Genomic DNA, 68,967 nt, shown 5'->3' with positions numbered 1-68,967 from the left:
TCTTTTCTTTCCATGAACATTGATGGTAAAGTGGTTTTCCTAATTTTCCTAAAATCACTCTTCCAGGCAAGCACAATTTCAAAATATTTTCTCGTGCTACCAACTTCCAGAACACGTTCATGATTTCTGTACTATTCAAATGACCACAGAGCCTCAAGGCTTCAATAGTCTTTGGTGAAGAAAATGTTTTAAAGCTGGAATGTCATGTGCTGTACAAAGCAAACCCCTAGTTGCACAGTTGAGATCAGGGAAGAAGCAGTGCTTCATTACCCAGGCCTAAGAACATCCCTCTCTCCCTGACACCACACTCCTGAGCAGTATGCCCTTTGTAGTGCTGCAAAGTAGCATGGCTGGTTTCGATGGTCCTTCTCCCTGCTGACAAGTCCTTGAGGAATCAAGTACTGTTCTTTCTCAATTTACCTATGAGTAGCCTCTTACTGATTATACTTTAGAAAAACAAATCTGTAGATTGGTGATTCCTTTGGGGCTCATCCCTGGCAAGCAGGCTCTATATTACTTAGCAAAGGCAAACACCAAATAGGCATCACCCCTCAGTCTCTCGATAAAACCTTACACTCCATGTGCATAGCTCCTTCTATATTTAATTTTTACTTGTAATGATTGATGACAAAGCAAATAAGGCAGAGCTACTTCACCTAATGTGCAATGCACATATGACATAATAGGAGGCAATAATTTAACCCACAATGATCCACTCATCACAAGTGCAGTGACTCATCAGCTTCCCCAAACATGATGAAATCTACCTAACAGATTCTAACAAAGCAAAACCACAGCCTAACCTAACATAAACTGCAACAGATTATACACATTTGTTTTGATGCATTTTCTTCTTCTCTATGCACAACATAAGAGCAGAAGTAGGGAAAAGTACCTGTTTTCAGGTAAGAAAGTAAATTATTGCGTGCCAGAGCTCACAAGCCCAGACATAAGCTTGCAGAATGTGCATCCACAATGTAGATGCAGGCCTGCAACATTTTGGCAGACCCAGAAAGAGCATTTTATTTCTAAGATGCTCTTTTAAAAAAAGGATTTTTTTACATAATAGTTTAAATAGTTTTACTCTGTAATTTGGAACATAGAGACACAAAAATAACGACTTGTCCAAAGTTCCTGAGGAAGCTTGTGGTAAAGATGGAAACCCAGACATTTTGACTTTCAGTTCTCTGATTCAGCCCGAAGACCCTCCTTCCCCGTGTAATCAGAGTGGTGCATTACAGACCAAAGCCTTCCGTAACTTACACTTAAAGAACACATTACATACAATAAAAATTGACATAGCCTTTTTAGTTTTAGATAATGCTATGAGAAACAGTTACTTCCCAGGAGTTGTGCAGCTCCACAGCCAGATGCCAGCAGGCTGAACAGTTTCTCCAGTGATCGGGCAATAGTGACCTGCATGGCTTTTGCCTAGTTGCTTCCTCCCAAAGCCAGGCATACAATTAACTCATCAGTTGCCACTGGTCTGCCAGCAACTTTGCTTCCTCCCAAAGCCAGGCATACAATTAACTCATCAGTTGCCACTGGTCTGCCAGCAACTTTGTTCTTTTTTGAAAGCTTGCATGAGAAAAAAAAATCAAAGGACTTGGGAAAATTTAGTTAGAAGAATCTCCATCTAGGATAGCACTTAAAATTGATTTCCGATTAAATTATGGCTGAACGTGACAGGGAGGGTAGCAAGGAATGATGTCTTTGTGACTGACTCATGTCTTTGCTGTTCTTTGAAATCAAGAGCATTGATTTTTTTATACTTTTACTTGGGTTTGCTTCCAGCATCCTGGGATTCCCCAGGGCCCAGAAGGATACAATGCTTGACACACAGGCAAACTGCTGAAAGGTCAGTGCGCTCACTGCACATCGATAGCATCTGTGCTGCTGCTATATTTGCCAAGAGTCAAGCAAATGCCAAGGAAAAAATCATATTTGAAGAGTGTTTACCTGCAGTTCTAGATCAGCCTCCTGAAGAATACCCATCATTGCTAACTTTTATTTATACATTTGTGCAGGACAGTCCACATCAGTTTAAACAGGTTTGCATCTGAGTTTTTCTACCCTTTTTTTTGCAGACTCACTCTAATTCTAAGCCCAAGCCTAGCACTTCCTCTAATCTAGTGACACCATCCAGTCCCACATGTACAAACATCATGGTGACACAAACTGGCACTGACACCAAACAGTCTGGCCACCTCTGTGTAATTAACTTGTAAAGCAACACTTACTGGCACTAGCGGAAGCAAATCTTAGTTTGTACCCCAGTCCTAATACTAAGCTTTTCCCCAACCTTGCATTTAAGCCCCAGAGCTTAAGGTGGCTCAGACACTGAACTTGGCACCTTAGCATCAACTCAACATATACCCCAATCTCACCTCCATCCTTTTGCAGTGGAATTTCCTAGCCTGCCACTGACCTGCCAGCCAAGACACAGGACAGCAACTGTTTCCCTTTGCAGACACTCTCCTTTACCCTGGAGCTCTGTGAATTTGAGCGCCAACTCCAGCTCCAGCCTTTGAACAACACTTCTTTTCCTCAGACATGATTTTGCCCCATACCTCTTCTAGGCCAGCTAGAACTACAACTGGGATTATAGTGGAGTTTAGGATTATTTTTTTAGGTTTGCATAAATCATGGTTTTACTCAGTCCAACTCCTCACCTTCATGGCAGTCAAAGCTAATCATAGCCTAAAAACTGCTTTAGGATCCCAATATAAGCACAGCTCCGTGCTTTATGCCTGAACTCTTAAAAGCTTCCCTGGTAACCTGCTATGAACTCAAGCTTTGCCTTTTTTTTTATCTCTGGAGGTCAAGTCCTACTTTACCCCACCATGTAACCCAGTGACCCAACCACCCATCTCAGAGCTCATTTCACAATGACACTGGATTGCACCATCTCTCCGTTTAGTTTACCAGGCCCTGTTAATTACTGTTAATTATTACATTACTTTATAAATTTACATAAGAAACCTCTCATTCTATGCAAAATCTGTTTACCTCACCAGGACACATAACCTTAATTTGGAGGGAAATACACAGGAATGACAGCCTTTCAGATCAGCCTATCTTGCAGAAAACTTTTATTTAAGGCAGAAGCAGTGCCAAGAGAACTTCAAACACATTAAAATGCTCAAAGCTCGACAAGAATCAGAGATCTTCTTTGAGTTTGTATGAAAATTAACCTTTTTGTGTTGCAGCAGTGATACTGCGATATTTTAGAGATAAGACTATGTGTGTTGTGCATGTGTACTGTCTCATATTACTCTGGATGCCACATTTCCACTTACATTATAGCATCAGAACACATTATTGACTAACTTAGAGGTAATAATGGGAAAGGTTTTATGAGGCAAGGGTATTATAATCTGATAACAAATTGCTTTTTCTTGTTTTGTTTTCTGCCTACATCATAGCAAGCATCTAACAAGACTAAATTATAACTAAGAGCAGCTGGTAATAGCTGCAAATGTAATCCATTAGCAGCAGTGGTGAGCCACATAAGCAAAGTAAGGACATCATCAGCCTGGAAAGTCTTCTGAGTGACCACACTCACTTATTCAACAATGCTGTCTCCAATAACAGCATTTCCACTGGCTTCTTTCAGCCCCAGTGAAATCTGGCCTGCACCTTACATAGGAGTATGAAAAATGTATTTACACAGACTATAGATAATTTTAAATGGTGTGAGCTTGTTGATTCTTGGAAGCCACAAAATTAATGTATTGATTACCTTTTCCTTATAAATACTAGGGAACATTATGCAATTTACAAACATTATACAATTTACAAACATTATGCCCAAACAAAAAGGAAACAAGAAAAAAAACCTTGAGTGGAGAAAAAAATCCCAGCTGTTCTAAAGTCTAAGAAATATTCTGACAATAGTCTTAGCTTTCTTTTCATCTTCAATTTTTGTTCTAATATCAATTACACTTGTAACCAAGTCATTATCTTTTTTCAGGGCAAAACTAGGCACACATTCCTAATCCTACAGTCGCTGTGAATCACTTTTCAAATAGCAAAAAAGGATTTTACAGGAGTCTTCTACACCTCCAATACATCCTTCTTCGCTATTGTATCGGCAAGAGACATTGATACAATAACCAAAGCAGCACTTAACTCCTCCTCCACTACTGAACAGTAATGATACTTCCACAAAATACAAAAACTCTCAGTTGTTTCTATAAATAGTTGTGTGGGCTGTTTGTCAGAATCTAGCCCAAAACACTTGCAATTACTTATCTGAAGCCCTGTAAGGCTCAGATTAAGCTTCTGACACAAGGATGCACAATCTCCACAGATGGTAGAGAAGGGATAGCTCTTATACCTAAGCTTACCAGAAAAAAATGGGGAAGTGTTCGGAGGAAAACCAAAGCTGACGACTGAGATGCTTAATTTTTATTCTGCTGAATCCTGTCAAATCCTCCTCACTTTTGTTTGTCTTCACATGCAAATGATTTGTTTTAAACAACTGATGAGTGCCCCAGTCATATAAACTGACACTCAGCAGTGGTTGCACTGCACCACTGTCAAATATTTACATCCATTTTCTAATCATCTGGCAACTAAAATGCAATTAACAACTTTGGTTTTATGTCCCCACTAGAGTTGGCTTGCACATCCATCATAAATGCATTCATTAACTCTAAATCTTCTCCTTGGATTTTCCTAGTTTAAATGAAGAAATTTTATTATTTCTCAGCTCCTCTTAGCCATGATCTGTTCTATCAGCCCAGAAGATCTGTGATAACCCTTTAGTTAGCTATTTATATCCTATAATCACATCTGACATTGTCATGACATTACAGCCAATTCTGTTCACCTTGAGCCTGGATCAGCGTAATTCCAGGAGAGAGGAAGGAGATACCAGGTAGTTCTGAAATTAGCTATTAAAAACCCTCTTAAAAACCTAAAGCTGGTATGTGATCCTGCATGTCAGTAATTACTTGAAGTCACAAAGATCTAAGAAGTGGTATCCTGAACAAAATCAGAAGTAGCATTGCTTCTGCTTGTTGGAGATGACGGTATTACTCGAATGCTGGATAATACGCAATGTAGGTATTTTCACAACATGCCCGATATGTAGATAAAATCTTTATTGTACACTTGGGTGCTTAGGGAGTAAAACCCAGAGTGGATCATAATTATTACTACTCCTAGCAGCAATGCTTCTTTGCTGCACAAAGGGATCTGCAGCCTCGTGCTGGGAATCCTACAACCTGATTGAGCAGATGATGGCTACAGGGGATGGAGCACATTTCTCAATTAGCAGAGATGGTTCACCTTGAATCTGGCAGCAGCGAAGCTACATTACAGTGTTGAAGTACATAAACTGAAAGAGAAGGCTTGTTAGCTCTGGGGTGGTACCATTCTAGCAAGGCTGCCTATCTCTGAGCACTAAACTACAAGCTCTGCGTGGTAGATAGGAACTCTCAGGACTGCTCAGGCAGTTAACACAGCTCACACAAACACATACTCTCCTTTCTTCTGTCGTAGGAATACTCTGAAAATACTTATTGGCTTTCACCCTGTGGGTCAGAAAGCCCAGGAGATGTTTTGGCATGAGAATCAAAGTGGTTAGTAGTAGATGAGCATCTCAGCAGTTCCAGATGTGGTAGTGATGGACTCAGTCATTCACACAGGCAGTCAGCCCAGGGTGACACGTTTGTCTACACTGACCAACACCAGCTTGAGTACCAAGAAGCAAAATAATGGCACATAGTTAACTTTCTCTTTACCTAATGGGCCCATCCAAAAAGCCACCCATCTTTAACTCCTCACTAATGTGTGGTCATTTTCATTACTTGTAAGCAGTCAAATTCATTTTTACAATACTGGCAAATTCATGATTGTTAATGCCTGGTGACTTTGAGGTATACAGATTATTATTGTGAAGCTCTCTGAGCTGTTTTGATACAAAGCATATGGTGCAGGTGAGATGAGCAGGACAGAGTCAGCACTGGATGACCGCAATGCTCAGAAGGTGCAGAGCAAGATCACCCATCTGCCCAAGGGAAGGGAGCAAATGCAAAATCAGTGCAGTTTTCCTGATATACTTCACTGCTTCCATATGCTTACCCCAGAGCTGAGCCATCTATCTTTAGCTCATATACAATTTGTGCATCTCACTAGACAGCTTTCAGAGAGACAGTTGTGTTTGCTGATTCCAGATGTTGGAGACTGTCCCAAGCAAGTAGAATTGCTGCCCATTTCTCCCCTGCTCCCTCAGACTGATTATTCAGTTCATTTCAATGCAGGGTCATTTCAGACACTGACAAATTACTGCATGAAAGTATAAATTCTGACATGTAAGACATCAGCTTATATGTGATCCCAAACGAGTCGTCAGTCACGACTTGAGAGAATGAAGGCTCAAAGTGCCTTGAAAGTGGTATGGCATGGAGGGGAGCAAGATGGAAAGTTTGCCTGGGGTTTTTAACATGTGAAATGACACTACTGCCTAAAGCTCCTTACAAGCACAGTATTACAGTTTGATATTAGCAGTCAGTATCCTAGTTGCTGGTATTTGGATTAAGTCAACTCCAGCTTCTCTTCTTTTATGACACTTGTTTTATCTGCTTTTTCCTATCATTTAAACAGCAGGATTTTAGGACACTATCAGAAACTGTAAGAGAAATCGTGTGAAGAGATCAAAACAAAATTCTCTTGCAAACTGGCACTTTTTGAAACCTGCATTTATTAATGAATAGAAATTGTGGCTGTAATTTCACTGAGACATCAAAAAAAAAGGAACAATCTTACCTTCAGTAACCATCAAGAACTGCACAATAACTCCAAATAATTATGCTTTACATGGTATATGCAAACAACAGAACATCCAGCAATGACCTCCTGAAAGTATCTCTGTAATCTAATTATGAACCTACTACCCTCATTTTACTGGTGTATGAAATGTAGCTCAAGGCAAAGAGTTTAAGCAATTTGCTCAAGGATACACCCCACCATACTGAGCCCAGGAGTTCAGAGCATCCAGCCCCCTGGATGTGTGACTTAAGAGTATTGTTACCTCTGTGATTGTGATGAGCACAAGAGCACAATGATTTTGTTTCCTTTTTAGTAAGTGTGTTTATGCTCATCAACAAGGAGCCCAAGAACCCCAAAGAGAAAGAAATGCTGGCTGCTCAGCAGTGTTGCTACCATGTCAGCCATGAGGTTTTGTAATACTCAAGAAAGTGGCTGCATATATCTGGTGGCTTCATATACTGTTTCTAGCACTCTGGGATCATAAAATATGAAAGAACAGACCTAAAAGGATGAATTATATATTCCCCATGTAAAATCTGAGTGTTTGTGATCTCCTTGCACAGCATATGAGGGAGAGGAGAACCATGAGAGCAGCCTACAACCACCCAGAAGCACCTCCACAAACCTCCGCACAGGACCTAAGCAAGTCAGATGCACTTGGCCTTACATTCCGTAAAGAAACGTCACCACAGTTAAATCTCTTTTGCAGTGCAGAGTCCCTTTTCCTTAACAGCTTCGTAATTTTTAATAATAACAATGCTGTTTCAAAAGAAAAGGTTTTGTTTTGAAAACGTCTTCATAAACTATTTCTAAACAAACAAATAATAGGAAATCCCCACTCGGATAAACCGACAGTTTGCTTTATCTTTATGAGAATTAATCATATTTGAGTGAATAACCATTTGATTATTACATTTTAAAAGTCCCAGCTGACTTTAAAATCAATCGATAGTACAGCTTATTCATTTTACCACTGATTTATATTTTCCAAATAAGAAAGAAGAGAGTACTGTATTTTCAAATGCATCTTGATTTCCTATATAATGGGTTTTTTTAATAATAGACATACAATCAAATAATTTTTTCACTTTTTATGCTTAATACTGTTTGATTTTATAAGCCATGCTGTACACATGTTAAGTTACTCTATAGACTGGGATATTTTCCAGCAGTTTCATAAATTAGCCTTCTAAAGTGATTAAGCTGTTCTCTGGACTCCAGAAATAAACTCCTCAAGCAAAATCGTGTATCTTTCATTGAACAATAAACACCAAGAATGGAAGCACTTCATTTTTCCAGAGCTGCAAATACTTCCAAAATCTACTTTTCATCAATACATGGGCTATATATATCGTGCAAAGAGAAACCAATTACCCACATATCAGCTTGTGTGCAGTGTAGAGAAAGCCATGTGCTGCTGTTGCTGTGAGGAATCAACTGTCTTCCATTACCTATTTACTTGAAATGCACAGCTACATCTCCCATCGAATACCTGATGTGGACAGCTTGAATATGCTTGCCCCACTGCACCTGTGAAGTGGCTGGACATGACTCACAGCAGCCAGGTTTATCTAAGGTGACTCCAGGCTTGTAAGTGCTTGAAGAACGGGGGGAAGAGCACTCTGAGTGTGTCTGCCCCTGCCACTGCATTGCCTCCCTCCAGACCATCTCCACTGTAAGTGAGAACAGACACTACCCTCCTCTTCAGTGTGGAGGGACAACTCAGTGCTACTCAGTGCACACGCTAAAGGTGATGGGTATTCGGTGGAAAATAAGAGAATAAAATTCTACCAAACACAGAAGAATCACAGAATCACAGAATGGCCAGGGTTGGAAAAAACCTCTGGAGATCAGCTAGTCCAACCACCTGCTAAAGCAGGTTCTCCTAGAGCCGGTTGCACAGGGTCACATCCAGACAGGTTTTGAATGTCTCCAGAGACTAGGAAACCCCAAACTCTAAAAGTAACACCAAATATACCCTGTTTGTTCTGCCAGTCGGATTTATTGTAGTTACCCTTTCCTGACCATGCTCAGTGTATTCACAGAGCCATTCCCACCTTTGGAGCAGGAGGTGGTAGGAAGCTGGGCAGATGGATACTCTGCTCTGTTCTTCCTGTTTTTCAAAGAAGTTTAGTGCATCTGTCTTATCTATTCTGAATAGTACATAGGTAGCTTTCTGCAAAAAAAAAAAAAATTACCCTATTTAATTCTGCAACAGTGAATATTTTGGCAGTCTGTGAGACTTAGAATTTCTTGCAATTTTATTTATTCTGGTAGATGGTGCCACTTTCTCCCTCTTAGGCAATCTGCCAATATCTGTTAGAATTTCTCCTACAGTGTTTTGTTAATGCAGGGTTGGGAACAATGAGAGTAGGCAGTAAAACCAACCTGTGTTGTAGACAAAGGGAAAATTTTATAATGCATAAATATCAGAGCTCTGTGAAATTGAATGTGAAAAGGAAGAAGCAGTTTTAATGAGGTTTTAAAAACTATCATAAAAAAGGAGGCATGTGGGCAAAAAAATAACATTCTGCATAGGGTAGACAGTAGCTGGTCTTTCAGGAGCTGAAATGCAGGGTGGGTGGAAGAGATTTTTCCTACTACAGCCCCATGCACTGTATCATGATGTGACAGGAGAAGCTAAACCGGAACACTTGTGGTTCCCTTTAGGATCTAGCCATGACTGGAATTGTCATGCTTTTGTTCATGAAAAACTTTAATGTAATATGTAGAGATATATTGCAGCTGGAGGAAAAAAAATAACCCGACTCACATCGGTTGGCTGGCTGCATGAAAGAGACATGACGTTCACAGCGGGGTAGAGCAACATCACAGTACCTTGTCCCACCCCATCCCACGGTACTCTCAGCCTACAGACAAGCAGTGCTATTTCAGTGCTGAAGCAGAACATTAGAACTGGTTTCACTGGCAATCACCCAAAATACCCTTCTTTTTTGTCTTCTGATCGTGAGCAGCTCAAGCAGTTCCTGTGTAGTCTTCCTGCAAAAGCCCTGTTTATACCTAATGCAATAATTCTTCTGCAAAGCCCAGAGGCTTACCCCACTGGTCCCATCCCTGACAGTACCTTTTGCAGTTCATCCCACTTCAGTCCAAGATAAATGATATCCCACGTCTGGGGCTTCCGCTTGCTAATAGGAAGGCACCACAGTTTCTTAGCCAGTCGTCGTTAGGCATAGCTGCATTGCCAGGTGCTGGCACATTTAACCTAGCTCCTTCTGCTGAGAGCCCCGTACAGTGACACAACCCAAGATGGCTGGATGTCAGTCTGATCAAGCACTACGTCCTGCTCAGCACAGCTAAAGTCACTACTGAGTTTATTTTCTGGGACTGAACATTATGCAACACATACAGCTGTATCGGAGCTGGTGAAGCTGCCTGCATCGTACCAAGGGGTACAGATCCCTGTATGGTCGGTCAGTTTTAGCTATGAATCTCTGCGTGGCAGTTGTGATTAAACAGGGACATAGCTCCCCGTCCTTGCAAACCAGTGCCGGGTGATTTAAGAATCCCTTCAACTCTTATATGGGACAAATTTGCTTTACTGTTTTGGGTTAGTTTTCTTTCTCTCAGAGGAGAGAACTCCCCTTGCTCTTTACATTGACTTTTATACAAAGCTATAGCCTTAATTCTGGGAGGAAAAAAAAAAAAACAGTCCTGGGAATAACTAAAGCAAAACTCACCCACAAAGAGTGGGTATAAGAAGACCATGACATGGAGTGGTTCCTGTGGTCAGTAGAGATGTTGGCTCTGATGCGTTCAAGGCAAGATGGTCCCAGAAGCACAGACGTAACAGTGTATGTCTGACCATGTTACAAGAACTTTGCACCTCTCAGCTCCAAAAATGCACAGGGAAATTAAAATATGAGCTCAGAAAGCCAGGAAGAGCCTTCATCTTTTACTAGACCCACTATCTCCAGATGCCAGTAGTCCACTAGCTGCAAAGTAACTTACAAAGAGGACAAAATTGGATCAGGTAGCCCCAGAGCCACTTCCACAGCATCACCTGCAAGCAGAGACTGGCAACACAGAAACATGCACAGCTCTTCCAGCCCAGCTGGTCTGTCACAGTTGATCTATCCAGATGCTTCCTTATTCCTTCTCTCCAGACGAATACCTCATGATCACCAGGGCCCAGATGCACACTTGACTGGCAATCAGATGCACATGTGTGAAATCTCTGAGCTGTCAAAGGAGCTGTGCACTCCCAACTGCCCACTGAGCTCCCAGACTTTCTGTCCATGCAGAGAACTGGGAGGCTAGGGGAGTCCCCAGCTGTCCCCAGTCCTGGGACACCACCCAAAAAGTAGATAGGAAGGGAGGATGAGAGATTTGAAAACCTTTGATGGAGAAAACATTAACTGACTGAGAGGGAAAATAAACACCGTTGTTTACTACATACTTGATGCCTTCCCAGGTAACTCCTCATCTGTGCATTTCAGATGCATGATTCCCCTGAATAAAAGGAAATCTGCCTGTGCTTTTCAGAAAAGAGGTGGCCTTTTTTGTAGGTAAAAATTGTAGACATCTCCACCTCAATTTTACAGACAAAAACCATTACTAAAAACTTTCCAGTAGATGGCAGGGTTACCTTGTGACAACACTGAAAGTCTTAAGTTGAAAGGGCTCCTGGATAAAGGTGCAAATACTGGTTAAGTGTATTTAATTAGCTGAATGAACTAATATCTGAAAAGGCATAAACACACATTGGATTAACTGATCCAATGTGAGCTGGGAAATGTATAATCTGTATTTTAAGGTAGTGAAAAATCTTGAACCCATACACAGTATTAAAAATGAGCTTTGTTAAAAATGAGTTTCATTCAGACAACTGTATCACAAAACTGACAAGACAGAAAACACAGTATTTAATGTGAGAATCCACTGGCATTGCCAGCTGTAGAAAAAAGTCACATGAAAAGCAAAAAAGTCCTTGTAAAGACTACTGAAAGTGGTGAGATCGATAGAAGGGGCTTTCAGGACCAAAATAAGTCCAGCTGGACAGTGTAGTGTTTGCCTCTTTCTAGGGACTGAGCAAAAGAAAAGCACCCCGAAAAAGGAATTCTGTACCACTCTTGTCAATGAGAAATCATGACCTCAGCAGGTGGAGAACATCTTCACAGGTTGAGACCCTCCTCAGAAGCAGCTGGGAGGAAAGCCTGATGCACCCTGAGGATCTCAGGAATGTGTTTTTAACGTGCTGGGAACCAAACCACTCAGCCCAGTATGACTTAATAATAACTGCCTGCAAATGAACAAGGCTTCAGCTTCTTAAAAATACAATTCTCTGAATCTGCTTTTCCAGCCAAAGCAGTAAGTGCCCCACTGTGTTTCAACCACTTACAATTACTCTAGTAAGTGAATTCTCTTGTAAGTGTCCCAAGGTTGTGTAGGCATCTCCTTGAAGGACAGTTGGATTTCCATGAGGTAGAGCTAAATGGGGTCATTCTGGTTGTGCCAACACTTTCTGAAATCATTTAAGGACAATCACTGATGTCAAACCTCTGTATATTACAGGCAAACTGAAATGGCTGCAGGCAAAAATACCAGTCCACATTTTATATAGTTTTCTTTAGCAGAAAAGATTCAGAAATCAGACACCCAATAGCTTTGCTTCTCATTTGGTCTGTGCCAGGTTTGGCTTGCCTCGCTGAAATTACTCACGTATTTGATTTCACTACTATTCTGTGGAATTAGAGAGTTAGTGGAAATACTCTACTTATAAAAAGAGGTTACCTGCTTTCTTTGGTGAAGATCTAACAAGAAAATGCATGGGCTGATGACACTCAGGGCTTCTTAAAAGTAAAAAAGCCCAGCCTGGCACACCTTCTGTGTCACGACAAATTCTGCACTTACTGCACCAGTGCCACTCAGCAACACTACCTGACTGCAGACCATGCAGAAAAACAGAATTTTCATTCCTAGTGATAAACAGTATCTTCAAAGCCATATTTCCCGTTATTTCCTGCAATAATAAACCTAGCTTCCTCTGATAAGTGTAGCGTGTCATTAAAGAACATAGCTTCGGACTATGTCACTGAAAACAGCTTTGGGGGTTGTTTTTCTTTTACAAACCTCTTAATAGTCTGCTGTCATATTTTTGGGGTTTTACATATTAATGCATGATTACATTATATTCTTAAAAAGTTTCCCCCATCCTATAGCCACCTTATTGGCGATTCACACCTGATTGTTTCTGAAAGCATTTGCTTCATAAAAATGTAACCCCAAAAAGCAGTAAGAACTGCATTGATCGATGCTTTTAAATCCTATCATCTTTTGGCAGCTGGGTAATACACACAAAGCTTGACAGATTCCTAAAATTCTGACTCTGGTGAGTGTAACAGAAATGGTAATATTAATGTGATCATCTTGATTTTTTTCCCACAAGAATAACATAATTCTAACTGTTCCAAGATCACATGTCTGTTCTCCCCCTTTCAGCCTCATGAATAATTTGGTTCATCTTTCTCACTGACATAAACACTGAATCTCACTGAAGGTCAAGCAGCATTCCCAGTATATTCTCATTCATGTGCAATTCAGCACTGTATTCTGTGCCTCCAATTATTTTACATTCATGACATGCAGTTGTAGATTGTTTCCACGGTGGTATAATGCCTAATAGTCAGTTCATGCAGTGAATTGTAAACACTGATGTTTCAAAAGCTAATTAGTGGTGTAGATTCAGTTTTTATTGCTCTCTCTCAGTTTATTCAGCTGGAGAGCTATGGGCCAGGCGAGGTCAGCAAAGGCGATTAGAGAAATTATCATTGTTGAAATAAATAAGATTATTTGTGTAGAAAGGAAAAGAATTAAAGAGTCTGAGGCATCTGACATTACTAAGGTAACTGTAAACCAATTGTTTTGACCCACAGGCCTTTGGCTCACCCAGGATCCCCATTAATCAATTTGTCATCCAATATTTCTGTCTGAAGACAAAAGCCCTCTTAGGCTTTGACAGAGAACCGAGATCCTTCTACTCCTGGCTCAGCAACTCTTAATTTCCAGCCTCGAGTTTCATCTCATCAGTGTCCTCTGAAGCAATACCCTGTCTCATTTTCAGTAGCTAGAAGGAAATGCATAGGAAATCATGGGGCAGGGAAGTGGTAGGGGATGCAGAACAAGAAAGGAACCAAAACTTTCATCTGTAGGAAGTGCTCTCAGTTGGCCTCAACTTACACATGGAATTTTTTTCTGCAAGTTCCTGGGGGCAGGGATGGGGACAGAGGGGTTTTCACCAGCCCTTCTTTTACTCCATGTCCTAAAGAGCTTGGGAGCTCTTAAACAATGGCGTCAAACCCTCTGAAGCCAGTTTTCTTTGAATTCATTATGGAATTTTCCCTTCAGATCACAAGAGGTGTGGATTTCACCCTCTCCTCAGCTGCCAATAATTTATGCAGACATATCTGCCTTGGTTTAGCACATCCACATGGCTAGGCTTTCTGTAGCACACATCACCGAAGAGCCTGAACACCACTTTCAACACAACTGCAAGCACATGTACAAACTGTCCACATACATGCTGTAGGACAGGGAGAGACCTTTACATCAAGACAATATACTGCAAAGCCAAGAGAACCTCAAAGAGGAAATGAAACCACAAAAGATATGCTGTTAATTTCAAGAAGAATTGAATTTGCATTTGTGTGAGACAATATTATAGCAACCACATAATCAGTGGTTTTGTTTCATTTATGGACTGTGCCAACAACATAGTTCAGGAAGGAATTTCCATCAGGAGTGAGTGATGAAAGTGGATCACTGCAGAGAAAAGTCTTCCTCAACAAGGTAAGAATTTTTCCTCCTCTGGGAGTAACAAAGAGACGGGTCACATTAAAGGTATAAAAACAAGTTACTTTTGTAACCCCATGCCTTAAAAGACAAGGCAGGGTGAGGAATAAAATTTAATTGGTCATTCCCATTCATACACATGTAGAGGACAAAAAAGAGTCACCAACAAAACTGGAAAGCAACAAACCCAGAAGTGCAGAAGAATAGTTCTCACTACTTGATATTTTGAGGTACAAATAAAAAACACCATAAGATCACGAGCTTCATGCCTAATCTTTTTTAATTTATTTTGAGTTATTTCAAAAGGTAGGGAGGAGAAACAAGAACAAAACACAAGCCATGACATAAGCCACAATGCTCTAGGACACAATTCAGAGTAAGGTATTTCTGAAAGGACCAACATAAAGCAAACTCTCTCCCTGATCAGGTACCAAAAGAAGTGTGTCCTTTTTCACTTGCTGCAAGAATGAATGTTCGTTTAAATAAATGAATAAAGTATTTTGAGCTAGACCCCAGCTGTCTGGTCCAAGGTAGGAACACCAGTCCCCTCCCATGACACCTCCTCCCACACCAGTCTGGCATGTTTGGTCTGGGCCAGGAGTTCCACAGCCCATACAATTTCTGCATCTCCCTCCCAGTCAAGATGAGTTTGCAGGCCAGATCCATGCCTTTCACGTGTTCACATCCTTCCCCAAAACCAGGATGCTATTCAAGGAAGAAAGCTGTGTTGGTCTAGCTTGGAACTGCAGTCTTTCAGATAGGAATAATGTGATTACAGTGACTACTAGAACAACCTTAGGTAACAGATACAAATAAAACTAAAATGCAGCTCATATCTCAGAAAACAATTAAGTTTACATAGCATGCTGAAGATATATATCCTAATAAGGAAAGCTGATATTTTCTCATTACTATTCATGCAAGATCTAATTGTACTTGGGTCTAGAAATTTTACAAAAGAAAGAAATGAGTAACATCACCATACTGAAAAAAGGCATTTCTTGAGATGAAAATTTTGCTTTCCACTTTATGTGAAATATGCCAATCTAATTTCTAAATGGAATATTCCCTCATGTATCTGTGCTGATTAGCAAGTTAATACAGCTATTTGCTCAGTACTATTTGAAAACTGGCCTTTTTTCTTTTGTTTCTCTGCTGTTACCTTACACTGTGTGGCACACAAGCTTGTATCAGCCGTTCCTGTATCCTACTTTGCCTTGTGGATGAAGGACTGAAACTACACAAAATGTACAATTTAATTTTATCTTAGATTTCTAACAGCATGATTTCAAGTCTTCCCTGATTACACTGTTACGATACCACTATCACCCATACCAAAGTTCTGTTTGCTTTAAGGTAAAAGGCTGCCTCTTATTAAAAGATGCTATGTATTGATAGGAGTAAAATGTGCTCACTGTAGTACTAAGTATAAAATGCCAGTGTTTATCTACACCAGGCAGTATCAAAGAAAATAATAACATTGTTAACTTTATTCTTTATGTCAGGGGTCCTCAAACTGTGGCCCGCAGGCCAGATACGCCCCCCCCCCCCCAGGGTCCTCAATCCGGCCCCAGGTATTTACAGAACCCCCTGTCCGCCCCCCCGCCGGGGGTTGGGGGGGGAACCAAGCAGCCGCAGATGACTGCCTGCCACTGCATCCGCGCGCCGGCCCCCTGGTTAAAAAGTTTGAGGACCCCTGCTTTATGTGCTTTCATCTGTATATAAATTAATATAAGATAAACTCGGGAGATTTTTATTGCTAATTTAGAGCTAGAGTACGCATCCAGAAGACCTGTGTTAGTTCCTGCTCCACTCAGTGCACCAGTCCTCTGGATGCAGCTGGTGCAGGTTCTGTTGGAAAGGTGGAATGGAAAAACCGTTCCAGAAATCCTCATGGTCACTTGACAGACTGGGATTTCAGACCTTGCTCCAGGCTAGATAAAGCACAAATTTGAAGCCAGCTCTCCCTCTCTCTCGCAGAGACCTTGGTTGTTTCTCCCTACGCACCAAAGACATCAGGCTTAGCCACCAGGGTGCAGAGTCAGTGCAGAAAGCTTGCCAGACTTGCAGCGTTGGAAGCACAAATGATGCACCAGGTGGGTATAACTAATGCTGGAAGCAAGAGCCAGGATCAACCATTTCAAGCCCTGGGCAAGGCAGCCTGACCTGCTGGAAGGCAGGTCCTCGCTGATCTTCAAGAGTTCATGGTCTGACAGTGGCTGTGTGCTGCAAGTGCTGGAAAGGGGAGTTCACAGCTCAGCTGTCCTCCTCAGGACTACTACATGTTGGTCACAAGAGCGGGAGACAGGGAGGAAAGAAAGGAAGCATTGAACCAAAGGAAGCCGTGCAGGATAGCCACTGCTTTTAACTGCTGTGGTGGTGTAAGTCCTTACTTCCTACCTGCTGCAGACCATGAAGAGCAACAGGAGGCTTCCCCCGGTAGTCTACATCTCCCTGCTGAGTTACCCCCAGAACCGCTACAGTTAGTGGTAGAAAACGCAGAGCCCACACCAAGCATAGGAGAGAGTGATCTCCCAGGAAAGGGCATAGAGCATGCGATGGCTTTACTGTCAGCAGTGGGGTCATCTCAAGATGTGGAAGTGCTGGAAGGAGACAAAAGTCCCAGCAAAACTGCCTCTTCAGCAGGTATGTGGGCATCAAAACTCCTACAGCTGTCTCCACCAACACAGGTTTAAGTTCACTGAAACCTAAGGAGACCAAAAGGATAGCGGCTTTCAGAAAGACTAAGGAAAAATGTGTAACTTTCCCAAAGACAAAAATTCAACCTCATCTCACACAGATCCGACATGCACTCAGACAGCAGCAGCGTGCTGCTTGACTTAAAGGAGTTTGTGAGATTGGGGACTTGGTTACCTAACTGCTCCATCATTAACCAATAAATAAAAGCCACTTGATTGTGTTCAAAACCACTACTCAAACGTGGGCAGAAGAAAAACCAAATGCATAGTAAGCGGGGCCAAGCTAGCGCAAGTCAGAAGTCAGTGGCAAACAAGGTCCTATGACCAACACAGCTCCTCCCATCAATAAAATATTTTGTTGGGTGAGTGGGTGCGTAAGAAGCACACTCCTTGACCTATTCCCTCAGTTGGCACCTGACTCTGGCCAGCCCAGAAAACTTCAAATGCATTCTCCCCACTGTATTCCAATTTTTCCATACAGCGGAGACCCTGAACACAAGAAGCCTTGGCCCCACCAGTGCCTGCACCCCTCCTAAGCACTGGCTGCATCCACGTTCAACCAAGGCAGCCACCCCTGCTCTTCTTGCTTGCAAGGTGGGGGGTCCAAGTGCCCAGGCCCTTGGCATGACCAGTTCATCTCCCTGGAGTGGGGCTCCCTCTCCATTTCTGAACCCTTTGCTGCTATTCCTCTTCAGTTTTCCTTATGCAGGCTACAGACCTGCTCTGATGTGCACCACGGTGTGCCTCACGTACGCCTCCCCCTGCAATGACATGCAGTCCTAACCCGTGTTTTTCTGTTTCAGCAAATACGCTCTCATCTGATTACACCTCCCAGGAGCAGAGGAGCTTTGGTTAACTACTGCCCTGGAAGCAATCAGAAGAGGTATCAAAAGCAGGGTCTGAGCCTGGCAATAGGAGGATTACAAACATCTGTAACGCAGACCCCCGTGGTTTAACCCACTGGCCTCGATGCTCAGCTGAAGGCGGCCCTTCATCCTCCTGCCACAAGGTCAGGGAGGAGGTACGGGAGAGTGACGCAGGACAGCACCGCCACACACTGGGTCCCTGCCAGACTCCTGCCTGCGGCTGCCGGCATACATCCCAACCCATTTTTAACAGCTGCACAGCCAGCACAGGTAGCGCCAGCCACATGCAAGCAGTTTTGCTCAAGCTGAAAGACAGCTTTACCCTCTGGTGCCACAGCACCTGGACACTTAGAGAGTCGGTGTCAGCTTCTCGCAGGCTGGGACCTCCTCAGACCGGGCTTAAACTGGAGCTGGGTGCTGCGATCCCGTTACGAATATAGCCCTGCAGGGAAACCACGGGTGCCATTTCTCTGAAGCGCAGCATTTTGATTTTCAGGATTATCCAGACAGGTGGGGTTCTTCCCCCTCTCCCGCAGCCCTTGCTCCCGCAGACATCTCTGAGAACGAATACGATGACAGGCGTGCGCATCCCGCCTGGCGCGGCTGCGCCGGCCGGCCCGGAGGAGCGCTCCCGCCGGACACCGGGCTCCGCACCGGCAGAGGGGACTCGCGGGGGCGGCGGAGCGACAACCCGCCGTCGCTCTCGCCTGTCCCCCGCCCCGCCGCCGGCAGCGGCCCCGCGGCCGCCCGCTCGTTTCACACCCCGCCGCCTCGCCTCCGGCCGCCGCACGTCGCCCGCCGGCCCCGCCGCGGCAGCGGCGCCCCGACCCCGCCTCGCCCCGGCCGCCCCAGCCGCTGCCGCCCCCCGAGCCCCCCGCGGGCCCCGGGGCCGCCCCCCGGCCCGGCCCGGCCCCGAGCATGCTCAGTGCCGCCCTGACCTACTTTCCCCTGCTGGAGCCGGCGGCGGCGGAGCGGCGGGCAGCGCTGCGCACGGCACGGCGTGGCACAGCACTGCGGCAGCGCCGCGCTCCGCCCGCCCCGGCCCCGGCCCCGGCCCCGGCATGGTGCTGCGCGGGGCGCGCTGAGGGCACGGCGGCGGGCGCTGCCGCGGGGCGGCGGCGGGAGCGGCGGGCGAGCGGCAGCAGCCGGCGGGCAGGTGAGCGGGCGCGGCGGGGGGCGCGGGCCGCGGTTCCCCCTGCGGGCGGCCGGGCGGGCAGTCCCGGGGAGGCGCTGCCTGCCGCCGCCTCGACCGGCCGCGCCGCGCCGCCGGCACCTGCCGCGGTGGCTGCGGAGCTCCGCGGTCCCCGGCGCGGTGAGCCCCGGCGCGACGGGAGCGGAGTGATGCTGTGTTCAGCGTGAAAGTTCGAGGGATTAATTCAGATGGGCACCGGCGCTTGCAGGACGGTGTGCTGCTTTGGGCAAAAAAGCTAATGAGCCCAGAGCCTTCACCGGAGACCTTCGACTCCTGCGCTCAGGATGCTCGTTGCTGTCCCGCGCTGGGAAGGAGAAGGGGAGGGTTTGATTCACTGCGGAGACCTCTTCATTGGAGCTGACTTCTTAAGAGAGCATAAGTTGTGCTGCTTGAAATTTACAATAAAGGCTGCCTCCTGGTACTTTGCTTTAATTACCCTTTTACTTCACAGGGTAGTCTCTCCTAAGGTAAAACTCAATTTCAGAAGCGCCCTGAGGGAGCAACAATCTAAAACTTCAGAGCGGTCTTGCAGTAACTATCAAATACGGCTGCGTAACGGGGCAGATCCGAGCAGCATAGGACGAGGGAGCTTAAGAGAACAGAGAGCACTACTGAGCAGGCACTTCCCTAGTGCGTTGCTGGAGAGGCTTGTAAGAGACTGCCCTTGCGAACAGTCCGCTTTCAGTTGTTAAACTGAAGCATCTCAAATGGAGCTTCCCCGATAGCCCAGCTCTGGAAATACAAGTACCAACCGTGTAAGCGAGGCTAAACACTAACCGCGACCTCATTTGGTAAGTATTGGCTTGAAAGGCTGTAAAGTTAGTTCAAAGGGGAAAACATAAAGGAGTTAAAAGGGAAAAAACATAGCATTTGAGTTTTTCAGGGCCATTATGTTGTGGAAGAGTTTCTCTGCTGCAGTACGACAAAATATGACACATCTCTGTTCAGTGGAGATGGTGTTTGCATGGCAGGAATCTTTTTTTTGTCTGGCATAGCATGTACAGTTAGCAGCAGCACCGTTGATAAACTTGTGGTTGGTGTAGTGGGAATCCTTTTTTATTAGAATCTCATTTAGACTGCACTATATCAACATCAGTTGATGCGGAGTGCAACTTAGAGTGCTTTTTTTTTTTTCTTTCTGAAGAATTTGAAGTTTTCAGAGGCCTAGACAAACAGCAGAACATCCATGAAAAAAAAGGGCTTTCTTCCTACTTTAATACAGTGATATGTAATATTTTTCCAAGATGTGTTTCCCATCCTGAAAGCTTAGAGATAAAATCAGTTGCTCTTAAACATTTAACACGCGGTGGGAACATGGCTGTGAATTCTGAAGTGATCTATGTTGTACAACTTCAGTTGCCTCCCTGCCCTGCCCCCCTTGCCTCCCTGCAATTAGACAGGTCCTGAGTTAATGGGGAAGAGGAGGATGGAGTTGGCACAGGAACCTGGTTAAAATGCATTTGTCACTTTAACCAGGGGGAAAAAACACCCCAAAGTCAGCCAACAGAAATATACAAAACCACCTACATACAGTTTATGAGCAGGTCACATTGGTGACACGGTGATAAAGATGTTGGGGAATCTTGCCTAGAAAATTTGGACTCTGGGGACTGGCATTTCTTTTATGGTTTAAACTTCTTGCCACTGTAAGGCAACACTGAGATATGGATGCAACTTATAACAGGGATAATGAGCTTGCCAGGAGCTGAAGTAACCTGTGTTGAGCTTTGCTAACAGGGTCTTCTTTCTCTGTCAGCAAGTTGCACCTTTACTAGAAATTTTTGCAGGCACAAACACCTATGTTCCTACTTTGAGATATCCTGGACCATATTAGTATGTTACCAGAAGACTGTGGTGTAAGACCAAGCTCCTGGTGACTTCCTGCAATTTTTTTTGTTCTTGTGGTTCTGAGCTGCTGTCCATCCATGTAGACTTGTGTGACTTTGCAAATGTTTCTTTGTAGTTTTCATTTTGTTACTTAGTTCTGTTAACTAAAACAGTGGCATCTTCTGTCCACAAACAGACCCATTTTAGAAACCTAATTTCCAAGGCAGTGGAGATACCATTACTTTTCACCAGTGACCCTGACTAAAATAATTAATAGCAGCATTTTAGAGCATCATATCTTCCCTCTGCCAGGAAGGCTGTGAAGCATGGACAAAACTTCTGTGTATTTGTGTCAGGATAGAGGATTTCAAACAGATTTAGTGATTTTGATTTAGCTATCTAAGAAATTTTGGTAATGGACTTTATTATTTCAGAGTAAAAGTAATTAGCATGAGTAGCACCTGTTTATCAGAAAATAAGGAGCTCTGTATAGATCTATGTAAATATCTTATCTTGGAAGAGGGCCACCACATGCAGAGGAATTACATTAAGAATAGCCTACCTTGCTCAAACTTAATATTTAATTGACATGATTCTGCCTCCCTGAGAGTTTTATACTAAGAAACGATTTCTTCTGATACTTTTAAGTCAGGCAAGGCCAGGGCATGTATATAGCGCGGTATCTGTACTGTTGCATGTGCAGTGCCTGCCACACAGTCCCATATGTGCATGACTGTGTGGTACACAGTCCTGCTGGCAGTACTGGATCTGACATAGAAATAACTGGGGCAAAAGTCTGAAATTACAGAGGTTCTTTAGGTAAACTTTTGAGGGCTTCCAGCTAAATTTTTGCATATACATGGCCTTACATAGACATGCCTGGAAAGGGCTGAATTGATTAGTTATGTACAAGCAAGACTTAATTTGATGTGTGGTGTCCTTTGAATCCTGTCTGCCATCCCCTTTGTTACTTGTGGAGGAAGTAGGCACAGGCACTTTTAACCTGCAATGATCCTTTTCTATTGCAATCAGTCATGAATGGTTAGATTCCTTTGTATTCCCCCTCTGACAAGGTTAATCCTGTCCTAATCACGGCATCTACATGTAGCCTTTTTGCCCTGTATCCCGGAAAACAGCAAATGTGAAAGCCAGTCATTAAAAATTATATCCATTTTGTGATTCTGTAGGGATAGAGAAGAATTAGTCATACTCAAATCTGGTTTGTTTTTTTTTCTCTTATAGTCCAACTAAAATGGGAGCCTTTTGTTAAAATAGTATAATGAAAACTGTCAGTGCATTGAAAACATTCACTTATGCAAAGCATGTAGAAAATTTAGAGTTTAAGTAGCAGAAGTCTTTAGCTCGTCAAAGCTCTTCATATCTTTGTTTAAACAAAACCTAATTTTTAATTTTATGTCTTGGTTCAGTGTCCTATATCTGGAATATTTCTTCTGCATTTGGAAAAAGAAAACAGTTAGATGTGCTTAAAGGATGGTTAGCTTTGGCAAACACAGCTCAAAAGAGGAAGTGGAGTGGATTGCTCTGCATTCTGCATTGCTATGTTCTTTGCGGGGTTACATAAGGCATGCCAAGAGCATATGAGATCTGTTGTATTTGCTGACTTTGGTTATTTAAACTGTTGGCAGAATAATGCTTACAGATTGTTGATATAAATAAAAGATAAGATGCAAGTAAAGAAAATGAAAGATACATGGAACTTGGTGAGTCCAGGCAGCCTGCAGATGTATGTGGAAGTGTGGGAGAGATTCTCTGTGCATCTTCTTTGTTCCTTCTGTCTCAACAAAGGGGACTTTTAAGCATTGATCCATCTGCATTTACTGCAACAGCAAAACAGCAGCTATGCTGAAAGCTCTCAAGGAGTTAAGCAAGTGTCTCTTAAAGCCGTACAGATGTTTCTGGAATAATAGCTTTGTATACAAAACTATATTGAGTGGCAATTGTCCAGCCTCCAAATAAATACAAATCCCAAATAAATCTGGATAATCTACTTAAGTATTTATTTGTAAGATTAAAAGTTCTGTAAAGAGTGCGTACCTAATCAAACATAAGCTGGCCTTAAAGATTCTTCACTACTGAGAGTGCTGAATCTGCTTTATGATCTGGGTAGCCCACAGCTCAGCAGAACATTTCCACCACGGTACCTGTCTTGATTAAGAACACCAAGCTTCTCCACTAAATATAAAAATTTTCTTTTACTGCAGTCATTAAAATACTTTGAAGAAAGAACACTTGAATGACTCAGTCCGTATCAGAGCGCACATAAGAACTACAACTTCTTTAATGAAAAGTTAAGCATCCAGGTTGCCTCAATGTCTTTGTTACTTTAGCATATTTCACAGAAAGTTAATTTGATACAGCAGAGATGGTGGATTACAGGACCTATGACACCAAAAGGGAACTTTTTCAGAGGTTTTGCATTCTTGAGGTACTTTTAAATAATCCCTCCAATAATTTACTACCAGCAGTCTTCACCTATTCATTTTTAGGTTAATGGATTAAGGTCTGTGAATATTCATTGACATGAGAGAAGTGCACATCAACCATTCAAAGACATGGTTAAAACAATGCCTCCATTCAAATATTTGAAGTGAAGGGTTCCTTAAAGTCTCTAGGACATCACGTGCTTGCTAGTTTTGCAATGTCAAGACATGAAGTAGGATAAAGAGCAACAAAACTGAGGAGGATTTACAGTAAAACTATTCTAAAATATTTACACACTCATAAAGGCAACATGAACTTCTTCATTGTACCATTGCTGAATAGAATGGCATGTACTTCTTTCCCTACACCAAAAGCCTGGATATAGCATTAATTTTTGATCACACATATAAAATGTGGAATCACCTTATTCCTTGGTGCTTTTTTGCTGCAGTTTATCAATACATTATGAAAGTCTGAAATTAAGATAACTGACTCTTTACAGTCATTAACTTTACTCTGTTACCCCCTACAGTGTTGGATGTGTTCAGAACAAAATAACTTCAGAAGATACTCATTACAAATTTTACTTTTTCTGCCATTCATGGTAGAATAAGCTATGACCCTTGATTCTTCCATTTTCTTTCTTTTGTTATGTATCATTTGTCACCTTGCAAAACAAATCGGCAAATGTTTGCTTGTTATAGCTTACCAGTGCCTACAAAACATAAAACTAATTTATAGACTTCTTTATTTTCTTTTAGACAGGATGCCTAGAAAAGGGCTCCAGGTTGCCATACTGACAGCCATTTTTGTTCACTGCCCAGGGCTATACACTCAGAGGACAGTGAATACACAGAAGGCAGTTAAGTCCCCACATTCTGCATAAACCATCATAATCTATGAACCTGCACAAGTAAATTATATACAGCCTTTCTTGAATCTTCCTAAATTCCCAGCCCTTATTTTATCTTGCGTCCAGAAATTTCAGTCTAGTCATCGTTAATCAAAAGCTTCCTTCTCTTTCCTCCCACTGCCCTGTCTTCCACCTCTTTTTCACTGAAATGTGTCTTGTTTTAGTATTATGAGAAGCAGTAAATACATATCCCTCAGCTGTCATCTTTACACCATTCAATATTGTGTATATTTTTAATAACATCTCTTCTTACTCATCTACCATCTGAAGTCAGTAGTCTGAAAAGGTTATCTTAGTCTGTCTTTGAGTCCAACTTATTTCTGCTTTATTCTATTTTGCGATCAGATTCACCACGACTGACAGTTCTTTAGCATCAAGAAGCCAGGTCTATCAGCAGACAGTAACCTATGAACTTTAGAGTCTGACTGTCTACATGTGGGAAACCCCCCAACATTCACACCCCAAGTAAGTGATATTTCATTAGTTACCTAGGCTGGAAATAAGTCCTCTCTATATGGTAAAGAGGACTTAGCATTATTTATCATGTCAGTACAATGGAGAAGGCCAAACACATTTTTTTCAGGCTGCAGTCAATGCTCTCAGTCTATCTTGTCATTAATATACTAAATACATAAATATACTAAAATACTGCTACTCAAAAATAAAAGGATTATGAAGGCAATTTCCCAGCATTCCATACAGAAATTTTTAAGATGAGCCATATTTCTTCACATTGACTTCTCCAAGGCAATTCTTGATTTGTGTTTCTTGAGTATCAGAGCTTCTTCAGGTTGGGAGGGGCCTCTGGGAGCCATCTGATCCAACACCCTACTCAACACAGGGCCAGTGTAGACCAGTTTGCTTAGACTGTGTCTGGTCAAATTTTGAACATCTCAAAGGGTGGAGATTCCACAGCCCCTCTGGGCAACCTGTTACAGGTCTTGACTGACCTCCTGCTTAAAAATTTCTTCATAATCGTAATTTCTGTTTTTGCAGCTTGTGTCCTTTGTCTTTTTGTCTTTTCACTGCACACCTCTGAGAGGAGCCTGGGTCTGTCTTCTCTGTATTCTATCAGGTGGCTGAAGGCAGCGAGTTTGACACCAAGTGGCTGAGCACACTTGGCCAGGGCAGTATCACACAGCCCTGATGGGAAGCTTCTAAAAGATTCCCAAGCAGGTGAAAGCAGCTGCAGAGGCTGAAATATGCACATGGTTGGGAGCTGCTGCCCAGTTGGGAAGCCCCAGCCTAGATGTACAGAAGGAAGCTTTTCATCTCACAAACATCGCCAATGTCCCACCTATTCAACATAGCCAGGGAAGCAAAAAAAACCCCATGAAGTTATGAAAGGACTGAAGTCCCTCCAAAGAGAATGAAGAGAAAAGCCCTTTTGGAACCAAGCCTTAATATTTTATGGACTAGAAAAATAAGTCAGAAGGCTTCTGCTACTTGTAAATGAGTGACATTTCTCTTCATCTGCCTGTCTGGACCCTAGTAGCATAACCTTTTCTGTAGGTGGTTCTCACTCTTAGGCCTATGGACTGGCAGTGAGCTCCCCACCTTCCATGTGGCGTGAGTTCCTTCATTTGCATTCCTGTTCCAGTAAAACCTGTTAACTTTTACTTTTGCCCACTCTGTAAAGGAAGAGTAGTAATTAGGTTTTAAATAATAAAGAATTGGCTTTAGTTTTGTTTTGTAGCATCATCCTTGATACTTAATTATAGACAAAAGTGAACTAGAATGAAAATAATTTCATTTTCTTGATCACTTACAAGCCAAGCAAGATAGCATTGGGATGTTAAAGCTATAGGAACATAATTTATGCGTTATACAATAAGCTGGCTTCTTGTGCTTCATTTCTGAATTGAATAACTTCACAGTTAATAGGATTACACATTATTCCAAGAGCAAGAACAGGCCAGTCTTACAGAATTGAGTGAGCCAGGAAAAGGTATGCATCACTGCCCTCCTTTGCTGTTCTTTTGTGCTCTGTCACCCTGTTGTTCTGCACAAATGCAGTACTTACAAATGTGGCCCTTCACCCACAGTCATTTTCTTTGGCAGTAGTATACTGGGAAGCACACTCATCTGTGCCATGAAAAAATAAATGGTCAATCAGAACATGTCTCTGAGTGATTAATGTTCCCAGCCAGTCCAAGCTGTAAGTGTCTTCTGTTTAGACTGATTCATTATTTTGGATAGAGACATTTTAACCTTAGTTTTTGTCCCTGCTTCACATAGTAGGAGTTATACCACCATCCTGCAGCTATGCTTGTTCTGGAGCACATTCCAGGGAACTTTCTTGGATAGAAATGCAGACAGAGCATGCTAGAGCTGGCTATCATGTAATTTAGAAGAAAAGCTTGTCGTAGTTCCCTCATGTGGCTCAAGTCTCATTCGGTTTTCCTTGGAAGTTAATCCCATGAGCAGCAAATCTGTTACTTTCAGATTTTCAGTTTATACCATTTGGGTTGGGGAAGAAAAAACCAAAATTATTTAATGTAAGGACCACTGAAAACCATCTTTCAGTGGTAAATGTTGCTACAGATACCATACAGCAGAGTATGTTCTCTATATGTATGTTTTGGGTGCTGGAGGAGAGTTTGGGGGTTCTAATTCTGTCGTGGGAGGTAAGCCTAACTACAACTTTAGGTAGAAAAGACATCTCAGAGTAGTCAGGCATTCTCCTTTTCATGCACCACAGTTTTAAAATTACTTCTAAAAAAAAAAAAAGGAGGAGGGGTGGGAAGTGGAAAAAGTGTATGTAACCACATTAAATATACTACAAACATTTTATGTCTTTTTCAGGTAGCTCATGTGCTTTGGGGATGGGCAAAAGGAACATTTACAGTCTTTCCATGGCCAGAAATTTAACTTTATGTTTACAGTGACCCTTTTGTGGCAAAAATGTTTCCAGAGACTCGGTCTGTTCCTACAGAGCTGTACTCAATATTACAGATGTCCTCCTTCGTTAGTGTCCTGTGTTACTCTGTCTTGAGGAGTTATTACAGTAATCTTTGTTTTCAGCTAGTCAATTCAGTTTTCTCTGACTTTGGGTCAGACTACAAGGTTACAGTTTTGGCTGCCTTCACCAGGTTTCTTGTGGGCTACGGCTAATTACCGCCTCTCATGGCCAAGATATAGGGTGACAGCACTGTACCCACTTCTCCGATATTCTGGATTCTCTTCCGTCTTTTCCAGAAGTGGGCAGACGTCGCTAGCAGTTCTATTTCAGTCTTCTTAGCCTTCTCCCCATTTAGTTGTGCGATTGAATCATAACCCATTACATCACTTGTGTTTGACAAAGCAGCTGGCACCCAGATTTGTTTTCCCTGATATGCTCAGGCTGCTATTGTGCCTGCAGCAAAGCAGTAGGACAGAAACTCTCAGGAAATCTCCCTTTGCACCAGACTCTGGTGCAAGCACATTTTCTACCCTTTCAGTTCTGTTTCTGATTCTTGCTACTTTCCCAACCTGACTAACATTTTTGGTCCCGCCCAACAGGTCAGTAGAGGGTCCTGGACAGGCAGGTCCCTGCATGGTCACCCTTTAACTTTCTCGTGCTAGGTGAAGCTGAGAAAAACTTTGGTTTCCTCCATATTTTTTTGTTCCCCACTAACAGTGCAGAGGATGCACACCAAAGAAAATATTCCCTATCACTTACTTCCTAGTTGCCCTGTGAACATTTGTCCTAACTTGCATCTTAAAACACCATTCTTCAGTGAGATCTCTCCCTGACTCCCTGAACGTACTCAAGTGTCCATCAACAGCACTTCCCTGGGTGGCACATGAAAACAACAGCCACCATTTCCAAACACTCTGCTTTAAACCTGCTGCCTGGTTATTCCTCATATTAGTCGTCAAACTCTGTTTATTTCAAACAGAAATGCATCTGCAGAGGTATTTAGTGTTTTCTTAATATTCTTCATTCCAGGAACATACATGGAAAAGTACATTCCCAGGAGTGACATGAGTAGGTATGAGTCTCCCACAGCAGACATAAATTATTCAGCTCTATTTCTTAAAATTTACTGCAGCTATTTATGATTCAATTCTGTGCCAGAGTGAGGGAGTCGCTATTATTTTCAGACAAGTAATTGGCCCTTTGACCATATTAAGAATCAGCCACATTTGTTATCGTCACACAAAAGTACGGGTTTTACTTTCATATGCTCAGCGTTAAAAACAGGTTTACCATATGTTTATATCGAATAGACACACCTTACGTTGTTACTGCCATCACACGCTTTCCAAACATACATCCACAGCATCCCTGTGCTGTAGGAGTTCAGTGGGCCACCAGCTGCCTTGAGCTTCCTAATACACTGTGGGTCCTTCCTTACAGGTTTTCTCATCACCCATTGGGGTGATGCTATTTCATTTCCTTCTAGAATGCAAATTGCTCTCCAGACTAAACACCTTTTTTAATTGTTACTGATTTTTCTGCCATCAAAAAATACGGTAGGCTCAAATACAATAATAACAAGCCACCACCAGTAATCAGCAACACAATGCTTAATTTATGTTGTTCTTTTGCCCTTCCCATTGTCTTAATCCAGCCAGTCTTTGTTCCTGCTCCCTTGCCAGGAGGTGTGACGTGTCTTTTGGCTTTTCTGTATGGCGCAATGCAGATCTATAACACTGTACAGAAACATTTTATAGAGTGAATATGTGTAACCATAAAGAATGGCTGTCTGCAAGGTTAATGGAGTAGTAGAAATGAGATGTAAATAGTTACTGAAGTGAAAAGGCAGAACTGAAGGATTTTTTCCAAAGTGCAGATTCAGACAGGCTGTACCTATACGGAACTTGAAAAGCGCAGGCTCTATATGCTTTGCATAATTGGAAATGGATTTCTGAAGTCATTGTTTATATAGCTTTATATGACTTTTTTGCATATTAACTTACTATTATTTGCATATTAATTTAAAGTTAAAAATTATTCTGACTCTTCAAGACAAGTATTTCCATATTCAGTTATTAGAAAAACAGACTAAAAATGAGGGCAGGCTTTGAGTTGTGACAGGCATCCACACCATGCACACAGCTTATCTAAAAAAACATAAGTTTGTCATTTCTACTAATGATTCATACTACAAAATGGAGGAAAATATTTTTGTGTTTTAATAACAGTTGTATCTGTCTGTATGAAATTAAGTTCATTGCTTTACAGAGAACAGGGGATAGAGAAGAAAACAACCTAAGTCAAATATTACCAGTGAAAGACAGTAATGTTGCTTTCTTTCCTTTTTGAATAAAGAATAAAAGAGGGATGGGGATTGATTGATGAATTGATTTCATTTTAGTTTCTTTTATATATGGAACTGACCTAACCCTGTCAGCAGTCATTTTCCATGCTAAGGTAGATGAGTTACCATGATGTCAACCTGATCTTGAATAAAATGTAATCAGTTTTGCAAGTGATATGTTCATTTGGAGAAAGTTTGTTAGATAGTTACCTATGTTTGGATTTCAGGTAGATTCCTCTAACTAACAAATTTCATAAGTTTCAATTGTTTACCTTAGAAACACATGACTAAAACCAATGTAGCTAGCTAGTCTGATGTGATTTTAACATTTGTGGCCCTTGGACTCTGAGTGAAATTTTCAAAGGTGCTCCTTTTGAGGCCAATGTTGTGCCCTCAGTCAGTATTGAATGGCAGTTGTGCTCATTGGGAGCGTAATGAGGCCAATAGAGAACACACTTGTAAACCCCTCTGTCTACAAATTGAAATCACTGTTTAAGAAAGGGCTCACTGTAGATGATCAGTTGCAGGAAAATATTGTAGTAAGAGTATGCAAAAAGTACACAGGCAAAATGCTTAATGCCACATAAGGAATGGAAAAGTCCCAATCTCGTTAGTATCTCAAAGAAACCCTATCCATAATTATGTCACTAGTGAGTATTTTTATTTCTAAATCAGCTCTAAAAATGGTATTGAAATTACTTTATCAAGTCCTAAATATCCTCTTTTAAGAATATTCTTCTATGCTATGTTTTATCTTTATCTCAGAAAACTTAAAAAAAATGTAGTAGCTTAACAAGTGACTGGTCCAAGATGTTTTGCTGTATATGCTATTGTATTAGGACAAAATTGTGTATATTAAGGATTCCAACGTCAGCTCCAAACCCCGTTTCTGGAGCAGTTCTTTCTTGCACCGTATTCCACAATTCACCTAAGGCCATGCACGTGGCAGAGCTGCAGCAGTGAACTGCTGGTAGTGACAGCTTTAACGTGCTGTACCTTTGTTTTTCCTGTTGATTTTGCAAATGTTAAAAAAAAAAATAATCTGTAGAACTTTTGGCATAAAACTGTAGCTGCTTCTGTAGCTAAATTGCTGCTAAGTGTCTAGGTGATAAAAGCCTTCTCCCACGCCTGCCACTCTGAACAACACTATTGTCAGGAAAATGTATGCATCTTTTTCCAGTAAGAATAAGGACTATGATAACATTAGCATTTAGACAAGACACTGAGCTGATGACTGTGAAGTGCATTAATGGATGTGTCACTATTTTAAAAGAGCACACCTAATGGATTGTTTATACATGCCATCTCGTTGTACTTATTTATTTATTTTATAGGATATTTCAAACATAAAATTGCACAGATCAAAGTAGAACTCTCCTGTGACCTCCTCACCTCAAGGGCCTGCGTTCAACAGAACCGATCCCAGTTCCCAGCCAGTTGCGTATACCACTGAAGGAAAATGAACATACTGAAAAGCCACCACTTTTTGTACTTTCTGCCCACCACACGCCTTGTCATCTTATTAGCAGCTTTGACGACTGCTGAGGATGTGACTAATAGCACTTTCAACCGCACTGACATGAACACGGGATCTGTGCCTGTGGTGATCTCCCGCATCAACCATATTATAGTCAAGGAGGGGAGTAGTGCCTCAATCGACTGCAATGTCCAGGGTAGTCCTAGTCCACATTACACATGGTACAATTCCAATGGTCGCCTGCTCCGAGAGGAGGAGAATAAAGGTAAGATCTTCGTATTCTCTGTAGCCTGTCCAGAGACACTTCTGATTTCAGCAGGTTGACTAATAACCTGAATTTAATGGCCTGACTGTGGTATTTTCCTGTGTGAAAATACATGAAAGCCTTATGGAGGCAGCCATAAATATGTTGTGTGCACCTTGGAAGAAAACAGTTAACATTTTTTTAACATGTTATTTATAGCAATACATAGCAAGAAACTGAAGCACTTAACAGAAGGTGTAGACAGGCTTCTTTTCATTGGAAGACTTCGGGTTTGATCTTGTTTTCCATTCTGTCCTCTTTTGTTCTCTGGCACGCAAAAAGACTAAAAGCTATTTTCCAACTTAAGGGAGGATTTTCTTGTCATTTGAGAATAGTTTGTTGGCATGAATTCAACACAGCTAACTCCCTGATACACCTGCTGTGTTTATGCATACTGCCACAGGAGTGTGAGAAACAGGAGATGCCCAGAATGACCAACAGAAAAACCTATATAGGGCAGCAGTCAGAACAACAAGCCAAGTTTGAGCCTTCCTGGCTTTAGTTAAGACTCTTCAGTTGCATTTGCCAGAGACCTTAATTACACACAAGCTTGTTTTCCTTAAATGGAAGGTTTGGGTTATAATCCTAGTTATACATCTAGGGGACGTTTTTGGGGGTGGAAGGTATTTTGTTCATGTAATCCTTCCATACTGACTGCTTTGTTCACAGCATGTTGAAATAAACTCTTGGTTATTCATACTAAATGCAAGGTATCTTGCCTAACAGCTGACCTGAGGGAGAACTCGGCTATGACAGGAGTAGTGAATGACCCAGCTGGATGTGCAACAGCATAGTGTATCTGTAAATGGTTATATTTTACATTACAGTATTTTGTAATTTTTTGAATAAAGCTAGAGAAAGGAAATATTTAGGCTAGTAAGTGGACTTTCGGATATAATTTGTGCGGTCATGGCAACATACTGTGATTAGTATGCTAGAGTGTTTTACTAAGGCTCATAAAGAGAAATTTCACCCCTCAGTTAGGCATTTAACTTTAGGACTTTCTATAGTCAATTGAGAGAGGTAGCTACTAACACAAATGTTTAGGGAGGTGAACAAAAACTTTGACCAAATCAGTAAAAACTGCAGATGTGGTATTAAGGCAACATCACTTTAACTTTAGACTTTCAGCAGTGCGCTTCCTGCTTTAAGAAACTGTCTTCCTGTAAGAAATGTTTCTTAGCACCTTTCTTTACTATGTATATTGTTATGTTGAGTGTGGCAGTGAATTGTTATCAAAACCCAGCAATGATACCTTTTCTAATCATTGTTTTCTCATTAAGTTTATACTATCTGCCAGTATCCACTGCCACAAACCCAGGCAATGAGTCACAGTTCAGCGCCTTTATGTCATTTATAACAGCTGGAGCCAGGATATATCAGCAAGGCGTCTTGTCATTTTACAATTAATAAAGCCCTACTTTGCCAACATTCCAATTCAAAGAAATACTGAGCAGCCAATACTCTTATTTTTTTCTTGTTCTAGAGGTGGAGAAAGAGGTGTCATCTGTTAACAGAGGCTGACATTTCCTCTGTAAAAGAGAGTTTTCCTATGATTTTGGGGTGATTTTTTAATAATGAGGTTCTGCTTTAGATTGAGCTTTTTATTTATTCTATGTTTTTTAAATATAGGCAAAGTGATTCGGCTGTTTTCAAGAATTAAGCTAGGGCAAAAACCCAGTGTTTCAGCTAAGTTAAAAATTCTAAATAAGAGGATAAATCGATGTAATTGAGAACTGTCCGTACAGGAACTGAGACAGGGATCTTGTGGGAATACTTTCTACATAGGCTTCTACTGGCAGCAATATAAAAAAAAAAAAAAATTTTTTTTTCTTTATAACTTACATAACCTATCTTTGTAACTTAACTGACCATAAGATTGTGATAGATGCCATGCATATTAACATTTTTTATGAGCGTGTTTTAGGACATGATCTGTTATTCACAGCTGATGTTAGGGATTTGATAGTAACAGAACCAGGATCTCAGGGGCAGACAAGCCTTTGTGATGGTAAATTCTTTGTCTTCTTGTGAACATTATTTCCTTCTTCCAAAATCTTTAGCCAGTTTGACAAAGCTGAAGTTTAAGACTGTGATGATCATGTGAACAAAATACTTCTAACTAAGTTACTTTGTCTCCTCTCCCGCAGGAAAGTGGTGGTTTCATGACAATGGGCTACTAAACATTACCAGTGTGTCTTTCGAAGACAGAGGTAAATACACATGCGTTGCATCTAATACATATGGCAGTGTTAACAATACTGTGACGCTGAGGGTTGTTTTTACCTCCGGAGATATGGGAATCTATTACATGATTGTCTGCCTTGTAGCTTTTACCATTGTTATGATACTGAACATTACTCGGTTATGTATGATGAGCAGTCATCTGAAGAAAACAGAGAAAGCAATCAATGAATTCTTCAGAACAGAAGGGGCAGAGAAACTCCAGAAAGCCTTTGAGATTGCAAAGCGTATCCCAATTATCACTTCAGCCAAAACGCTCGAGCTTGCCAAAGTAACTCAGTTCAAGACCATGGAATTTGCTCGCTACATTGAAGAGCTTGCTCGGAGCGTACCTTTGCCACCGCTTATCATGAACTGCAGGACTATAATGGAAGAAATTATGGAGGTTGTCGGTCTGGAGGAGCAAGGACAGAATTTTGTACGGCAGACAGCAGAAGGCCAGGAAACCACTGAAACAGATGAGCTGTATATGATCCCAAATGCTTTGAAGCGCAGTGACTCTCCCACAGCTGACTCTGACACATCATCACTGCATGAGCCATCTCAGCAGATTGCAATAAAAGTGTCAGTTCACCCGTTGTCCAAAAAAGACTGCATGGACGGTCAGTCACAAGAAAGCATGCAGTTTGACACCAAGGAAGAAGACACTCCTCAAACACCAGCACTTCCTGCAGAACCCCCTCCTGAGCCTTCTGCTGAACTCAGTTCTGATGACACAGCATTGGCAAATGACAAAAATACATGTGTTATATATGAAAGCCATGTATGATAGTTACTCCTGAATCTATGCATAGCAGGAAAATCAGGTGGAGCTCTTTTAAAAATACGTATTGTACTTGCCGCTAAGCCTTACCTGGAGACTATCATAGCAAAAGCATGTATGTGGATTATCTGGCACTTTCTTCTCAGTTTGACTTTAGTTTACCATGATGTATGGCAGAGTAATTGCTATTACATTAATATTAATTGCTCTTTTCAATTAGGAGTATTTCCAAGAAACATTTACCTCAGCATTTTCTAGGTTGGAGTCACCTGTAGTGGCCTCCTGGAAGTCATTGGTAGTCTTTGATGTAGGACACTTGAACTTACTAAATATAAAACTGGTTTTCATTTTCCTCCTTCACTCTTGTTATTTCCATCTCTTGCATTTTTGCAAATATTATCATATGAATTTGAAATATTGCCCAAGGGGCAGCACTCCAGTAGCCAAATAAAATCCTAATAGATCCCATTTACAAAGCCTCTTTGCTCAGCTGCATTGTGATTTAGAGGACTATTAAAGTTAAAATGTTTCCATTTCATTTGTTACCACACTGTTCAGGAGCATGGGAAGTAGTTTTTCCTTTTCCATGGAATGAAGATACCAACAATTGGGGTTTTTTCACACAGAGAAGCAACTTCAAGGTGTATTTCACAGATGGGAAAGCCCATAAACATCTTACAGAAAGCTGAAGTCCAACAGCTCTGCAGGGGTTTTTTGCATATATTTGATCATTTTTTACTTTGTCAGAAGTTTATATGGCAAACAGCTGCAAATATGCAACATGTCCTCTTTTGTAGTAATTTGGTAGGAGTAAGTATGCACTCCTTATCAGAAGAGATTGAGGTTCCTTAACAGTCCTGCAGATGCTGATGTCATCAGCTGATGACAAGGCTCTAATGGCAGATGAATCTTTCATTTGGATTCTCAATTTTGTGCAGATTCATATTCTGAAGTTCAAGCCTAAATTCATCTATTAGCATAAGTTTGAGAGTGTTCTACCCAAACTTAAAAAAAATTATAATCAAATGTCCTGTGAAATTACAATGATGATCACACAAACTGTTTACTGTGTCATGATTGCTTTGGTATTTTAAGAACCTCCTACCTATGTAGGATGTTCAGCGCTTGAGCACATGTGACTCTACCCCAATAAAGCTTTAATGATCACAGTGATTGTGGCATTAAAAAGAATCAACATTTATGCCAGGAAATGCCAGGAGTGGAAGGGAAGTTATGATTTCTGTTGCCAGACACACAATAAAAAGGACCTTCTCCAGAGTGAATCTGGAAAGAAGGCACTTACAAGGAGGAGTTTGTGTAGGATTAATAGCATATTACTTAATCAGCTGACACACATTTAATTTGGAACTAATGAACAAACTATCACCTTACAGTTTTTAAGAACTGTAGTGTAGGTATAGCTACTCAAAATAAATCTGGAATCAAGTATATTGCAGAAAAAATCATTTAAGTCTATGGGGAGATGATGTGTGGGTGGCTCTCTGGACATTTTATTGAAGTAGCCACATATATGTAAGTTGTCCATTGGAGGCAATCAGGTATATTAAACGCATGGGTAATTGAGACCAAACAAAGTCAATGTTGCAGCTGTCTAAAAAAAACCTTGATAATGAACTGAGATTTTATGTCAACTTATTCATGTTAAAGTGCAGAGCTTCACTAGCAGTGTAATACAGGAGTACCCCATGACTTACGTAGGTGATGCAGAGACGGCTCCATATTTACCTTTCTATGTTTATTTAAAAAAATACATGTTTAATAACGGGCTTGGGATTTTGCAACCAACTTGTGAAAATGACACCATTTAGTTGCCTAATATTGCTTTGTGCTCACCACAGTGGCAGGCATCTATACAAAATGCATTTGCAGATGCCCAAAAGGAAACATGCAAGTGCAAAGTCCCTTTAGTAACGTGGGTGGAAATATTTCAGTTCCAGCAAAGCAATATAGATCTAGAACACAGGGTAGATTAAGAGAATACCATAAAGAACCTCACTTCTGACAAGTGTGATTGAAAATACTATTGATGCAAACTCTTAATTTCTTGTCTGAATCCAAAGTACATTTCTGTTCACTGTTCACATCAGTTTTTCAAGTTACTTAATGTGCTTCTGGTATGAAAAAGGATGAGGGCAGAAACAAAAGCAGAAGCTTGCACTGAATTCTTTCAATTCATCTTAACGTCCTGAGAAGAGGCATCTTTATTTTTTTGCCTGTCCAGCATTTACAAACAATGCTCATGCATTCTAAAGTTACCTGTGTGGTATCCAACTGAGATTGCAAAGACAAGCAAGGATGCTCTCCTTGAAAGCATAAAAATAAGTTTCAAATTACACTTTAAAATAGAAGAACAAGTTTCAAAATTATTAAACTACAGCATTTTAAATGTTTGGGTTTTTTTAATTATTAACTTTTTACAGTAGAGACCAGACCCCTTCACGTATTCATATAGTGATTGGTACCAGGGAATTCTGATTCTGACTGCTGCCCTCAGACTGTCCTCCAGCCTGTTTATTATTTATTTATTGAGAAACATTTGAGAGGAAACAAGCCCCATTGTTTTCTTCTGTGTGTAAACTTCCCTGAAAATACAGATTATGTTTTTTTTCCAAAGACTGCCCACAAAGAGCATGTGTTCGAAGTACGCACAAATGTACATTGCAAACGACGTATAAGCAACAGTGATTTGGATTAGATGCATGTAATAGGTGTAGTGCTGAATTCCTGCTCTTGCAAGGTCAAAGGGAACCTTGTCTTTGCTGGAGCTGGACTCAAAACAGAGAGTTCACAGGTAGAACTGCTCCCGCCAGGCTGCTATAAATTCTTTAGGGATTAACCTTTGTGGTATTACCAGAATAAAAGCAGAACAGCACTGTATCTGAAGAAAATACAGATTGGAATGGTTCTGGTTTATGTATTTTTTTCTGTTTTCATGTATGCTGCTCGGTATCTTTATGCATCCATTATGTAACACCTGTAAGCAGCTTTTTACATGCTTTCAGGCACGTCCTTTGAGGGAGATAGATGGGAAGCAAGACCCATACCCATCTTTCATGTTCCAAACTTTCTGGCTGTGATATTATAAAGTAAACAATTCATGCAGTATTTCTAAAGGAATGGCTTTTTTATGGTGTGAGAACACAATTAGCAAATAGAAAATTAGTGATGGCTCTAAGAAAACATTAACATTTGCGTTGTTACATACTTCCATGCACCTTAAGCACTTCGGGGACATTAGTGTGATCTGTTCCCATCATTGGGCTATGCACACCTTTTGTTACATTGTTCTATTTATTACAGCACCAAACATGATGATTCTTAAAACATTCAGAATCTGGAAAATCCAGTCCAACTGAATGTTTTTTCTAAAAGCCTAAGGAACACCAAGCCAGGTTTAGAAAGGAAAAGAGATTTGCAGGATGTATTTACCCCATTTAAAAGTATTTTTGCCAAAACTTCATGAAACATGACTAGATTTCTGCAGCACAAGAAATCAGTGTTGGATTTGAATTTTACACTAACTATTCTTTTTTCACTACATGTAAGACCATATTAATCAGACCACTTGAACGTAGTACTCATCTACTTACTCAACATTTTCTTTTTGAGCAGCATTTATTCACTGCTGATCCTTTTTTGTTCTCTGATTTGAGTATGCTTGTGATGAATCCTACCCTTCGGTCATTTTCTGAGATTGCAAAATTTGAAAGAACCCATAGATCTGCATTTTTGTGCAGGTTTATTGGCATTCGGTAATCATAAGACTTGCAGAATGGCATATACAGGCAGATGTTTATTTTTTAAAAAAATCGGTGCCTGTTTTATTCTAATGTACATATTATATCAGTTCTTTGATTTGCAGTTACCTTTTGACAAAAGTACTGTAACTTATAACCAGGGCTTTCTGACATTCAGTTTGGTTCAGATCACCTAATTTTGAAAAGTGTTAACAGTGTTGAATTTTAAAAGTTCTCATGGAATATCTTGGCAGCATGCTATTTTAAAAGTTGGTCTTTCAAGTATGCCATACTTAGGACAAATGAAAGCTTCTTAGATGCAAAGGAAACGCTTGCACTAAATTAGTATCTTAAGTTCTGTTTCTTTATTATGAAATCCTTTTTGATTTTACAAGAAATGTAAGACGAATATGAATGTGTTCTTTTGAGAAGCAGTTACTGTATTTTGATTTAAATAACTGTTACAATTTTATAGTTCATGGCCATAAACCACAAAGAGATCAGTTCATGCTGAAGTGGCAAAATGAAATGTGATTCAGCTTGTAAATTGATCATTGTTTCAATAAAGAATTTGCACAGAGTATGCTGAGTTTGTACACACTCAACAAGATGATAGTTTCCTAGTAAGAGTATGCCATGGTTCCAATTCAAGTGGAAGTGAACTATGTCTTTCATATACATCTGCTAATATTCCAGAAACTTTGATCAGGAGAAACAGTTATTTACCTAGAAAGGAAGTTTTAATAAAGCTGTGAAAGGTAGCTGTTGTCATTATTCAAAATAAAGACCAAATTGTTAATCGGTGTTTTTATCAGTAGCTCAAATTGCTGATGTATGTAGCGTCTTCCCTTTGGAAGCATGTCAGCAGTTCTGCATGTAATCCAAAGGACATTTTTGTCCACTCTTTCCTCTCTGAGCCTGATCATGAGGCCTTGCAAAAAGTGTTGCTGCTGTTTCAGAGTTGGAGCCAACAAAGTAAATGCCTCTTCTCCCAGAGGCATGCTAGTACCAATACAAAACAGAAGTGTGGGTTGCCACACCCACCCCCATTCCTTCATCCGCCCTAAAAGGATGAGGTGAAATGGCTTTCCTGTCCCACAGGATTGGACTGTATCACTCCCTAATAGTCTTCAGCAGGGCTTAGTTGAAGCAGACACTGTAATACCTTCTCCTGGCTCTGCTGGTGCTACACAACCAGCAGCCAGTGGCAGTCGTTGCCAGAGTCAGAGCAGGGGGGCTTGCCCTTTCACAGATGAAAGATTTGCTCTCGCCAGCTTCCTATTCTAGGCTGAAAAACATAGCCAATAGCAGCAACACAATGGCTATTTAATGTTTTAACCCCGCTATTTGAAAGAGTGCTCCACTCCGGCAAAATATTTTCCAAAGCATTTTTATTCAACGGTTTCAGTTGAGTTAATGGGACTGAGACGTCCACAATTTATCTACAAATAACTATGAAAAATACTGAAGGGGTCACAAACTGATCATAAAAATGGAATACGTATGGCTAGAGCCATATGCTGGTTTAGTGTCTTAGCATGGGACCCTGTCTGGCAACTGGGGCAGCTTGATATGCTGTGGCTTTGTTTTATATAGAACAGGTTCAAGAACCACTTCAGGATGCACCCCATCAGCATGCTGAACTCCAACAGCTTTGTTGGAGCATTTTTCAGGAAGGCAGAGTGCCACCAAGCAGTTGGTCCCAGTGAGCTACTCTCCTGAACACTGTGAAACAGACTGCCCCAGCCCCAGTGCTTCTTACTATGAGATTTTACCGTGTGGAGGAAACTACCTTCATCAGTACTACAGGGGCACTCCAAAACTAAAAGTGGGTAGTATCTCCACAGAGACAAAGATGGGGACAGTGGGGGATCTCTGCTCTCCCAACTAAGACTGGAGCTAGGGAAAGCCAGTGCTCAGGGCTAGTACCCTGAATATTTGCAGTGCTCCATCACCACTTTCCCACAGAACTGGATATTTTTTAGCCCACACACTGCACTAGTGCCTGGAATAACCAACTCAGAAACCTGAGAATCAGTTCCTTTTCAGTGTCCATTTCTTCTATCTCTTCCACTCCCTGTCACACCTTCCTGCACTTTTTTTCTGTGCCCACTTCCACAGTGCTACTTCTCAAATGAGAACAGAGTGAAAGTAGTGGTCAGGGCAACTGTTTCTGCACGCCAGGCATTTCTCTTCCAAACTGACCTTTCATAAGTCCCAAAATGGATATTTTTTTTCCCCCAGCTCTACTGGGCTCTAATGCTATGTACTATGCTTAGCTCTTTGGCTCCCAGGCCCGAACTGAGTCATTATACTCTTACAGTAAAGGCTGATTTGTGAATTCATAGTATCTTGTATAAGTCTGTAAATTGGTCAAAGACAGTAATATAAACTGAAGCTAAGTTACCAATTTCTTATTCAAAATCAGATTGTGTGGCAGCAAACAGCAAATGTGGCAGACTTAGGCCACTCAAGTTATGTAATGCGAAGCTATTTCATATCACAAGATGAGGCCAGAAAAGAAAAATTAACAGTCAGTCTTGTATAGTATGGAGAACACATGTAAAACCTTGCTTATGACTGAATAGAAATTTAGCATCAGTATAAAATCAATTTCCTGTTCTATGGCCACTTTCTATTTTGACAACAGATTCCTGTTACATCTACTCTAACCAGACCTTTCCTATGTGGGCATGGAAATAGTACAAGAGCTTTCAGAAGAAGCCTCGTCTCCCTCATCTACCATTTTTTAAATTATTTTCAGGACTATTTAGCTATGCATGAAAGGCCAGCCATAGATTGCCACCCTGTCCTGTTGTGGAGCCACAGAGCTTGGGAGCTCTTGTTCAAGATGCGCAAGCTTGTCTTTCCAAAATATCTCTGTCTTCTCTTGCATAGGTTTTTATTATACCACCCAATAAACCACTCATAGTTATTAATGGCTTAGGCCCAGTCTTTCTCAATCGGTAATTACAGAGAAGCAAAATAAATGCCACCACCACTTCCCTCTTTCTGAAGCCTCCTATTGCTTGAGGTAGCTCAAGATTAGCCCTGGCAGACTGAGTTGTTTGGGTATCCTTTAACTCCTTCCTGCTGATGAACACTAACTTAGTCAGAAAGCAGGATCCAAAAAAATAACAGCCAGAAAAAGAAGTCCCCTTCTAAGGAGACAAGCATGGATCCTGCCTGTTTAATATAATTTATTACCCTCTCTTATATGTGCAGAGTAAACAGCCTCAGGAAAAGGTGGTAAAAAATAGAAAGAAATTTAAGAAGATTAGAATGGAAAATTTTTCTCCTCACTCAGAACATCCAGAGGTGATTTATCTTCAAAGTACATTAAATTCTAACTCATTTAATCACGTATCCATTGATTTTTAAACATACTTAAGTGGAGAAAAAGAATCCTAAAATCAATGACATTTTCACCCCCAACTCCGAAGTACATTATAACAAAAATACAAAACATATTGCCCAGCCCTTCTCTCAGGATGCCTTTCATCAGGGAAGATATTTCTAGTCCTTTTCATAGTTCTGCTTAGGTAACTGCACCTTCCTTAAGGGACTGATGGAAGTATGCTTCTTTTCTGCTGTCTTCCTGGTTAAATATTCTCTACATGGTGTTATATATGTGTATAAAAATCAATATTCCACTGAAGTTTATTGTCTGGCTTCCTTCCTCCTTTCCATTTTGATGCCTTTTTTTGTGTTTTGTTTGCCCTAAAATTCCTCATGTTTTAAAATAAATCGGAGGATCCCAACATTTCTCCAGTTGCCTGTTTTGGGACAGAATCACTCACACCCATCTGTATAATTCAATTTTAATTATGCAGATGTACAATTAACTACTCCCAGGTTGGTGCAGGATGTACTAATCAACAGGCTGCAGCAGATTTCTTTGCCAGAACAGCATCAACAAACATATAAAGCCATAATTCCCAAGATACAAGTGAAATGTGTCCTCAGTCATATATGGGTCTATGAATATGTTATGTTCTTTTGTTTGTTCACTTCAAAAAAGTAATATGTGATAAATCTCTGCCTTAAATGATGTGTTTCTTTTTGCTTAGTCTCCCATCATGGATGGAATAGCGCATTTGTACTGTCTCTACACTTGTACATCAGCTATCCATTATCTGGATTAGTTTATCTTATTGGATAGCTTGCCAAGTGCAGGGGCCTCTCTAAATTAGGTATTTTTGAAAAGACTGCAGACAGCTTGGTTACACTATGTAAATGATATTAATTTCAAATGCATTGATAAATGCTTTTTCACATCTTTTTTAACTGAAATGCTGTACTTCTATATTGGCTGGTATTTACATATTAATGGAGTCTTTTTCTATATTCTTTTAACTAAAAACTCCAGATTTTCATAAGTGTGCAGTAAAATGACAGTAATCTGCTGCTGAATAAAACTGCTTTTTTTCAACTACGGTTTCTACATTTCATAATCCCTGTGTAATCTGTTAAGCACAGAACTCATTCTTGAGTATATATGACACAAATGAGGTGAAAGGCTGCAAATCCCTGTTATTCACGTAGTCTGCATCAGACTACTAGCTATTTTATTAGAAAGTATAATAGACCTACTCTGACACTGTAACTCTGTTGCAGTTACCAGAAATAGCCCCAGAGCATAAGCCAAATGTTACACGATACAGCACCACTGAGAACGATGTTCCTACACTATACCAATCTCAGAAAAGAAAAATCCATAGAAAACCCATCCCTTCTCAGCAGGGAAGCAGGGACTGAAAGCCTCTGAAGTACTTAATGTTTCACATGTTTTTCAGAAAAAATACCAACACCTAAGTAATTATAGGGAATCTTGTTTGTAAAACTGATGCTGGTGTTAAAATATCACCAAAGACAGAGCTCACTGCAGCACGGAAGCTTATCGCTCCCAGCAGGTAGCTATCAGTTGCCAGACAGTAGCCAAAGCCAACTTCTCGGGGTAAACCATGATATTATAAGGAGGGAAAACCTGTCCCATATCCCATAAACTGGCAACGTCCAGGAGACTACGAATGATGTTGCAAGATGGAGTCCCCAAATGGTTCAGGTGATGGCACTGCATCTGAAACTCAAGCCTGTTTCCTGACTAGAGAAGGTCACTGGGAGCATCACCAAAGACTCTGTGCTGGGATGGTGGAGTCGAACCCTTTCACAAGAACCCAGTTCCTTCCTTTTGGCTTGATATTGTGACCAAAGTAGCCCTCTTCTTTATTTGCTCTAGCATCACTTCATTGTTCGTCTTCAAGGGAGACTGAACATGGGCTCTTCAGTGAGGCAACTGCTGAAAACCATGCAAATGCACAAAGGAATGAGCAGCTCAGCTGTACTGGCAGACGTGAGCTTGCCTTTGTACCATACCAGACAGACTCCCCCAGCAGCCTGCCAGCATTCGAGTGGAAAAAGGGCTGTGATGCTGTGAATCCAGACAAGCTGGGAGCAGATGAGAACAGGCAGGCAGGAGTGAGCTGGAGGCAGTCTAGGCCAGTCCAATACACACAGAATTAAGATGACAGTCCAACATTTACTACCAAAAAGCACCTCCAGAAAAGTCAGCTCCTTGCCCCTACTCTCTCTTCTCCAAAGAACCATGTCGCCCATTGTCAGCTCAGCAACAGCTCCTTGTCCTCCTGCCTATTCAGGCTCTGCCCAGCCAGTTTTTGCTTCTTACTGAGCAGCTACAAGGTTGTCTAATCCTAATGGAGATTTGTTCTGGCTCTCCTTGTGCTGTCTCTTCCCATTACTAACTTATAAGAAGCCATGGGATTCACTTGCCAGCACACAAGTGAAAAGCTAGTCCTTGGAGATCTAACTGTTCTGTTCTAAAGGAGGATATGTGGAAGCTAGGCACATCAAGACGAATTAATACATTTAAAGCCTCTGCCTGGTTAAGCCCTGTATGCTTATTCATCTTCTCATTCTGTAATGGCAGGAGTTGGCCAGATTTAACCAGCTACAACTTGACCTATTGCTATGTTTTAAAGGAGAGTTTTATATGATTATTTTTTCTAACCTGTGAAAACTGAGCAACGAAGGGTTAAGCAAACACAGATTCTAGACTTAATCACAACACTGCCATAAATTGCATTCTGTATCTATTTGCAATTTGCAGAACACACAGAGGATATCCTAGAAAAATCAATATTTTCTCAATGATGGTGGTTGTCCTCAGCTTGCCTCTAAGTAACAGAATAAAAGGTTTTAAGGCACTGTCAGCAGAACTGATAGCAAATGCTTTTGATCAGGTACCCTGTTTGGGAAGCAACTACACTGGGAAATCCCAGTTTGTAAATGAGGTCTGTTGCCTTTATATTGACTTATCATATAATGGATTGTAAAAAGCCAATTTTACTGGGCCAGAACTACACAACCTTTAAAAAGTCTGGCCTATTGCTTCACATATTTTCTTTTATCTTAAGTCTGCTGTAGTATATAATATGTACTACAAAACTTTAATGCTATATCCATGCAATTAGTAAGATTTTATTCAAATACAGAATCAGAAAAAAAGAAATCTTCCTTCATATTTTTTTATTTCAAAATTTATCATCAATAACTCTATCATTTGCACCATGTCCTAGCTACAAACATTGAGACAGATGCTGGTAACTTTTCTGCCCACTTCAGCCTAGACTACACCACTTCATTAGAGTGCTGGGAATTTGCTGGTTTTGGAGAGGCCAAAGCATGTATTCTCAAGGGACTGAAAGGAAAATGTTCCACAAGTGCCAAGCTAGAACTTGGCACTGTGGTCACTTGGCAAATGAATGGCGCTGTACATAATAAACAAGCAGAGAGAGGGAGCTTAAATTCTAAATACCCTCTTGAGAAAAGATAGAAAACAGTTCCTAGGAACAGTGAACAAAAGCTGTCAGAAAACGAAGATCATTGATTTTTGTCATGAATGACTTATGATTATGGCTATGCGGCTGGAACTGGAATGGAAGATTCTGCAATACAAAGCACTGCATTCTCTAATCTCATGTGAGATTTCATTTACATTCATTAAATAAAGCACAGTGTCATATTTGTTAGATCTGTTGGGCTCAAATACTGCATTTTACACATTAATCCAATTATCTTCCTGTTTCATTAGAACTTCAGATTACATTAATGCATCATCAATTAATAAATTTTCTATTTCCATGTATTCCTGTGTAGAGGAAAATACAATTTAGAATACCCATTAATGTTCCATTTGGATGAATAATCTGCTTCAAAATGAAACTGACCAAGCTGCAATTTTATTTCCACACCTCTCATATTTTTATTATGCAACACACAAACATTAAAAATAAGAAAATATATGGCACAGAGCTCAGGCTGCCAACTGGCTACCTGACAAAAGAACAGATTAAGCAAGGTAGCAGGATCTCTGATCCAGCAGATGAACAAGCCGTATTTGGCCTTCTGTGCAGTAATGCCATTCAGATCTGAAGGGAATCTGCTGCGACCCGCATGCACTTTAGTTCTGCACTGTGCAGTACTCAGAATATTCACAGATCTGTTACCACACCATTGATATCTTTCACAGTCACCATCCATTACCAATTCAGGGTTTCATAATACACTCAGGAAAGCTTTCAAAACCTTATTTTGCACTGAAACAGGAGTCAGCCTCCTCAGAGATCAAAATACAGCCTTGTTCTTTACTTCAGAAGGTCTTTAGTCAACATCCAGTCCCATTGTCTTAAAATACAAACAAAGATTAATAGAACGTGGAAAATGAACCTTCAAGTTCACCAAATAAGCATCTTCAATTTTAAATGCTAACTCTAAACCACCACTGTGCAAAGTCAGATTCTACTCTTTTCCAGGTCTTTTGCAACTTTCCTTTACAGTCCTTGACTTTCTGATTTGTGGGCCTGAATTACACCCTCTGCCAGAGGAATCTGAGTCTGAGTTTGTGTTCTGCTTTTTCTTGCACTTACTTACCGCTTGAAAGAAATCCAGTTGTGCAGTTAGGCCCAGATCCAGAAAAACACATCAGCATGTGATTTATATATGTGAATAGTACCATTGTGAAGGGTGCAGGCTCTTTCCCAATATTTGCCATCAGTCTTTACTCTGCTATTGCTTCTTTGTTCCCCATTACTGCATGTGGCCTTTCTGTTCATTCCAAGATCTTCCTGTAATTTCAAAATGGGGTACAGGCTATGTATATGATCCCTAGAACTGAGAGGAGAGGGCTCTCAGAAGAACTGAGACATAAAATACATACACAACTGTGTTTAAAATGAGATGGCAGAAAGTCCTCAAGCACTGCTTTTCATCTCAGCCAATTAATGTGTCAGAAAAACTGCTAGCTAACTTGCTTGTTCAGCTTGAACTTTTAGGAAGATCATCCTGGTAGCTCGTTTAGTTAGGGAAATACCACTGCAGAAGTAGTGAACATTTATGAGTTACAATATAGTTGGGACATTAAGCACTGAATACTCTAAGACTAAACTACTTTAAATAGTGTGGATTCCATAATATTGTGAACCTATCAATATTCTTTCACCTATGAGCACTGGTGTATATTTAGAGGAGAGATACCAGCATGTTTCAAACAGTCCCATAAGCAAAACAAACATTTAGAGATAGGCATTAACTGAGACCGATCATCAGTATGAATTCTCCTGGAAACAATTTCATATAATCAGGCTATTTCAATTATACTACTTCAGAATTCCTGTTGGACATTCCCACATATTGAATCAGACATTTAAAAGTGCTGATCGGACATCTACTCTAAAATGCCAGACATGAACTCTTCGCAGATGTGTCTGACATGGTGCAAATTCACACTGTATAAGTCCTATGGTCAGTGTTGCAGAAATACCAATGCTGGTCAAACACTCTTCATCATTAACTTTCATAAACTCTAATGGGAGTTAACAGTGTGTCTCAGGGAGGTGTTCAAAATCTTGAAGTGTCAAAGTCCTGGCAGACCTATCACATAGCAGATACCTCAGTTTTCTGAGATTAAAATCAGAAAAGAAAATTTAAAGTTACAAGAGCAATTAAAAAAAAAATCTGTATTGAAATAATGCCATGTAATGCATGCAAAATCATCAGTCTGGTTCTCAGAGAAAGGGATAATGGTTTTGGTGAGAAATTTTGCCTCAGCAGTGTATACAGGGTCAAGGACAAGAAGCTGATCTTACTATAAAAGTACATTCAATGCTGTTGTCCTAATAAAATTAATTCCTAGTTGCTCAAAACCTGACAAAACAACAAAAAAAACCCGCTTTAATTCAATATAACCTGACAAAGCAAAAAAACCTTTAATTCAATATTCTTGGGGTGTTTTTAAAAAACAGACTACAAGCTTTCATGTTAAAGATCATTCTAGTTGAACCTTAAATCAGTAAATGTTATAGTTCTGACAACTTACTAAATGTTTCCAGGCAACAGAAAGAAAATAGCAAAGTAAACAATTCAAATATGCTAAAGAAGAACAAACTGATACGAAAATAAAACCTACTTCTGTATGGAGCTCCTCACTCTTAAGCAACATTAACCCTTTATGTTTCATGCATAAAGAGGAAATACAGAGTCTCACAAAACAAGGGGCAGTGTTTTTCAGGTTTTTGGCTGTATTATATTCACAGAGGACCCTTTTGTTTCTTTTCAACACTTAGCAGACAACTGCTTCCAATTTCAGTCAACCCATGAAAACCACCACAGAGTTTCCAAAGACTTCATAAAGTCACTTAAGCAGACTCTGAAAGTCTCCCTGTGCTATAAATACCTCTGTTGTGTGTTGCGGGTTAAATCTTTCCCTATACCCACTCTTGTGCGGCCTGCATAATAGACCATGGAGTCTGTATTTTGTGCCTTGTGATACTTGTATTTTTTTTTACTGCTCCTGCAAATTATAGGTGCTGAAATTGCAGTTTGTGCCAGCCGAGAGCCATGTAGTAAACACCCCTTGGGCCAGCCAGAGTCCAAGAGTGCTCTCCAGTATTTTTCTGATTGTCAGTAAGCTATGCCATCAGCTCTAATCTATCACCAGAAAACCTTGCTTCCTCTTTATACCCCAATAATACATGCTTTCCACCTGGATGAAGCAACTGCTGCCCTTTGGGTACACTGCAGAACACACAGGCACTTGCTCCAATGTCCCTGATGCCCCTTATAGGTTTTAGAGGCACAACAGTTCTGGGTGTGGAATATTTTCTTATTACCCAGCTACTTAAAAATCACTCATCACAAAACAAATTAATGATTCACATAAAAGCATCTTTCTACCTACACCTCTCTTTTAAGGTACATTTGAATAGCTGCAGATTTTCCTGACAAAAGGTTCCCTCTTTCAGTGACACGCACACACCTCAGGGAATATTCATTAGTGTATTATCATGCTGGAGAATTACACCCTCTATAAGCCACCTGCCATTTAAAATCATGCCAGGAGTCATAACACATATTTTTTCCCCTCCTTATCCACTATGTCACCTGACCATTTACACTTCATCAAAATACATACAGTTTCACTCCCCTGGAGTTGAAAAATACCTCTCTGCTAGATGAGGTATCAGGTCCTGTGCTTGCCTGTCTAATTGACAGCTTGTATTGGGTTTGCATGACAGGGTTTTGGTAGCGGGGGGCTACAGGGGTGGCTTCTGTGAAAAGCTGCTGGAAATTTCCCCTATGTCCAACAGCCAATGCCAGCCGGCTCCAAGATGGACCTGCCACTGGCCAAGGCCAGGCCCATAAGTGACAGTGGTAGCACCTCTGGGATAACATATTTAAGAAGAGGAGGGAAAAACTACACAACTGCATCAGGAGAGAGGAATATGTGAGAGCAACAACCCTGCAGACACCCAGGTCAGTGCAGGAGGAGGGGCAGGAGGTGCTCCAGGCACCAAAGCAGAGGTTCCCCTGCAGCCTGTGGTGAGGACCATGGTGTGGCAGGCTGTGCCCCCGCAGCCCATGGAGGTCCACGGTGGAGCAGATCCCCACCTGCAGCCTGGGGAGGACCCCATGCTGGAGCAGGTGGATGCCCAAAGGAGGTTGTGACCCCCTGCCTGTGCTGGAGCAGCTCCTGGTAGGACGTGTGGACCTGTGGAGAGAGAGTTTTGCTGGCAGGACTTGTGACCCCGTGGGGGACCCACATTGAAGCAGTTTGTGAAGAACTGCAGCCTGTGGGCAGGACTTACATTGGAGAAGCTCATGGAGAACTGTTTCCCATGGGAGGGACCCCATGCTGGAGCATGGGAAAATTGTGAGGAGGAAGGACTGGAAGCAAGATGTGATAAACTGACAGCAACCTCCATTCCTCACCCCCTTGTGCCACTCGGTGGGAGCGGATAGAGAAAATCAGGAGTGAAGTTCAGCCTGGGAAGAATGGAGGGTTTGGGGGAAGGTGTTTTAAAATTTGGTTTTATTTCCCATAACCCTACTCTGATTCGATTTGCCGTAAATTAAATTAATTTCCCTAAGTTAAGTCTATTTTACCTGTGATGGTAATTGGTGAGGGTTCTCTCCCTGTGCTTATCTTGACCCATGAGCCTTTCGTTACATTTTCTTTCCCCTGTCCAGCTGAAGAGGAGTGATAGAGTGGCTTTGGTGGTCACTTGGCATCCAGCCAGGGTTAACCCACCACACAGCTCCTTCTGTCAACAGGGGGCAAAATATATTCCTTGTCCCTGTTGATGACTTGCTGCATGTGTTTCTGTTTAAAACATTTCCCACCTGAACTTTATGGTCTATATTGTATACTTGTAAATTTGTATTAAAAAAGAAATACGTGGCTTATTACTAGCTCTATACTACAACTGTGATAATAATGTCACCACTTTGGGCTGACAGTTGGTTTAGCATGATCTTCCTCATCTTCCCTCTTCAAAGCATCCTGTAAACTGACTACAGTACTAAGACAGGAAGGCATTCTTCAGGTGATTGGTTTTAAATTTCACTTCTTTCCAAAACTGCTATGCTTTTGCTCAATTTAATGCACTTTGGAAAGGTGTTAAGCTAAAAATGAGAGTCATACTAATGGTGGAATAAGAATACCCACATCTAGGAATAGCTATTCTTGAATAACATCATATAACCAAGCCTGGGACATATTTTTTATGGGTTTCTTTATAATAATGACAAGTAGGGCTTTGGGATTTTTAAATTTTTTTGCTTTGTTTTGCTTTCCAATTGTTTAAAATTTATACAAAAACTGTGTCACAAAAATTGCTTCAGATAAATTGTTCAGAAAGTGCATGAGTATTTGTATCTCCAAGTTCTATCCTAAATTTCAGTAAAAGATATCCATTACAATGCAGCTAGGAACCCAGAATAATTTTCCACAGTCCTAAGAGCACAAAAAAATTATATAATTTTAATTATATCAGGAAGTATCAGTTTAGCACACAATGGGAACAAGATCTGGTCCCTGATGTTAGCTTGGTGACTCAGGCACCATGGCAGGATTTCCTTCCCTCTAAAAATTCTTTAATTGGAGTGGATGATGAGGCATCTCTTCCCTCTCCCTTGGACTTAGTACAGCCTTGTATGGAAAGACACAACTGTTTTGGGAAACAGACAATGGAAAATCTTCTTGACAAAGTACAAAAGGCCAACAAACAGTGGAGCTAAATCCACTCCTGACATGCTTGACGATGGCACCATGACAGAGATTATTATAGCCTATGTGTTAGACACTCTGCTACAAGTTAAAAGCATTGGAGTAACTTTGCAAACCTGATTCACAAGCTAGCAACTGGGGCATCTGGCTGTGGGTTAATATTCCACTTCTAGGAAAAAGTTCCCAACTTTTTTCTTAGGAAGACGGTTGGCTCTTGAGCCTTGCTCCCTCTTTCCCTGGCCCTTCAGAAAATCTGGGTGCCTGTCTAAAGAACAGAATGATACTGTGGCAGCAATATTGTAATATAGTTTCTGTTTCTGGAAAAATGGGAAATGTTCAAAGGCAGGACTTACCTTATACATCCTTTGTACCCCTGTATGTGCCTAGAGAGTAGGATAGGGTAGAGAGCAGGACAGGCATCTTAGAAAGCAGTAAGGAGCATGGAAACAATTTGAACATACAATTAGTGTCTGCCTATTAGAGATTTTTATTAAAGGTACGAAGTCTTTTAACTTCCACACATTCATACTCCAGTGATAAACTAACTAAACCTAAGGAGGAAAAGCTACACACGCAAGTGTACGTGTGCAGACATACACCTCGCCCACCCTACATATAAGCACAGAAGAGGGGAATAGTTCTGAGGGAGGGTGATACACACCTGCTGTAAGAGCTGCCTTCCATTACCTACAACACGCTGCAGTACTGACCTTGCTAAGAACTGATGCAGCAGTCAACTCTCCAGCTCAGCAATCACTGAACTGTTATTTTGCAAAGGAGTCTAAAGCATTTTAAGGAGCGGTAAAATGCTGCTGTTCTCTTGGGTTCAGAAGAATCAAGAATTCACACACACACATTATGAGGCCACCCAACAGACTACAAACTCATCTGCCTGAGATGACCAGAGGTGTCTGTATTAAAGACATCGTGTAGATTAGTGTACTGAAATTGGAAATGTATGCATTCCAGTGAAATCTTGCATTGAAACTTGACAATAAAAAAGGGCAAGTGAGCCTTGTAAGACACATTTATGGACTGATTTGTTCCACATTAGTTTTGTACTGAAGTTAGCAATACTGTCTGGAAGCAGTATTAAAATTATTTCAGTAAAAAATTATATAGCGCTCTCCAAGATTTATTGGAGTACAGCAGAAATATATATACTATTCAGAGTCCTGAAGTCATAATCCTAATGAGAAAGCCTAATTTTAGCCAGCTTTCCAATAAAAAAAGATAAACAGAAAGCAAAGTGGAAGACCCAATAACGACTCATGCATAGTTTTACATCACTACGATTACAGGTACACAGAGGGATTAGACTGCATGGAATTTCAAGCAGGAGAGGATCTCCACAATATTGTTCTCCTCAAGCCCCATTAGGAATTAACAATGCTTCAAGCAGTATTCACTCTTGCAAATCTCTTTCTACTGCTGCTGCTACACAACTATGACAACATTGCAGTTTCTGCCCAGCCTGTGCTATTAGGGGAAGGGAACCGCAACAGAAGCAGAGAAGCACCAATTCCTTAGGGATATCTTACTGATCTGCACATCACTTGACTCCATTAACCACATATCTGGGATTCCCAAACTTTAACATTCCCACGGAGTGCTCCATCTTCCCTAAAGCTCTGAGAGGACAGCAAATGTTAACTGAGCCTCCCAAAAATGCCTGTTTTTTTTCCCTTCCTGTGGGATGTTGTTTCTGGGGTGCAACAATACATGTCTTTACACACACCTTTAATTAAGCCTAGATTGATCCTGTTATGAAAATAAATGGGTGAGAAAACTTTTCAGAATTAATGGAAGCATTCAACATTTTCTAATTATACACAGCATTAAACTTTTACGAGAGAAACCATACAAAAATGCTTTGCTTTGAATGTATTCTCAGAGCAGCTAATTTAGACTGGTTACTTGAACTGATCAGACAAACAAAAGCTTAACCCAACAAAGTAAAAATATTTATGCAAGGGTGCGATTCTACATTAATCTCTGAGCAGGACAAAACCAAAGACAAACAGCTCATTGCTGGCTCTAAAAGGTAATATAGAACATGTTGCTGTATCATAAAAAAAACACCCTAATTCTAAAGCAAAAGGTTGTTCTAAGGTACTATTTCCAAGCATGCATTTGTCTTTTGCTCGTTTTATTTATCTTTGCTACATCAGCTGATGCTGAATTTTATTTATATTACTCTATTTATTTCTGCAGCTCCAACTCAAATGCATAATAAAGCATCAGCTCTGTTTCAGAAAGCAAAGAACTTGAGGGCTAAACAGACAAGGCAAGAAAATTGGCAAGGAAAAAGAAGACTCAGAACAACCATTTCACGTTGAGCCATTGAGGCACAAGACCATGATGTTACCCTGGTAAATGGCACTAACGTTTTGTCACTGAGATACTTAGGGATAGGGTTGCATTTTATATAGTATGGCCAGAGGGACATGGAACTTCCATGGCTGAAGGGAGGACTGAGTCCCAGTCTGCTGCAAACCATTCAGAGATGCTGACATTCTTTCTTTGACTAGTTACCTGCACAAAATACTTCTGTATAGCATAAATAGTATGGAATATAACATACTATTTATAACAGTGTATATTTAATTTATACAGTAAAATATACATTTAAATTACCTCAAAAGAAGCCCAACAACCGCAGAGCCAGAGGTTTTGATGCCTGCTTGGTATTTATCAGAAAAACAGTATGAGGCTCTGCCTATTTGTAACTGTCAATACCTGCTGTTTGATTTTTGAGAAAGAAACAATTTGCTGTTGCTGATTTTTAAACAGATGCTGTAGGTTGGTGGTGGGTGGGCAACCACCCTTCCAGATCTGTGATTTAATCTTTTGAGAAATAAGAAGTGTGTGTGCTAAAAGAAAATGTCGGCTAACTTTACCTTACCTCTGTCCTCCAACCTGGTACTTAGAAAAGTGGCTTTGGAGTCAAGAGGTGTCCTGCTTTACCAGCAGCCATTGTCATGCTGGGCAGATCCTTCCACAAGTTTCCCCACTTAGTAGCTATTGGAGAAAGACAGCGATTTCAAGTGTATAAGAAAGACTAGACCTGAATGTAAAACAGAACTTTGCCTAACAAAAGATGGTAGTATTTCAAGTTGGGAAGAAGCTCTTCAACATTTTCAAAATTCTACAAAACAACAATTATTTAAAAGGGAATAAAAAAAAAACCACCAAAATTAATTTCTGCTCCATCAGAATCTTTTGATTTTAGTTGTTTCTTTTTTTTATAGAAAAGCTAAGAAAGCAATTGAAATCGATACATCATTTCAAACAACAAAAGCTCCAACAAAGCTCATTATTCCAAATATGTCAAAAAATGTTTTTTTGTTTATTTGTTGGGGGGGGGGGGGGGCGGGAGGGTGTCCCCAAAATTAACACAGGCAAAACTTATCTTTCAAAGCCTTTCCAAGTCAGTATTATCCCTGATGTCTTATCTACCAGCTCTAATAAAAATATCTACTGCCATGTAAACTTTGTAAATCACAAATAGGAGGCAGTACATGCACATAGTGAACAATAATAATAATTCATGTTCCAGATAATAGATTTTATACTTTTTTGACCTAAGCTATATATTCATAGCTATAAAACAAGAACTCCAGCAAAACTAGACTGACCTGTCTTGTGTGACATGATTAACAGAATGAGCTAGTTACACTAAACACTATGTCAAGTCCTGCTAGTCTGAATCAAGATCTTTCATGACATGTTTTCTCAGGTTTTCTCTGTGATTCCTACTGAATATTTCTGTGGAAAATATTCATTTGTTGTTAGCTTCAATGTATATATTTTCAGCAATAATTTTAAGGGATATATACTGAGGTTTCAAATAGTATTTTGGAATAAATTACATAGGCTTACATTCCTAGAAATACCAGATCAAAAGTGGATATATTTCTAAAAAGATACACAAATTAACAAAGGGAAATGCAGTAGTTAGTGCAGAAATTATTTAAGGAAGATCTTTAGCTGTAGCATGCATAAATTCAGTCTTGATAGTCATACTGTCTTTTTCTTCATTAATGTTCTATCTTTTACTCACTTACCACGATAGAAACTGTGCTTAAAATGAAAAAAGTTGCTTCCTTATTGCAAACTTTGTGGTATTAGGCATAGTTTGAATTTCGTTTTGCTGCAGCATGTGTAATTCTGCTGAGGGCAAACAAACGATGCCACTTAGTGATTCTTCGCTGTGAACTTTATCAACTAGCTTTGGCAGGTTCTCTGTGTGGTTTAAGGCTGCTGGCCATGCAACTTCTAAGAAAGAATGTTTTCTCATTCTGTGCCCTGTAGAAAAGGGTTTTGCCTGATTTGCCTACGTGCTCAAGCTCTGTGGCATATAGTGCTTCATGCTTCACAGTCATCTTCTCCTGCAGCAGCTGTGACTACAGATATATGTTAACCTTGCTCAGGAAGAATGGCAATACTTTACCAGCTGATAAAGTATAAATGTCTACATCTTCATGACCAATTCTGACATTTCAAATGCTACCTGAACACACAAGCATTCAGCTAGAATGTCATAGCTCTATCAGCGTGAAGCACAGAGCACTGAACTGAAATTCAGAAAACCTGAGCTCTGTAACTAGTCCTGCTAATAGACTAGACTCTGCATTTGGAGCCACCACCCATAAAACAGGAAAAGGATGATCTGTCAATGAAAAGTGTCATGTAAAAGCAGATACAGTATTATTATCATAGCTACTGCTGACATGATTTTGCAGTTCTGTTAGTAAGCACAGTTAGGTCCAAGCAACAAAGTTTGGATCATAATGCTCAATTTGCAGGTTAAATTTTGCCTGCCCAATGTCACGTCTTAAAATACCCTGAGCACAGGCTTTATGTGTTCAAGGTAACAATCACACCATTTCTTTTCTTTCGAGGCTGGTAACATTTATTTTAGGATTAAAACATTAGCTGTTGTTCTAGCATTTTTGTTGGATTTACTCTTTGGAAATCACCTGTGAGTTCAGAACAAGGGCAGGGAACTCCACCCCAAAGGAAAAAAATCTGAGAAGTTATGAGTTCCTAAAATAGAAGCACAGAAAGACAAGACTCTCTGGGGTTTTTTTTCCTTTGGTACTCAAATAGCCATAGCAAAACACAGAGGTGTTCTGTCTCTGAGATTATGTACATAATTCAGTGCCTTTATCTATTAGATTTTCACCTATAGGTAAGGCACATAGTATCCAAGGACAAACCAATGTCATCTTGCCACGCAGAAAGCACCTCAGGTAGAGTTTCTGCCTGCATCAAGACAGCAAAAGTTTATCCCAATTTGACATGCTGATATAATTAGAAATAGAATGGGCAAAGTTTGAAAAAAAATGAATCCACCAAACACAAGAGTTTTCATTAAATCCAGACAGTACAATAGCATTAGCAGTGGATACCTCTGTTTCAACCACAGGAAAAAAATCTAACTTTCCTCTATATCCAAGTTTTATAGTTTTAATTGAGCCAGTAAAATCTATTTTTATATACATAAGAAATTACATAAGTGTTATTTAAGGAATACTTGTACACCAGTAACATTTCTGTGACTGCAGTCCAGTCCTGAAGAACTTGCCAATGCCAGGAATCAGGATTTAGAAGAGAACAAAATGTACTTTATAGAGAAATTACTGGAAAAGCAGATGAACTTGTTCTGAAGGTTTTAGTATGTGCCCTTTGAAAATTATATGCCCCACCATTCAGAGCTACACTGAGTCAGAGATGAGAACTGGGCAAGGCAGACTCCTCAGAGAGAAAAATGACTCACCAGAATCTGCTTAGACTGAACTCCCTGGTCCTGACTTTCTTCTAATAAGAAACAACACTGGGACACATGGAGGTGGTCCAACGATGAGACATTTGCCCCAGTGGCACCACCTTTTCCTAGCCCTTTATCATCAGCCTTAGTTGATAACAACCTTTTCTTATGTGGAATTGCAAGAAGAGGAATTCTGATCTCACTGAAAGAGTAGGTACTTACAGGGGAGGACAGCAATGATTCAATGCAAGGAAAGAAAATACAGACAAAATTAAGAGCAAAGTTCACTGACAAAATTAGCAATGACTTGATGGTCTTAGAGATGGCCTAACTTGGAGAGAATAGTTTCATATGTGGCCACTATTTGTAATTATCAATGGTTTATTCTGTATATGATCCCTTTTTCTTGGAAAGGCCAGAAGCCCCCTCACTGTGCTGCAATCAGAGATGGCCAAGGCTGGTCCTATATTTCTATCCCCAACTCAGCAGAGATTACATGCAAAAGCTAATTCAGCTTGGAACTGTGATGTGCCCTTCCAGAGACACTCAGGGACAAGAGCCCTTCAAAGCAGTTACCAAAGCACTCAAGCATAAGGAAGGAGTCCTTAGTGTGGAATTAGCGAATCACAGAGTAGGACTGGCGATGGAATAATATGAAAAGGACCATCTTCATACCCTACTCTGTAAAGCAATGTAGACTAATTTCTGTAAAAGGAAAACCCAAAAACATCTGTTCAAGGAGCTCTGGCACAGCTGGGCAGGGAGCTTGCTGGAGGGACTGATGTCCACATGGGTCCTGGTCTAAAAATTGCATTGAACAGAGCAAAGGTGTCTCTGATGCACCAGAGCTGTCACTGAGGCAGCACAGGGTCTGCCTACAAAAGCAGAAAGAACCCTTCCCAGGAAGGGTTATCCTCCTTCCCAGAACAAACATGACCATCCCCATCCCAAGTGGATTTAATCAGTCACCAGGAACAGAGTGCATAGTCTTCACTACTTAGGCCAAGAATTGTTTTTCACACTTTTTATAAGATTTCCAACCTATACTCTGCCCATAAAGAACCCACTACTAGATTTAATTTGTTTTATTTGAAATAGCACTGGGTAAATGAGATTCTCACAATGTGACATGAAGTTTCCTCATCACTTTTTTTTTTCCTTTTTTTTTTTTTTATAGTTTAATGTTGGTGCAATCATCTCATTCATTCCAAATACTTTCCCCAAATATTTAATTCCAGGACTTTGCCTGTGGGACTATGCTGCCTCTTGACAGGAATGATCTGAGAGTAACCAGAAGCGGAATTAATTCTTCCATTGTATAAAAAGGAATCAAAGCAGCCTTGTCATTCAGTTTAGTGGCAGAATATTAGTGAGGGGCTTCCACAGGTGCTTGAAATCATGTTCTGCAATGAAATCCAATTTAATTTAATATGATCCCTGCCATCTTGAGAAATGTTGCACATTTCAAGCTGCCACTCAGTCCCTGCTAAAACCCAGCACTGGCCTTTCAACACACTTGTTTGTTACATATACTAAACGTATTTATTTTGGGTGGTCTGGGGTTTTTTGTGGGCTTTTTCCCCTGGAGCAGTCAAAATTATTTACACATTGCTTTCAGGGTTGATATGCAGTTTATGTCATTATTGGCATTAACCATGCTCCTTGAATTTCCTGTTGTTTAACAGCATCCTAACAGATTAAAAAAGGAGAAAAGAGAACACTGAGTGCCTCTGCAGGAGGCTGCCTGCCCTGTGTGAAATTAATGACAGAGATCTGCTGAATCTCAATGCTTCTCTAGAGGTTCACACAGACGGTGTCTGAGGACAGCAGAGGTCTGAAACGAAATATATTTCTCAGCTTTTAGACTAGTTAATCTAGCATTTCTCCCTTTGTTCAGAGATCACTTTGTTCAGAGGTCACTTGTGATGCTTTTTTAAGTCACAATTAAAAATCGTGTTATGTCTCAGCTAACAGAGTAGAAACTGTGAGCTAACTACAAAATTACAAATTCAATAAAAGTATTTTTATTTATTTATTCCCCAGAAATATACATGGCTTTACAATCCACATGTATGTATCACCATTGAAATGTGGGTGAATATATCAAAGAATGCAGATATGACACCTGGATTAAGCTACACATAACATCAATTAATTCTCAGTCAGTGCAAAGCTCTTAACAGTTGTTTGACACATAACTACCAATGAGATTTGGCAGCATTTTTCAGGAGATGGCTTGAAATGTTATGACTTCGTTGTTATGCCTTGGAAGTTTTCAACAATGAGCCAGAAATTTCTAGTGGACACTGTCGTGATTAATATTTATTTCTTATTTGTATCACTATAATAACGAGGATCCCTAAAAAAATCAACCTATCTCCCATGCAAGGAACCAACAACCAAAAAAAAATAATTAACAAGTCATAACCTGAGCGAAAATCAGACCTGTAGACAAATTCACATGGGCCGTATACTTGAAACATAAGAAATACAGCTGTCAGAAAACCAGATGCACTTGGAAAAACAGTGTAACTTGAATTGATTTAGTATTAAGCTGGTACTCAGAGAAGAACCTCTCTTTGAACTGGTATCTTCATGATTTTCTTATTTTCTCAGTCTTCTGAAACTAATGGGTAAATCAAGCCATTCTGCATTGCTGCATACAAGAAATCCGTACAAGGAATCATAGCAAGTTCCATGGTTTTATTGTTCTCCAATGTGTCTCCTTAATAATTTACATTAAATATCTAACTTTTTGCACATCTCCGGTGAACTTTTTCCTTTCTAATTGCCAATATTTAAAAAAAAAATATCTGAAGAGCATTAATTTAAAAGTACATGTATCCATATTACTCTTCCATTTGTATAGGTCATTGGTTATTAAATATTTAATTTATTGTCATAGAATCATAGAACCACTTAGGCTGGAAAAGACCCTTAAAACCATCAAGTCCAAGTGTTGTACAACTTTTTTACTTTACATTCCAGGAAACAAAAAGGCACGGGGATTATGAGTATGGTGATAATTGTTAAAGATTATGTTTCAATTCTATTGCTGGGGGGGGGGGGGGAAACGCTAATATACTAGCTGTTAATAACAAGATGATGTCATTATTACAAAGAAAAGAATGAATTTAGAAAAATTGGACAAAGATCATTTCATCATAGTAATAATTTTTTTCCTAAGCTATTATGCAGCACATAAATTGTCTTGATGTTATTTGTTATCCATACAAATAATTCCAATGTTTCAAGACTGATTATGTTCTCATTTGCACTGATTTGCTCTGTTTACAACAATGAAACTACTTGTATTTTGCATCAGTCTAACAGAAGAAAAGAAACAGTCCTTCCTTTAACTGAGTATAAGTTATTTGATTTAGTAAAATACTATGGCTTCCTGACTGCTATCGACAACTTTTATGAATGAGATTATTGCAAAGAAAAGGACTGGAAAAGTACTGAAATTCTGAAAACTTGTAAGATGCTCACATACCCACATTTATGAATTTCATTTTGATAGCAGCATTTTTTTTAAATAGTAAAATATGTGAATTAGAGATAGAGCCACTGCCAGTAATCCTTTGTAACTAATATTGGAAGTTCTGGAAAGTAGTTGCATGCTTTTTATCAGCCTTTTTTTCCTCTCACCACTACAGAAGTACACTGTTTTCTAAAGCCAATCTTCTCTACAGACACTGTCATTCTGATAATGTAACATAATGACAGAAAATTAGCACTTAATTTTCAGTCCTGCTCTTCCAGAAACTGTATTCCTCATTCTTTGAACAAACAGAAACTGGAACTTGTCACAGAAGAATGAAATCTGTATTGAATCACCGAATCTTTCTGAACACCTTCAAAGGTCAAATTTTAACTTCAGTTAAAATGAGGTACAGAATAACTGCAACCAAAGTAAAAACACAAATTCAAATAAAGGACATATTTCTCGGAATCTGAATCAGTTTTAAGTAGATCAGCATTCAAATAACTTTGAACTGAACTGAGGATGAGCAAACAAATGAATTAATCAAAAAGATCCCATGCACATGAACAATAAAAAGCAAAAACTCTCAGCTTCAATGTGGTATATGAATATTGACTGTACCTCTTGAAATCCAGGAGATTCTTGGTCTGCTTTGTCCCCATTTCTCAACATGCTAAATAATAACATAGGGGATCCTTTTAACTAAAGCTGTGAAACTAACTGCACCAAATCAGCTACTGACTTGGGAGAAGGAAAATAGAATGCCTCAGCCTGAAGTGTTTATTCAATTCAACAAAGAGGCCTATAAACAGTGCTGTCACCTCAGAAAGGCTATTCTTCCTTACTGCTACATGTAAATATGCTTAGATACATGTTCTGATAAATAAATAAATAAAAATACAAAATACTTTGGCTTTTGATGAAAACATTGAAATTTCTGGTAGGGTTTTTGGACCGAATTGTTTAATTCACACATCATTTTGTTTAATCTAAATGAGCATAATTTTCAAGTCAATAAAATATCAAACTGACGTATTTTACCATCAGCCCACAATTTAAGCTGATCATGCTAAAAACCAGCTGGCTCAACACATTTCCTTCAGAGAACAAAGCATGCTGTTTACCCCAACACCAACTCTCCTTGTTTACACACCTCCATTCTTTCTCCTGGAACAAGCTTTCTTGTCCAGCCCAGAAGATGACTAGGAAGCAGAAAGGAAGGGTTCGTGCATTTCTTCTTGTCGCATAGATTTGGACAATCTCTCTGTCTCCTTTCTTCCCTCTCAGGTTCACTATTGCTTTGGTGGCAGACAAAAAATAAGTTTTCCACACACTGTCCAGACTGGCCCATTGCCATACATACCCAGCAAAAGTTAATACTCCCTCATATCTATGTAGTTGATCTGCTTGTCAATGGGTCTTTAAACTGTGCTATTAAAGTGGGGGGGGAGGGGGGGAACCAGGAGGGGGAAATTGTTTATCTCTGATGGGTATACCAGTTAAGAGTCAAGGGGCGGAGGTGAGAAGTCCAGGTGAGCACAGTATGTTGAAGTTGAGAGTTGTTTAGTTTTAAAAGAAGATGTGTAAAAGATTCCTATGGAAAAGGGAAAGGAGGAACGGGAAAACTTTTTTCTTCCCTTCAAGAAAAAAGAGGTTCATAGAATAAACTTAACCCTTTTAATTACAAAACTACTCTATTTAAAAGAGTCAAGTATTTTTTAACATTCAAATGCATTCTGCTTAAAAAAGGCATGTATTTCTAGTTGTGAGCTCAGCATCTTAACCAGCCTTAAAAGAGGACGCAGGATGGATACTACCTGTTGTTTCAAGCTGGATGCCATGATACACATAATGTGACACCAGTCTCCATCACTATGAGACTTAACACACACCATGAAGCTTAGTGGGGAACACAGCTCTTTGAACAGCCAAAGGCTTAAAGGCAAGTTACAGTCATCATTTCCGTGTATGCAGAACAAGAGAGCACTCCAGCCAGAGAAAGCATTTATGCATCATTCGAGATCCTCCTGAAATAGCACTGGGAAAAGCTCCAAGGAAGCCCACAAAATTACACAAGGGATTAATCTGTTTGACAAGCATCATCTCTGCAAGGTTTAACACAGCAAACAGAAAGACACCTTCAAAATCTCCTTCCAAACAGACCTGTGTAAGGAAAATATTACCAGTCCCTCAAAAAAAGTTCATGAAATCTCAAATCTTGCAGATTTTTGATAGTTTTGATAGTCTTCTGATGTCAGGGCATTTATGTTCACATTTTCAAGCTTTTCTTCAGAGCTACTATGGCTAGGAGCTTTCTTTAATTAAAAACTAACACTGTCAGGCTGTATATAAACCAAGTGGATTTTATAGACTAGAACCTCAGCAGTGACCCTGGGGGTGTCTGCGAAATCCACACAGCTGGGTTCACTTGCACTTAAAACTGAAGCAGAGAGGAGAAAGTGCACAATAAGATATCACCGCAGCGTGGAACTAGGGCAGGCACAGGGTTCCTGCACAGGTCCCAGAATTAGGAAGTGTTCCTCTCAATAGTTCTTAACAGAAAGTGAGAGGGCTGGAGGGGCACAAGAAATTGGGAGGGGACACAGCCAGGACAGCTGACCCAAACTGGCCAAAGGGGTATTCCATACCATATGACATCATGCTGAGTATATAAGCTGGGGGAAAAAGAAGGAAGTGGGGGACATTTGGCGTTATAGCATTTGTCTTCTCAAATAACTGTTACACGAGATGGAGCCCTGCCCTGCTGTCCTGGGGATGGCCGAACACCTGCCTGCCCATGGGAAGTGGTGAATGGATTCCTTGTTTAGCTTTGCCTGCACACGTGGCTTTTGCTTTACCTATCAAACTGTCTTTATCTGAACCCACAAGTTTTCTCAGTTTTACTCTTTCAGTTCTCTCTCCCATCCCACTCTGGGGGAAGGGAGTGGGCAGCTGTGTGGTGCTTGGTTGCTGGCCAGGATTAAACCACAACAGCTATGTATCTGTAATGAGGAGCCACTGGGAAAGTTACAGCCTTTCAGGAAATTTGGGCAAGAAATTCCAAACATACCACCTATTATAAAAAATAGAATTTGACCAGTTGACTCAACGCTACTAAAAAACCTGTGAAACAAGAGTAAGCAAAAAAGGAACTAATAGATCGTTAGGCTGTATCAATTGAAGTCCCACATTCTGTTCTATACTTAGGCAAAACTCCAATCAACTCCAGTGAAGAATACAAGAGCTGGACTAGGTTGTAAGTGTTAGGAGATACACTGAAGCTGTCTGAAGAAACGAAAGTTCTTCTCTGTCAAAACTTCCACTAAAATTATCTTTCTAACTGTCAGTTATTGTAATATTGCAGTGAAAAACAAGCTGTTATAAAAAAAAACAAACCCCAAACCAAAAAAACAAACAAACAAACCAAACCCCATACCACCTCTCACTCTTGTTCCTTAGGGTGCAGTTATATGCTTTTATTCTTCCTTTTGTAACCCTTATCTCTTATTGTTAAGTTTTGTGCATCATTAAGAAAGCTGTTTATGAAAATGGTATCATACAGCTTTCTGGTCTGGTAGAGAACAAGAGTTATTTGAAAGCCATGGAAATTTTATCTGATCAAAATCTCAGCTATTGGTAACTGAAGTGTTGCTTCTGTGTGTCCAGCTTCTGCAACACCTCAATAAAATGGCCAATTAAAATATTACAGGTTATGCTCACTTCAGCTTTGAAACAGACTTGACAATTATATTTGCAAATACTAAGCAGCCTCCGGAATCACCAACATTGTAAAATCCTGCTTCCTAATACAGACTGATATTCAGTGCTGGTATTTCTTTTTGCTTTCAAAGATAAATTGAAATCTAATGAAAATATGGAAACCATTATGGCAAAAAGGAAATCTGCCTATCTATTACTGTTCCTCTTGAAATACTCTGCAACTGCAGCTTCTAGTCCTGAAAGTATGAATGAGGTATCTGGAATCACTAAAATTTAGCAAATGGCTGCCACAATTCAGTGTTACTGATCAGAATAACTTGCAAATGTTCAAAAAAAGCTGCATCAAATAATCCTTATATGAATTCAACAGAACTGCAATGATAAAAATACAAGATAAATAAACAACACAAGAAAAGGAAATTAAAGGAAGAAAAAAAATGGTTTTCTTCATTTTGTTTTAAGCATTCTTCCTAAAATTACTGCTGATTTCCCACACTCCCTTTATGTGGAACTACATTATTGCAGCATGTGTTGCGGCTCTGATCTATTCTGGATCAGCAACGGCACCACATATCATGACTGTGGCTCAACACCACAGTATTTGCTTTTATCATGCTGAGTAAAGGCAACTTGACTAACTACCTCTACCTCTGAACTAAGATTTCTGCTCTCATCTTACTCTACAGAAGAAAAATATATTGACTATTTTTCTTATAGATATTTTTAACTATATATACTACCAAGTATTAAAGTTAAAGAAGGTAAGTATATGAGTGGAATATTATAAGTGCAGGGCAGGAAGGTTTGTGTCAGTCTAATTCCTGTAGTCATTTAGTCCCATGTGTGACTGGCCTGAAAAGCACCTGACATCTGAACATACAAGTTTTACCTATACAGAGCTGCACCGGGTCAGGCAAAAAAAGTTACTGATGATGGCTTTTATTTGAGGGCTTTAGTTGGCTGTTTAGATATACTATGGAAGTTGTTGACTATCAAGGTCAAAACAGTGATATAATTCAAAATTTAGTGGGAATTTTAGCAGAGAAAGGGAAGCCTTGAGTGTGGCACTAGTGAGCTATGAGGCAGAAGACATTAGTTAGTAACATTTTGTACTGGATGGTACCTAAGTATGACAGACTTCATTTCCAGATAGACGGCACTGTTGTAACACAATTGCAAAATGATAAAGGTGTGAATAATTAATGCCAGGTTAACATAAAGTCTTTTAACTACCCACTGAAATTACTCGCAGCTGGGGACAAACTCCTAGTTTGTTGAAGGATCAAAAAAAGCTGTTGTAGAGGAAATATAATCCAATTATTTTCCTTTACTGCGTATCCTAGAATATCCAACACCTTTGTCTCTATTCCTAGTCCTGCATTTATGTAAGTCCACTTACATAAAATAAGTTATTCAGAGCTCCCGTTAATGCAAGTTCCACTTTATATATAAACATGGGTGAACAGGCTTCTGTATACAGTGCTGTTCTATGCATCACGGTATTTCTATCTACTACAGTTGCTCAGACCCAAATTGTATTAATTCTTTCTCCACTGCACCAAAGGCAAAAAGAGACATAAAGGGAATAGTATTTTAACTCCCCTGCCAATAAAACAGTAACAGTTGCTTACTGAAGTAGGAATAATGTGCTTCACTTTTTTGGTGGTAAGCCAGTAACACATCAGCTGTGTTATGGAACAAATTCTAAAAGCCCAAACATTAGCACAGAAAAAAAAAAAAAAATAAAAATAAAAAGAAACTCCTGATATTTAGGAAGACAACAATGTGAATTAAATGTTCCATGTACCAAGTATTAGCAGCCCAGCCCAATTCTCTCTGAAGTCAACAGGAAAATTCTCGTAACTAAGTGTTACGAAACAGGGCACAACCACGGTAAAGCCATTTCTAAGGCACAGCCCTCTTTCCGACTTTGATCATCAAGAGAATAAAACACTATATGAAAACGAAAAATCATGTATGAAATCAGTTCAGATAACATTAAACTGTATCCATACACACTGAATGGTTTACATAGCTTTCATGGTATTTTGCCAACCATCGCAGTAGTTAGGACTGGTATGTAAATACTTGCTTAAACATCTTTCCATTGGCATAGTGCTTCTATAAAAGTGCTTTGGTGGTCAAAAAAAAAATCTATTCTAAGCAGGTTATCTTTACTGGTTTTTTATTTTCTATTTTTCTTTTCTGCAAAACTGGCAGTTCTTCAGGACTCCATGTTGTTGCCTCTCATATTCTCATCATTTATTGAAAATCTGCCTGAAGGCTGAATTCACAAGCGTGGCAGCAGCACTATTTATTTACCAGCCTCTTCTACTCTGCTATTAGAATTGCAGCACTAGCACAATCTGAAGAATTTATAGAGCTAATCAAGAACCCCAGCTCTTCCAAATAAAACAGGTGACTGAAATCAGGTAGTATAAATGGCATATGACCCACCGGAACAATGTGATTAATGTATGGCTGTACTACTGCCTGTTGCTACATACAATTAAAACAGGTTGTACTGTATCTCTGGCCCAGAAACTTCTAGTTATAGTCATTACTTAATCTGATTTCTTGATGGAAATATTTCAGGGAAAATTATGTATGTGTTTATTTGGCTTACAGATGTTGTTTCACCCAGGTTATTCTATTTCTGCATCCAATAATACACAATACATTACTTGTGCTTGTCCTGGAAAGAAGTCCCAAAAGGCTCTAAAGTCCATCAGGGAATAACTGATCAGGAGTCTTGGTATTTCTGCATACAGACACAAGCACTGAGCACTATCTTCCTGCAGAAAACTTCAGTTAGCTGGGACGATAGTGAATTATTTACAACCTGCTTTCTATTTTACAACTCAGCTAACCTCAGGGAAAAATAAAACTCCACCCACACAAGCAAAACTTCCCAATCTCTTTTTTTTCCCCCTTTTCTTTTTCCTATTATTTGGATTGCTCGTAACCTATGAAAATTTTCATATAACATCTGTAATTTCCTCTATATCCCCATTCTCTTGTGTTTTCCTCTAAACCAATATGCAATTTGAAACTTCCAGGCAATGTGAAATTTCCATGCAACTTGGATGATTTTTGCTCCTTCTGTATCTTATCAATCTTCCCTGCATTTATTTATTCAGCTAGGTCCACAGTGTCATTTCGCAGCTTCAAGGCCTCAGCTGGGCCCAAGAAGTCTCCCGCTTCCTAGTTATTGGGGTTTTTTTCCTCCATTAAATCAATGTGACACTGTCTGAATATTTCTTCCTATGTTTCTGTAACTGCTTTATTATACCTTGGTTATTGGATTTCCCTTTTCTCTTTCACTGCTTTTCATCAGTGAGCCCAAGTTACAATTTCTCATGGAATCCATGTAAGCTTTGGTAGCTATGGCACACTTTTGACAGACATTAGAGAAACTACACCTTTGTTTGTTTTTGAAATCAGATAAAAATGGGCTGTCTGGATAGCAATTGTAACTAATGTAAACTGGATAAATATCTCTGCATTCAAATATCACTTTAAATTCTGCCACACACATGCAAAACATGAAGAATTGCTTCACTTACGGATCATATTGTGTTAAAAATTTGCTTAGTTCAACTCTTCTGAATACCTGATTTCAGCATTGACACGTAAGAAACAAAAAGCAGGCTCAGAATCTGCCATCTTTATGAAGTCTAAATAAATATTTCAATTTTGTCTTGAAGAACGCTTCTCAGGTGCTCTGTCTCCAAAGCAGTGCAGACAGGACTGCCATCAGGAAAGTTTTTTAATTCTGATTCGAATCCAGAGTAAAACTTCCTCACAGTTTGGCAAGTTAATATTGCATGCTGAAGAATATCTGCATGCAGCATTGTCTAGCAAAAAGCTGAAAGCAGATTATTACATATTTTAAATTGTAAAGCATTTCAAATAACAACCCTCTGCAAACAGCCTTTGGGCTTTTTAGGTAATAGACAATGGAAGGCACCAACAGAACAGCCAGAATTTCAGCAGCAATAGATCACATTAAAGATGAACTCATTTATCAAGTGACATCTGTTTTCATGATATCCCATCATCACCTCATCACCTTTTCCTTATGAACTTCTGCTTCTTTTCATTGCTAACCAGTATTTGCTATTTCAAACACAAATGAATGTGGGCAGGCTAGGAGGAGGTACTGCACTATATGTAAGGCAGAGGTTTGATTGTACAGCCCTTACAGTCAGCGATGATGTGGTTGAGAGCCTCTGGGTGAGATGGGGAGATGGAAAACAAAGGAGATGTTGTAGTGGGTGTCTATTACTGATTGCCCAGCCAGGATATTAGCACTGATGAGTTATTCTATAGACAATTAGGAGAAAATTCTGGATCAGTAGCCCTGGTCCTTATGGGACATTTCAACTTCCCAGTCATCCACTGGGAATATCGTATTGCTGTGATGAGCAGGTCTTGGAAACTCTTGAAGTTAATAGGAGGTAACTTCCTGTCACAGGTACTCAGTGAGCTGATTAGGAAAGATGCCCTCTTAGACCTGCTATTTGGTATTAGAGAAGGACTCATGGGGGATGTGGTGGTAGGTGGCTGTCTTGGCCACAGTGATCATGAAATTGTTGAATGCATGCACAGCAATGGCAACATGGTGTAAAAAGAAAGGTTATTACTGGAAAGAGCCTGGGTACAGAATAAAATTGGTCTCCAAAAATACATTTTACCCTACAGTAATCATTGAATTTTCTTGCCAAGAGCTCTCTAGGTTATGAGCTTAACAAAAGTGGAACTTAAATGCACAAAAATAAATTACTCAAAACAGATTACATACATCTCTATGGAATATACACAGTACAGATATGTATTACAATATTTAATGACAGAGTTTGAAAAAGAAAATTAATTATGTGCTAGAGTTATTCATACAGTATAAAAAGCTACTCTGCTGTTTGGGGTATTTTACAAGTCAAGTCTCTGGTTGTCTTTGGAAGAAAAAGAATTAATATATCATATTTGAAATGCAGCAAATTTCTTTTGAGAAAAAAGAACAGTTCTCATTTTTAATTTGTATTCAGTAAACAAACAGTCTATCTATAGCTGAAATAAATACA

At 40.2% G+C, this 68,967-nt stretch overlaps 1 protein-coding gene across 5 annotated transcripts; it reads left to right on the top strand.

The window, feature by feature from the left end:
- Positions 1-18,973: 18,973 nt before the first annotated feature.
- MFAP3L (microfibril associated protein 3 like) lies at positions 18,974-38,903 on the top strand. 5 transcript variants are annotated; one of them, XM_056351466.1, is made up of 5 exons: positions 18,974-19,310; positions 19,798-20,137; positions 28,460-28,502; positions 31,109-31,516; positions 33,706-38,903. In XM_056351466.1, the coding sequence occupies exons 4-5, from the start codon at positions 31,234-31,236 to the stop codon at positions 34,566-34,568; spliced, it is 1,146 nt and encodes a 381-aa protein (XP_056207441.1). In that variant the 5' UTR covers positions 18,974-19,310; positions 19,798-20,137; positions 28,460-28,502; positions 31,109-31,233; the 3' UTR covers positions 34,569-38,903. The 5 variants fall into 5 exon arrangements, with proteins under 5 accessions (XP_056207441.1, XP_056207451.1, XP_056207432.1 ...); XM_056351476.1 differs by lacking the exon at positions 19,798-20,137; XM_056351438.1 differs by lacking the exon at positions 28,460-28,502 and having other exon boundaries at positions 18,975-19,310.
- Positions 38,904-68,967: the final 30,064 nt, after the last annotated feature.

Source organism: Falco biarmicus, chromosome 1 (assembly GCF_023638135.1).
Source record: "Falco biarmicus isolate bFalBia1 chromosome 1, bFalBia1.pri, whole genome shotgun sequence".
Classification (NCBI taxonomy): Eukaryota; Metazoa; Chordata; class Aves; order Falconiformes; family Falconidae; genus Falco; species Falco biarmicus.
Note: the sequence above shows the minus strand (reverse complement) of the source record. Positions and strands in the feature narration are given on the sequence as shown.

Excerpts from the sequence above, each read along its gene's own strand:
- MFAP3L (XM_056351457.1), top strand. The coding sequence starts at position 31,234 with ATGAACATACTGAAAAGCCACCACTTTTTGTACTTTCTGCCCACCACA. Across the intron at positions 31,517-33,705 it reads CCGAGAGGAGGAGAATAAAG|GAAAGTGGTGGTTTCATGAC; the intron begins GTAAGATCTTCG and ends CCTCTCCCGCAG.